This window comes from Ammospiza caudacuta, chromosome 14 (genome assembly GCF_027887145.1).
Source record: "Ammospiza caudacuta isolate bAmmCau1 chromosome 14, bAmmCau1.pri, whole genome shotgun sequence".
In the NCBI taxonomy this organism is placed as follows: Eukaryota; Metazoa; Chordata; class Aves; order Passeriformes; family Passerellidae; genus Ammospiza; species Ammospiza caudacuta.
Genome location: NC_080606.1, coordinates 3,471,179 through 3,541,740, shown reverse-complemented (window position 1 = coordinate 3,541,740; position 70,562 = coordinate 3,471,179). Strand labels below are relative to the sequence as shown.

The following is a 70,562-nucleotide window of genomic DNA, read 5'->3' as shown; positions in this document are numbered from 1 at the left end:
AACCAGGTCAGAGGCTGGTTCTTCTTCACCTTCTTCTCCATGGGTTTGGGTGGTTTTGTGCAATTGGATAAAAAAGTCCCCATTGCAGGCCATGGGTGGTTGGTTATTGGGTTAAAAGTGTTTTCATCTTATCACAGGGGTTCCATACTGCTGTCTCCTTATCACAAAGGTTTCACACCTTCTTGGTGTTTCTTATGGGCAGATCCTCAGAGCACTGACTCTTCTTCACAAAGCACTGACTCCAGCTCCCTTCTCAACACCACCCCACTCTTTTATAGCATTTTCTTCTCATTGGATACAGCTGTGGCCTGGTAAAATCAGGCTGTTCCTAATCTTTGGCCCAGCTGCAAGTCCTTAGGGGTAAGGTTACTTTCTACATTATCTTTATTTTCTTATATTCTATCCCCCTACATAAAAGTAAAATAATTTAGGTGTCATTTCATAATTATACAGTTTATCCTTAAAAGGCCTTGTAGAGAGAGAGATGGGGCTCCGTTTTTAGTTTGTTAGGGTGAAGTGCTGTAGAACTCAGGGTCTGTGAGACTGTAACATGAATAAGAACTAATAAACATCTGAGCCCAAACAAGAAATAGCATCTCACATCAGGCATTTAATCCCAACCCTGGCAAAAATGAAGCAAAGACCCCACACTGTACCATTGCAGCCAAAACTCTGAAGGAGCTCAGAGGCTGAAGAGAACACCTGGGTGCTTTAGACTGCAGCCAACCACTCTGCAGTAGTGACAGCTTTATGGTATTCCCCAAAATACACATCTCTGTTATGGATATTTAACTCATTCCATGGAATTCTTACCCATTTCAATAGCATTTAACTCATCCCATGGAATTCCTGCCCATTTCAAAAGCCTTTAACTCATCCCATGGAATTCTTACTCATTTCAAAAGCCTTTAACTCATCCCATGGAATTCTTACCCATTTCAATAGCCTTTAACTCATCCCATGGAATTCTTGCTGGCCTCTCAGTGCTGGCACATGGAAGTTGACCCCACTGCACATGGTCACTGTGATTTAGCAGTGTCAGAGTCCCTTTTCTCTCCCACCCCTGCAGGCTGGGTGCAGGTGGTTTCCTTTGAGCAGTGCTGTCCAAGGCACAGCATTGATCTTACACACTCTGGCATTTGAGGTAGCACAAATCCATCTGCCCTCAGCCCATCTTCTCACATCCCCATGGCCAGGAATTAATTTCAGCCAGCTCTAGAAGAGCTCCTAATTTATGCAGTGAATTGCTGATCATATTTCCCTCTTCCTCCAACAACAACTGATTAGGGTTTAGATGCAGAAACATTTTCAGTAGTGCTTTAAGCAGAGTCCTCCTGGATTTTTCAGAGGCTGTCAGGCAGCAGGTCTGATGTTCCCTGCAGACTTGCTGTGCTGCCTGTTTTGAAGGAGCAAAACTCATCTTGGTGCAAGTCCAAGTGAAAGTAATGGACCTCTCACTGGTCCTAAACACATTTATGCTCTTAACCCTAGTAACCCTCTCCACCCCCATCCTATTCCCTCTTCTATCCAACAACCTCAAAAATACCCCTAGCACAATTATAAACACAGTCAAAACTTCCTTTTTAATCAGCCTAGTCCCAATAACAATTTACATCCACTCCGGAACAGAAAGAGAAATCAGCCACAGAACCAGGGTGCCCAGGGACACAGCAGGACCCCAAGGGCTGAAGCTAGAGCAGAAATTCAGACAAGCCACAGCCCACATGCTTTTCCCTCATGTTCCTGTCAATGGCTCAGCTCTGTGCTGAGAAAGAGCCCACCCAAGGTGCCTGTCTGGTGACTGGGTCTTACCTGGTCTACATGAGAGATACCAGCTCAGATTAGAGTCCAGAATATTCTTAAACCTGTGCTTCTACATCTACAAAATGGAGAATTTAGATATGAAATGGAGAACATTGCTCAGGATTCCCAGCACTTGAACAAACCCCAAACCCAGGCACATTTTCACCAATGTGCTTTTTTTGAGAAGAGACAAACTATTGATTATCCCTCCACAGGGCAAAGCAGCTGCTGTGGCAAACACATCTAGAAGGACTTGTAGTGACCACTTGGAGCCATTAAAGGGGATATGAGTGATCTGCCTGGTGAGGGATGAGATTACAGCAGCATCCTGCTAATTAATAGACAGGAGGTCCCATCCACTGAACTACTGATTGAGCTGGTGCTTTTAATTAGACTCTGAGTTGCTGTGCTGCGGGGCTGCTTTCCAACCCCTCACCCAGGACAGAGATTAGCAGTAGTTTTATGCTAATTTATGTTGGCTGAAAAGCTGGTGATTTCAGGAGACATTTAGATTTCAGGGAGGAACTACTTATTAATATTCATCTCAGCTCCTATAAATACATTTCTAATCCACTGCAGGATTTAGAAGGCTATGGATGGCAGCTGTGTCACTGCTCACATTGGATTTGTTGCAGAGCAGGGGTCATGTTGGGTCAGGGGGTGTTGGAGCAGAGCTGTGGCAGGGTGGGCACAGCTCACAGCTGTGGGATGTGGTAGGTGGCATTTCTGTGTTTCTGCCACAGTGACAGGGGCTGGACAAGTCCCAGGATGAGCACACACAGTGTCTTGGGCTTTTCCTAATTCTGGCTTCTCAAACTAACTTCAAGTTACAGAGGAGGTAGAGCTCAGCTTTATCTTATGGCTCTTCAGGGGCTCTCTAAGCCTTTGCTTTGCATAATATTTGTTCTCTGTCTTGCGTTTCCCAAACACCTTCATACATCCCTTTGCCCCAAAGGAAAGGAGAGCTCAAATCCAAATTATACTTGCTAATATGAAACAATCACTCACCACACTTTCAACTTTGCTACTCCCCACCTAAACTCCTCTCTCCAGCATAGCCACAATCCAGCTGGGTGTGGGCATCCCAGAAAGTGGCACCTTTTTCTATATTCTCTGCACACACATGGCCATGCACTGACCTTTCCACATGCCTCCATTTACTTTCCCATCAATAAGAACTGGCTCCAGTGTTGCAGCAAACACCACAATCAAGCTGGCCACAATACACAGAGCAGCTCCACACTACATCAGAAGGCTCCAAGCATCTGCCCTTCTTGTTCTTTAGCCCAATCTTTTACCCTCCTCATGTTGAAGCCCTGTCCCTGTGTGCCCTCTGCTCCCTTTGGTGGTTGCTCAGCACACCTGGGCACCCCATGGCTCATTGCTGTCAGTGCTGCTCACCTGCTGCTCACAGCTGTGCCCACTGGGGATGGGGCTGGGCCAGCCCATCCAGTGACCCCAAACTGTGCCTGCAGCCCCATCCCTGTGACCCCAAACTGTGCCTGCAGCACAGCCCCATCCCACTGACCCCAAACTGTGCCTGCAGCCCCATCCCAGTGACCCCAAACTGTGCCTGCAGCCCCATCCCAGTGACCCCAAACTGTGCCTACAGCACAGCCCCACCCCAGTGACCCCAAACTGTGCCCCTATATTCCAGGATAACATTTTTGCTGTGGCCATCTCATGATTGTTTCAGCCACAGCAGTAGAAAAGTATTATTTTCTAAGAAATATACTTAGAAAAGTATTACTTTTCTAAGAAAACTAATGCCCTATTGTAGAATCTCTGGTGCTATGAAGTCTCCAGAGGGTACAATAGCATCCATAAGCAAAATCACAACTTACAAGACCTAAAGCCCTAAATCCACATTTCTAGAGCACTGAAACAAAGAGCACAATGTGAGTGGAGCAGTACCATTCCAAACAACCACCAGCAAGCTCATCAGAAGCTGGGAGAGGTTACATCACACCAGCTGGCAGAAGAGCTTTTGGTTCCTTTCTGTTTGCCACAACAGCTGGGAAAAACCCACAGACCATGGGGTGGATAAAACCAAGAATAACCAGCCCCAAAGTGACAGTCCTCACCAGGACAGCAGCTGCAAGGAGGAGAGGTGCTAGCTCACCTAGGTGAGCAGCAGCCTGCCCCATGCCTCAGCCAGGGAGCCTGGAGCAGATTCAGATGGTGCTAAACAAAGATGCCTTCAGGAGGGGTGAAGGCATCCTGGCACTGTCATATTTTCTGGAAAAATCCCTTTGCCAGGATTTCTTCTTGTGGGAAGCGGAGAAGCCTCAGAGAAAAAGGAAAACAATATTATCTCATTTGCTTCTCCTGTGTTTTGCTGCTTTGGAATGTGGCTGGAGATTGTTTATCCAACATGTGAATTGTTTTTGACTTAATGGCCAATCACAGCCAGCTGTGTCGAGATTCTAGAGAGTCACAGGTTTTTCATTAGTATCTTGTTAAGCCTTCTGTAAGGATCCTTTCTCTATTCTTTAGTATAGTTTTAGTATAGCATAATATAATATAATATAATATAATATAATATAATATAATATAATATAATATAATATAATATAATATAATATAATATAATATAATATAATATAATATAATATAAGCCTTCTAAGAACATGGAGTCAAATTCATCTTTCCTCCCCATGACAGGGGACCTCAAAAATCCCAGAGCATCTTTCAGGAGGGAAGCAGGGAGCAGCTCCTTCCGGTGTCACCATTCCCTGATGTGAGGGGCTGTAGGGACGGTGGGTAGGACAGTCAGGACAGACAGAGACAGAGATGTCTGAAGCCAGGTCATGGAACTTGTGGTTAATTGCATTTATTGCAAAGGGCCTGGGTGCAGGGCTCTGCTGGGAGCTGCCAGCCACAGGATGAGGTGAGAGATGAGTGAATCTGACTCCATGTTCTTAGAAGGATCACATCATATCATATATCAATCATATCATATCATATCATACTAAAACCATACCAAGGAATAGAGAAAGGATACTTACAGAAGGCTTGACAAGATACTAATGAAAACTTGTGACTCTCCAGAGCCTCGACAAAGCTGATGATGATTGGCCATTAAGTTAAAACAATTCACATGAAACCAATCAAACAATGACCAGTTGATAAACAATCTCCAGACCACAGTCCAAAGCAGCAAACACAGGAGAAGCAAATCACATAATTATTGTTTTCATTTCTCTCTGAGGCTCCTCAGCTTCCCAGGAGAAGAACCCTGAGCAAAGTGATTTTTCAGAAAATATGACAGTGACAAGAAAGAAGGCAAGAGCGTGGTAAAGAGGATGAGAGAGTGACATTCCCATTACAATACAATAAATCTTCTTCTGTGCTGAATATTCTGATTCTCACTAACCAATCTAGTACAAGATACAAATCCTATAGCATTTACATACAGCTTATAAGAATCATTACATTACCACACTATGTTACATTTTAAACCCTAAAAACTCCTCTTTGGGCCCCTTCTGCCAAGCTGGCAGGGTCTGCTCTGACCCTTGGGCCTGCCTGCAAGCAGAGGGTGTTGTTTGATCAAAAGGGGATCACCTTCAGCTGGCCATGACATTGTTTTCCAGTTGTTCAGTAACTGAGGTATCTCAAAGCTTGCTTTCATTTCAATCTCACTTATAGTTTCCATATTCTCTAAATATAATATATATAATATATATAATATATATAATAGATAGATATAATATATATATGTAATATATTATATATTAAATAGATTATATATAATATATATACTATGTTATATAGTATATAGTATATACTTAATATAATATATTTATATATTATATATAAATATTATACATAATATTTATATATTGATATCTATAAGGCTTTCCTGTTTCATCTTCCCCAACATTTGGATTTGTGTCTGGAATGAGGAGCTGGTCTCCAGAGCCCCTGGCAGGAGCAGCAGGTGGCACCATCTGGGCTGTGAGGTGGCCCCGTGCCAGCAGCACTCGGGGCTGGGTGACTCCGAGCAGGGAGCACAGGCACAGCCTGGAGAGAAAGGGAGAGCAAGGGAAGGAGCAAACTGAGGGAGAGCTACTCTTAAAGAGCCTGGAATTGATGTTTCACAAAGAGCAAGGAGCTGTAGGAAATGTTTTCAGTCTGTTTGCTCACATGAAGAAAGGGAAAGGAGAGTTAACCTGAGAGCAATATTAGGAGGAAAAAATAAGAAAAACAGTCATTCAGGGAAGTTCCTAACCCCACTGAGTCAGGAAATCACCCAGCAGTGAAAATGGCAGATGTGAACACCAAAATGACAGCAGGGACATCACAACAGGCAGTTCTCTGCCATGCTTGAAGAAACAAAGATTGCCTCTCTGGCTAAGGGAGTGCAGAGTCTGTTAAGTTTAGCACACAGGCTTCTGTAGGACTGCCTGGCATCTTTGGCACAAGTCAGGATGCAGACTTCCCTTGCCTTGTTCTGATACTACAGCACAAAAAGCACTCAAGTGAAACCAGGCCTTTTGCACAGTGCAAAGCATTTTTTTTTTCCTTTTCAGGTTAGAATTCCAGTACTATTGGTGGTATTCAGTCAAAGGCTGGACTTGATGAATTTTAAGGTCTTTTCCAACTTCAACAATTCTTAAACAAAGGTCAGGTCTTGCCATTCCGAGTACTTTAAATAAAAGAGATTATTTCCTTGGTTTTTTCCTAGTGTTTGCTGATACTGGTAGGATGTGGTAGAGAAACTATAACACTTCAAAAGTATGTAAGTTTGTAGTACAACGTGTTTATTTCTCTCTTCAGTCATTATGAGCTCTTGAAGTCCAAGCCCTTTGTGCTTCAATGGGTTACAGGCAAAACCTGAATAGAGAAGCCAGAAAAGCTGGGTTTGCCCCCTGTTGGTGTGAGGATATCAGTCAGCCTGTGGTACTCTCCTCTTCAGAAATCAAGGCTTGGAATGGATGCTTCTCCATTTCTCCTTCCTGATTCCCTCAGGCTCCCATAAGAAAACTGTTCTGGTGTTGGAGGCACACGTGAGGGTCACGCCTGCAGAGAACTGAGGCAGCAGAGCTGAGCTGGGCCCTGGCTCTGCAAGCACAGGACAACAGGCCTGTGAATTACAGGCAAGCTGGAGTTTCAGGTCAAACACAACAAAGAGGTTTGCCTTCCCCCATGTAGGAGTGTTGGGGGCTAGGATGGTCAGGACGGACGGAGACGAGAGATCTCTGAAGCCAGGCCTGGAACTTGGGGCTCATTGCAAAGGGCCTGGGTGCAGGGCCCTGCTGGGATTTGGGGTTTATTGCAAAGGGCCTGGGTGCAGGGCCCTGCTGGGATTTGGGGTTCATTGCAAAGGGCCTGGGAGCAGGGCCCTGCTGGGATTTGGGGTTTATTGCAAAGGGCCTGGGTGCAGGGCCCTGCTGGGAGCTGCCAAACACAGCTCAGAGCAGCAAAGAGAGAAGAGAGGGGGAGAGAGGATGAGAGGGTGAGAGAGTAAAAATATAAGAGAGCAAAAGCATAAGAGTGCAAGGTTTTCATTACAATACAATAAATCTTCTTCTGTGCTGAATATTCTAATTCTCACAACCAATCTAGTACAAGATACAAATCTTATAGCATTTACATACAGCTTATAAGAATCATTACATTACTGTACTGTGTTACATTTTAAACCCTAAAAACTCCTCTTTGGGCCTCTTCTGCTAAGCTTGCAGGGTCTGCTCTGACCCTTGGGCCTGCCTGCAAGCAGAGGGTGTTGTTCCATCAAAAGGGGATTACCTTCAGCTGGCCATGCCATTGTTTTCCAGTTGTTCAGTAACTGAGGGATCTCAAAGCTTGCTTTCATTTCAATCTCCCTTATAGTTTCTATATTCTCAAAATCTTTTGCCAGGCAATCATATTGATAAGGCTTTTTCATCTTCCCCAACACCCCCCAAATTAAAATGTGCTCGTTTGGGCTGATTCTAGGGGGAAATGTGACACCAGATGATCAGGAGGCCAGCAGCTAACACTGATTTAGCCAGCCACCAACTAGAAGCTAGATCAGAGCAGGGTTGATCTGGTTTTGCTGGTCAGGGACAAAGTATGGCAGCTGCTTCTGAAGCTGCTGTACAATCTGAGCAGTGGGGCTGGGACAACAGCTCATCCTGGGATGTTGGTCAGCCCCAGCTGGGTGCTGGCTGCTCATGTAAAGTTTTGGCAGTGCTGATGCCAGCAGGATCCTTTTATGTCAGCTACAGCTTTTGGGGTGTTGATTTTCAGTTTCCCCTTTCTTCTGGAGTCCCAGTGAACCTGCCCTGTGAGCTACGAGCAGTTCCTATCCCAGCCCAGTCCCTGCTTGGCTCCTGTTCTCCAACCTTCTCTCACTGCCATCCTCAGCCACTTCTGCCACCACTTGCATCTCCTGGGTTTTAACTGGCTGCCCATTACTTATCAAACATATTAATTACAGAGATATTTGCTTTTATCTCTGCAGTCCCAGAGGGGTTTGGGGATTTGTGGTTGGAGAGTGCAGTTTGATACCACCTGCCCTGGGGGAAGGATGCAGAGCCAAGGACCATTACACCCCTCTGATTTCTGATGGAAAAAACATTCAAGCTTCATCCATGGGCAGCAACAACAGAAATCCATGGAGTTTGTTTCAAGTGGAATCCTCCCTGAAGGTGCTGCATCCTCTGGAGCAGCTGGACTGGGATGCAATGGGGAAAAATTGTCTGCTGGCACTTCCAGAGCAGGGGAAAATCTGCGCTCTCCAAGGCAAACCTGCGTGATGCTCTTCTTAAAAAAGGTATTTATGAAAAAGTCTGTGCTTTTCAGGCCAAACCTGACTGCTGCTCTTCTTCCCTAAATAGGGATTTATGAAAACTTCATTCAGTTCTTAGAAACAAACACTAAAGAAAAGGAAGCATAGCTGAGTGATGGGAGAAAAAGAGTAAGAAATCCGAATTAATCTCTCCCTCTCCTTTCCATCAGGGTCTCCAGGGCCTCTCCAGTGAAAAGCATCTTTTTGGTTCCCCTGTGCTGGGAAGAAAGCCATGCTTTGCTGGTATCAGCCATCTAATTAGGAAAGGGATTGTGTGAGTGAGCAGGTAGCTCAGGAGCAGATCTTTTGTGAGCAGAGCTAATTTCATTTGTGCAAAGAGAAATGTGGGGCTTAGGCTGAATTATCAAATGAATTGTACCAACAGATCATTTGCCTTCAGAGTGATTTAATTATCAAAGATTTTGCAAGTGAAGGGAGGGGGGGAACCAGATGAGGGACAGAGAATTTCCTGAGGGAAATGTCAGCTTGGCAGCTGCATCCCTCACCTGGCTGTGTCAGGCCAAGGTTATTAAGGGAAGGTGACATGGTGCAATCGTTTGTGATGGAATTCTTCTGTACATCTGCTCTCCCTTCAGCTGTAGCTCTTTCCAGCACACAAGCATTTTCCAGTGCAAGGAACTCACCCTCTCTCTCAGATGAATTATCCCAAGCAACCTCAGACACTTCAACATTTCTTGTCAGGCTCATCAAACAAATCTTACCTCAGCTGGTAATGAACCTGATGTGCTGTGACAGCCACAAGCAGGGCAACAAAGAGAATCCTCACATGTCAGCAGATCTGAGCAAGACCTCAGTCTCCCAGCACCAGAAAGAACAGGATGTGTCTCTGAAAGTGACAGCCACAATTTCCTCACACAGGAACCTGTGAATGCAGGGACTGATGTGCCAGCTTCTATTAACACATGATTCCTTTATTATTCTTTTGTGGACTTTGTCTTGGATTCCTTTGGAAAGAGTTATTTCTTTGTGGACCTTGTCTTGGATTTCTTTGAAGAGAGTTATTCTTTTGTGGACCTTGTCTTACCATCAGGTCTGATGTTGTGCTTTCCTGGGACAAAGAGCAGGAAAGAATTCCAGATTGTTTTATTTTCTTTTAAAAAGTGTTTTCCTGCCTACAGGAAATATTTGATGGGAGAAGGCAGTTTCTGTACCACAGGTCATCCACTGCAAAGTGTCTGTATTTTACACAACATGAAGGTACCTTGTGGAATTATAGGCACTGAAAATGAAATATCTCAAAATGTGAAAAGGCAAGAGGGATTTTATGAGTAGAAAAAGTAGTGGTACAAATCTTCCTTCTTCTTGAAAGGAGATCAGCTGGTTCAGGAAGATTCAAAGGTTTAAATTCCCTTCAGAGGACTTCTATTTAAATCAGCAGAGTTGATTACACTGCAGGGTGCTGTAAAGTTCTCCTGCAGTGACTGGACTTTAGTGATCCCCAGTGGAATTTAAGCTGCACTCTCACAGTTATCTGTGAGATTAATGATTAATTCAATTGTTTGCATTAAACCAGGCAGGGCACTCCTGCAGTCTGGTGGGGTTCACACACATGACATTTCTACAGAAATTTCTACAGAAATCTCACAGCTGATGGTTCTGGGTCTACTCCGGGCTTATGACTATGGAGATTTCCTCTATTCTCTTACATTCTGATCCCATTTTAATGCATATATTTATTCCTAGGATAATCTTTGCAGGACTGGCCTCTGCTGAGAGCCCCAGACCATCACACACAGGTTCCACTTGCTCCTGGTGCAGCTTAAGGAGGACACTTCATGTGCAGTCCAGCACATTATTCCTGCACTTGCTCCTCTTTTTCTTTGTTATTTTGAGCCTGTCATCAGAAGCAGAGCTGAAGCAGGAGGAAATGGTGATAATAAATTGTATGCAGAAGCAGATGATGTGCCTTGTCCTCCCTGTAGCACAGGACTAAAATCCTTGGGAATGGGAACAGGGATTTTGCTGGGTAAGACAGAAAGCTCCTCTCCCTTCCAGAAGTGGAAATAGATAATTTGAAATCTTTACAGAGAAGAGCACTAGCACTGAAGAGACACTGACACAAACCTGACACTCCCTAAAACCATTGGCAGAGAAGGGTTGAGAGCCTCTAAAATTCCAGGGGGAGTCAGGTGTGCAGAGCTGACCTGGGATGTTTAAATGTCCCTTAATCTGGGCAAATGGAACTGCTGTTGAAATATCAGAGGGATATAGGAATGTTGTTGTGTCAAAAAGTTGTTCATCTACCTCTATGTTCAAATCATATATAGCCAGAAATTTGAGGCTTGCTTAGGAAAACATTTCACCAAAGTTAAGATAGAAAATTAGAACCAAATTTAAAAATTATTGGCATAACTACAAATTGTCGACAAGGGAGAGACTTTTTCAATTCATGTTCCTTTCTCCTCCTTCTTTTTAGATGTATATAAAGGGTGAGATATAGGAATGTGCTCCCTGTTGATGGAGTGACAAAGCCATGCTTTGTCCCCTCAAAAAGGAATGAAGCCCAGAAGTTTCTCTACTCAATTAGGTGAAAATGCCACTTCATAGGCCTGGGGGACCTCACCTCAGACTGAAGGATGGCCAATTGGACAGGAGCCAGAAAGTCCTGCTTGAGCAATTTACCAGAAATAGAAGTGAACAAAGAAACTGATGGCTGTTGTGAGGTCTTTTACCAGGAGCAGGAGCCTCTTGCACCTGGCTTGGTTTTTCTGTTTGTTATTTTGCCTTTTATTAAATCTTTTTGTTTCCAACACTGCAACAGAAGCCATCCTGCTTGTTTAATGCTTCCAAAGGTAGCTGAGCTATCTTGGGTATGTTGTAGACCTCCAAGAGCTTACGAGACCTGACTGGAAGAGGCAGCTATTACTGAGGGACAGAAGCCCATCTCCAGCAGCAGCCTGGCATCCACACCCTGCCTCTTCCCAGTGTCCTCCCTGCAGCCAGGGACTCTCAGCTGGTCACTGCTGCCCAAAAAGGAGGAGGACAAAAGCCCCTCTGTCCTCTCCAGAGCATCACCTGATTTTGCACGAGATCCACGTGGCAAAATGGTCAGAGTTTGGAACTGATGCCCAGGCACTGGAAAAGTTTTAGAAGTTTCCTGGGGTTTTAGAAGCTGGGACTTGCTGCAAAGTCAGTCTGGAGCATGGATGTGAAAAACGTCAATCACTTGGGTTTTTTTTAAATTTTTAAAGTTTAATAGTAATAAAATGGTTATAAAAATAGTAATACAATTAGAGTAATAATAATTTAGGCAAATTGAATTAGGATAATATGAGACAATAGAAACAAAGAGTTACAGATGTCCTGGTACCTCTTTCTGGGCAGCACGAGCCCTAAAAAAACCCACCTTTACAGAGGATTAACCCTTAAAAACAATAACCTGTTGCATATTCATACACCTCATACATGATGCATAAATTCCATTCAAACACAGGATTCTGTCTGGTCAGTGTCAACTTCTTCCTCTGAATCCTGACAGCGCCTTTGAGGTGGGAAGAAGTTCATTTCTTCTGATAATGGAGCAATAAATTCTCTTTCTCTGAAAGATTCAGGTGTCCTGTGGCTGCTATCTCACTGCAAGTCCTTTCTTTTAAAAAAGTATCCTACATAGCATAGTTTCTATTTTAACATTTTGTTATAACCTAAAACTGTATTTAACACACTACTTAAGAAAATTAACACAGCATTACTTTCTAACACAACACATACAATATTCATTTTAATATTTGCAAAAAGCAAATCATAAAATACACATTTTTCACAACGGATAAACCTGCATCCAGTGAGAACTCAGAGAGTTTGTGTAGGGCAAGGCAGAGGAAAAGACCCATGTGGTGAATCTTTCTGGGTAGAGATCTTTGTCCAAATTGAAAACACATCTTCAACCATGAAAAGTGAGGCAATAAAGCAACATTTGTTGTTAATAGGCTAAAAATAAAAAGAGGGATCAGTCTTCTGTTCAAAAGGAAGCATTGTTCAATAAGCTTTTTGTCCAGTGTTTTCACAGAACAGTTTCTTCCCAGACAGCCTGATCCTGGAGACAGAAGGATATTTTGTATATTTTGTGGCACATAGGCTGAAAGGGAGACCAAAACTGGCTATTAATGACCAGACACATCAGTTAAGCAGAATCACACAGGGATGTTTATTCTTTCCTTCACCAAAAATGAGCAATAATTAAGTGGAACTGGCCAGTGAGCTTGTTCTGCTACTGACCCAGAGGCTGGGGAAGAGGGAGCTTGTTATTCTAGTATTCTAGAGGGAACTTGACTGCTATTAGACAAACAAAGGCAACAAATGGAAACATTCTCCCATTTAGATTTACTAGAAATGTGTAGGAATTGCTGCCACAGCTCAGAATGAGGGGCTGCCTGGGCTGACACCATCTCCACTCTCCCATGAAAACAGCACAAGTTAAAAACTGTTGTATAAAACAATTTGTTTCACAAATGTGGAACAAAATGGGAACTGTGCAGTCGTTATTCACATCTTCATCCTGCCTGCTCTCTCCTTCAGCACTCCCCAAGCACCAACTGTGTGGAAGAGGTTTTACAGTGACTTCTGTGAGCCAGAGAGGAGTTCGATAAGAGGATCCATGTTTGATAAGAGGATCCATGTTCACCCCTGAAAGAATTTTCTGCCAAGGTTGTTCACATAGAAACCAAGAAAGAAAGAAGGATAAATAAGAGAAACCTGCAACTGCCTATTCCAATGAGCACTTTGTTTGTCTCTTGTGACCAATGAGTAAAATGTAAAGTTATGAGTTTTGTAAGATGTATAAAAAGCATGCAGGCTATAGTAAAACAGGGTTTGAAGCCTTCTGAAAATGGAATGTTGCTTTGTATTGTGACTGTCCCACCTATGACACAACTGGGCTCCCCATGAATCAGAAAGGATTTTAGGATTGGTTTATGTGGTTTAAGTCTCTGCTCATTGCCTCAGTGCAGCAGAATAAAGTGGGATAACATTGCACAAGGCAACACATGGGCTCAGTGTCAGTAAATGGCAGATGCTGAGGTACAAATGCTTTGGGGTGGAAGCCAAGGGAGCCATGGCAAGAGAGGGATCCCTACTGTTGAGAAGGGATTAAAGAGAAACACCTGAATGGCTTTTGCATCACTTGTAATATTTTTTTTTTTTTTTTAGCTTTAGCTACAACAATTCTTTCAGTACAACTGCCAGCAGCTCAGGATTCCTGTGCTGTGCTCTCCTGTACAGAACAGATGCGTCCAAACAGAGGATTTCCTCAAAAATGCAGTGGAAATGGGTGGCACAGCAGAGATGGCAGTGTTTGCATCTATCACTGTTTTTCACTCTTCTGCTGTGAAGATTTCAACCATGCTTCCTCCAGACAGGTTTAGAAAGAGTTCATCCAGCCTGCTTGGAAATGCTGATATCTGAAATGTTAAAGTGTGTGGGTGGGCAGAGCTCTCTCAGCTGCATATTCTGTAAATGGGAATTGAGAAAAGAGACCTCCTTCCCCAAGACTGGAATTAAAACAAAAAAACCAAGGAAATAAAAATTGGTGTAATGTGGTCACCACAAAATTGTTTTCCTTTCAGTGTAAACGGTCATGATTATTATTTAATGATGGTAATTGAAGAACTGGTCCCCCCTCAGTATAGGCAGAAGCCCATCTGTCAACTGTGAATCATGCAAATAATGTGGCACCAACCCTTCAGAGAAGGCTTTAACTGTTTTGCAGCTCACATTCCCCACCCTGCACTCAGCTTCGTGGCCTGGCTGGGGGGATTTGGTCACAATCCAGGAATTATCTGTTCATATTTTAAAGATTTGCCTCGTGGGTCCCTTGGCAGGAGTGAGTTGGTCAATACCTGGCTCTGTGAGCACTGGGCTCAGACCAAAATGCCATCCTGCTCAACAGGGAGCTCCAGCTCAGGGATGGCTCTGCTCAGGAATTACTGATCAGTGTTGTGGTCACAAGGGCTGCCTGGAAAGCTCAGGGGTGCCTTGGTTTTAACATGTGTGACCTTATCTGAGACCCTCATGTCATCCCCTGTGCTGTGAAAAGCACCTTTCAGAGGATCCTGCATTAACCCTGCAAGCTGTTCCTGCAGGCAGAGATCTGGGAGAAGCCCCCAGGAGCCCAAGGGCTCTCAGCACACAGCTCTGCTGGGCTGGGAGGGCTCTGTGGTGACAAGGTGTCCTCCAGTGCCTCAGCAGTGACCATGGGCTGACACCAAGGCTGTCCTCACCCAGAGCATGGAGCTGGCAGGGGGAAAGTGAGCTGGGAATACAAAATACATTTCCAGGCTCCATCCAGAACGCCCAGAGGAATGCAGAGAGCACAAAACCTTCAAATTTCACTCATTTATACACCTCAGGTGTTGGTTAGGTGCCAGGTGTCCCCTGGGGCACCAACCCTGCCATGCAGATGGGAAGGAGAAAATTCCATGGGTGACTCAACAGCCCTGCATTGTCCTCATGGGTGATTTGTCCATCAGGCAGGGAGACAGCCTCATCTCCTGGAGGCTTTCAGTGGCTACAGCCCAGCCCAGGTGTGGTGTTCACTGTGCAGCCCTGGTGAGCTCTGGGACAAGCTGGGTGAAAAACGAGAGCCCATTTATTGTATTTGATGGGAAATGTCCTGATGAAGGCAGGAATGATGCATCTGACTCCATGCTCTCAGAAGGCTGATTTATTGCTTTATTATAGTATATTATATTAAAGAATACTAAACTATATTAAAGAATACTAAACTATACTAAAGAATACAGAAAGAGTATTTACAGAATGCTAAAAAGATAACAATGAAAACTCTTGACTCTTTCCAGAGTCCTGACACAGCTTGGCACTGATTGGCCAAAGAGTGAAAACAACTCACAGCAGAATCCAATGAAACAATCACCTGTGGGTAAACAATCTCCAAACACATTCCACATGAGCACAACACAGGAAAAGGAAATGAGATAATATTGTTTTCCTTTTCTTGGAGGCTTCTCAGCTTCCCAGGAGAAAAACCCTGGGCAAAGGGATTTTTCCAGAGAATGTGAATGCCACAGCCATTCTCAGTGACTGAAGTACAATGGCTCACTGTTGTCTCTCAGGTTGCATTTTAGCAACTGGCCAGCCAAAACCAAAGGATCAGCACATCTCAAAGTTTCTCCAGACCTGCATGAAGCTCCTGGGTCTGGAGTTTGTGCTGACCTCCCTTAAAAATAGGCACTGCTGCAAGAACTATCCTTCTTCAGGAGAAATAATAATAACGTTCCAGACTGTGGGCTGGAGAACTCAATATCTGTTTATTTTTCAATAAATTTTTGCCAAGACCCACGTGATCCATGTGGGATCTTGATGGAGGGTGGCTGACATGAACTTGTAGCTTGGATCCTGCTGGAATCTGCTTCCCAAACACCCCCTGCTCCAAAGATGTTCACAGGACCCTGTTCACTGCCAGCTGCCCTGCCTGAGCCAGCCCTCACTGACTTTTCCTTCTGCAAACAGTGCTAATGCCATGCTGGGGAAATGCAATGCCTTCCCCCGAGCTCACTCACAAAAATGAAGCCCAGGGCTGTTCCAGACAGAATTCTGTGCAGAACAATGCAGCCCTTCACTGACAACTGTAAATCAAATTAGAAACGTTCCTAAAAATTAGCAGCGACATCAGACAACACTGAGTTTCTTCAGTCATCTGTGGGAGACTAAGTTTCTATAAATAAACTGAAGCATTGCCATGATGAAGTTCCAAACAAAGCCAAATTGTCAAAACAGCCCTGGAGCCTTTCAAAGCAACAAAACTCTTTCAGTCCAAACTCAGGAGCATTTTCAGGCTCAGTGTGCTGGAGAAAAGGAGATTGTGTGGGAAAGCACAGAGGGGAAGGGTGCTGCTGGAGCAGGGCACACATGACCACTGCATTTGTGTAGCCTTTATGGGGGAAGGGAACAATAATTTTTTTATTTTTTCATGAAAAAGAAATGAGACAGAGAGAAGTCAGTACATTTGGCTGGGGCCTAAGCAAGGAACAAGCCTGAGGCAACTGTCTTTGCTTCCAAGGTTGCCACCCCTTGCACTGTGGGGTTTCTCCTCAAAGCTGCTGGCAGCTGGACCCATTTCACAGGAACCTGAATATTTATCATATTTTAAATTCCATCCTTTAGAGACCCCTGGCTCAAAGCCTACCAGAACATGTCTTTTTACGTGTTCTACAAGCCTGTTTGTGGTACAGAACAAAAGACATTAGAACAAAAACAGATCCCACTCTGCCAAGACAAACAGCTACCCCTTGCTTTAGCGTGTCCCCAGTCACTGCAGCTGCACTGAAAGGAAATTTTAAAGCCCCAAATTATGCATTTACTGTGTTGATAGGATTCCTGAGTTAGGGTAACACAAGAATCCCTATAGGGACACACAGATTGTACTCACTAACAATCATGTAGAGATCTTGTGCCGGTTTCTCGGCCGTTTGGGTGACCTGGAAAGGCCCGGGGTGGCCTTGGACAGCCCGCGCTTCAAAGGACAAGAAGAGGCTCCAGATATTTTCTCGGTCTCGGTGTTTATTAATTGTTTATCTAAAAGATTTTCTCTTGGCCCGACAGAGGTCTGCTCAGCAGCCAGCCATGAGCACACACTGCGAGCCCCCGGGGCGGTCACCTATCTTTATACTCAAAGTTACGTATACAATATTTATCATTTTTCCCCAATACCTTTTACCCTTATTAACCAGTGCACTTTTAGTAATAACTAATCCCAAAGTGCCAACATCACCACAGAAGATGGAGGCCAAGAAGAAGAAGAAGAACAGGACACGCCCCAATTCCTCCATCTTACTTCTTTAGACCCCCCTGTACAGAAATCCTAAACCCTGTCTCTTACACTCTAATTAACTTATCCCTTCACCATTTACCCCAGTGAAATCCTCCTATCCTCATACAGGTGTCATCTCCTGTGTAGGATCAAAGTCCAGCCACCAGACACTTCTGGCAACACTCCAGGACTCCCGAGCCCCCCAAGGGTGGTCTCGGTCCCTCTGCACCTCAGTCCTGAGGTGCTGAGATCCCACAATCTTGTTTGCCTCTAAAACCCAAATTTCACTCTAAGACTGGTGGGGATTGTTATAAGATGTGCAAAATGACCTGATTAAATCTTGAGACATGGGCCAAATGGTGCACAGGAAAGAGTCCAACAAGCTCCCTGGGTTTTTGCCCCCAAATTCCCAAGGGCTATTTAAAAATATGCATTCCCTGGGGCCATATCTCTGAGCATCTCCAAGGGAGTTTGTACACCTTTATTTTATGTCACTGATTGCCCCAAAAATTTACATACTTCTCAACAATTTGGGGATTCAGCAATCATTCAGTCGAGTATTCATCAGCCTCAGCTGGTATAAATTGTGGCAGTATTTAAAATTCATCTGTCATTATTATACCCTGCCACAAAACAAACAAGAAATCCAAGTGCACCCACCCAGCAAGCAGCAGCTTGGTCCTACAAAAGGGAGAGATAATTTATTGCAAAATCAACAAAAAGAAGCTGGATGGCATGGACAGGGAGAGAGCCTTTCATTTCAGCACTGCTCATTAGCATTATATAGCAAGCAAGGATGCAAGGTTTCAAAATATCTGTCTCTTCTGGGTCTCATAAATTCAACCAGCAACATAATTCCTGCTTAAACAGAGCTCTCACTTCTTTCTTCTTAAATACAAGGATGTGTACTAAGGGTCTGGAGGTGGTTTGTTGGTAAAGCAGCAGTTGTAGCAATTCCAGGGGAAAAATACACAATCTTCCTTCTGCTTTACCACTGTACTTTCATTCCTGTGTGCCTAGCAGGGAATGGTGGCATAGACTGCAATATTGGGGACAGCACTTGATATTGCAACAAAGGAAATATGAACGAAAGTCAGCAGTCAAAGCTGCCTTTTATGTCTTAGTTTACAGAGTTCATCCCTGCACAGAAGCATGGAGGAATTGGGGTTTCTTTTAAGGGACTATGTTTTATTTATCTAAAGAGTGCTGCATTGTAATAATACACTGTGCTTGTGAGCTCCAGAGACTGAAGAGCCTTTGGAGAGATGGATTTATAATGCATCCCAGGAGGATGAAAGAGCTGTGCAGCTCTGGCTTTCATTACCCTTTGGCCCCTCTGCTCAGGCTGTGGCCATGGGGAACCAGGGAGGGAAAGCTATTCTAGGAGACAGCTTGGAGATTAAATGTCTCTATTTTGTCACACAGAAAGCTGCAGAGACAGCGAATTAATAGGTCTTTCCAAAACCCGTGTGCAGGACCTACTTTTCAGAGGGGAAGTTTATTTCCAGTGCCCCAAACACGGGCCATGAACAACAACCTAGGAAATTCCACAAACCCAGAGGCCAGAGTGGAGCTGCGGGTGAGGTCCACCCCATGAAGGTGCCTCCAGCCCTTGCTGGGGCACAGGGACATGGGCACATGAAATACAGCTGCACACAGCTGCCCAAGCTGCTCAGAGGTGCAAACTGCGTCTCATGTGCTGGTGACACCTTGGGGACAGCTGCAGTCTGTTGGAACTCAATACATCCCTTTGGATACCCAGAGTTGCTAAGAACCTTGTCAGGGGGCTCAGAGACCCTGGCACACAGCCCAGAGCACCTGGGGATTTGATTTTGACCCTTGGAGCAAGTTGCCAACTTTGAGGACCTGAAAGTCACAGAGGTTTGAATGGTGTAATAACAAAATGATCACAGGGTGAAAATGTAGATTTTAGGATTTTTGGTATGGGGGTTATGGGGACAAGATGGAGGAACTTGGGCATGTCCAGCCTTTCTTCTTCTTCTTCTTCTCCATTTTCTGCAGTGATGTTGGGACTTTGGGATTGGTTTAGAGTAGAAGTGCACTGCCTAACACAGGTGATGGGTATTGGGAATTAAGTGTAAATATGTTATATGTAGTTTGTAGTATAAAAGGACAACACCACCTCAGGGGCGGTCAGAGCAGACCTCAGCTGGGCAGAAAGAAAATTTTATAGATAAGAATTAATAAACAACCTCAAGATGGAAAAGTGAAGAGTCCAGACTCGTTCTTCAGCTGCAGAGCCGAAGCAGAAACATCCTGCACATCTCAGGGCAGCAATTATCAACAGTAACCCGAGAGCAGTGCATCCCAGACTGGCATCTGTCACAAAACATCCCCACTCTGTCAGCCCAGGAGGGTGAGGAAATGCAGGCTGGGAGGTGTGGCAGTGAGAGGGATCTATGTGCTTTGGGTTCTCACTCAGCCCTGGCTCCTCCTGCCTCATTTCTGTGTCTGTAAATTTGTGCTTCACACATTCATAAATCAGCAAAAATCATTTTTGCCCACAACACTGCAGGGTTGGGGCTGTGCTTATTCTTGCAGTTCCAAACTACTCAGGGGGGTCAGGACCTGTAAACTCAGCACAGCCCTTCCCAAACCACCGACCGGCAGGCACAGGGACAAAAATGCACCAAAACCTGCACGGCCAAAGAGCAACCCTTGGGGACTGTCCTGAGGGCTGGAAGGGGACAGGTGTCCGTGCTCTGGACAGGATGCATATAACAGGGTCTCCTCCCCCTGCAGGCTCGAAGAATGTGGTGTTAAGGTCACGGTCTGTAAGGACTGGAAGGGACAGAAGTAGGGTACTGCGGTAATTAGGACTGATCAGGCGAATAGGGGGGTTAGGAACCCTCACCAGGAGGCACAAAACAAACAAAAAAACCCCCAAATTTTGAACTTCCCTGGAAAACGAGAGGAACCCTAAGCTGCTCTCCAGGGTGATGTCTCACTCCTCAACCAGCGGGCAGCGCAGCCTTGCAAGCACGAAAGGGTTAAACGGAGAGAGAAAGAGTTAAAGCGATAGAGAAGGAGTTAAACCGAGCGAGAAAGAGTTAAAGCGAGCCTCGCACAAACTTTGCAGCGAGCTGAGCTCAGAGCGTCCCTCCCTTCGCTCGGAGCCGGAGCTCGGCTCATCCCCTCCTGGTGCTGCCGAGGGAGGGAGAAAGGCAGGGAGGCTCTGCCTGCATCCATCCCACAGAGCAGCTCAGCCAGAGCAGCTCCCTGGCCCTTGCCCTGCCCCTGCAGGGACCCCGGGGTGCTCTCCATCATCAGCTGTGCCCTCCATCAATCAGCAGTGCCCATCATCAGCAGAACCACCGTGCCCTGGTGGCATCCCAGGGTCGGGATTTCAGTGCCATCCCTGCCTCGGAGATCCACAGCAGAGGAGGAAAGTGCACTGGGCTGGAGGGCACTGTGCTGGCTCCAGGACAGCAGAGCCTTCTGCACAGACCCCACCGAGGAGATGCTCCTGGGGACACCAACAGCAGCAAGCTCATGGTGTGGAGCAGGGGCTCTGGAGCCTCATCCCAGCCCTGCTGCCAGCTCTGAAAGGTAATTGTGCTTTATTGTCTTCTCTCCCTGTGCACCAGCATGGCCAGCACCCTCACAGGTGTTCAGCATGAGAACAAAATATCTCCTCTGCCACTAAAAGAGGAGACACAATCACCCCCCTTGCCTGTCTGAGGGAGAAAATGCAAGCCATGGATGGAATTGATAGTTTTGATGGTTTTTTTGTGTTTATCAGTGCTGATATTTTTCTGTAAGGGTGATCTGAACAGAGCACACCTGGTGCTGTGTGTTCAACCCCAAACCATCCTGGTGCTGTGTGTTCTGTTCAACCCCAAACCACCCTGTACTCGCCAGCCAGCTGGGTGCACTTGAAGAAGCTACACAGGGAATTGTTCTATTTTGTCCCACTCACCTGTTTGTAAGTTTGGGGACTGTCCTGAGGGCTGGAAGGGAGGACAGGCCAAGGGGAGCTCAGGGAAGTTGCCTGCACTTTCAGAGGTGCTGTGCTGGCAAGTGGTGCTCACACTGAGCACGGGAGTAGAAGGAAGCAGGTGGGCAAGACAAAAATATTTACTGCAGCTGCAGGGTCAATTTGTACTGCCTGTGTGCAGTGTTTCGGGAAAATCTTTCTTTCTGCTCCCCTGTGACCTCCAAAGGTGCAGAGCAGAGCAATGCAGGTTTCATAAACGCTCCCCAGAGCTGGAGCTCCCCACACCCTGAGAGCTGCAGTGGGAGGCTGCTAATGTCAGTGCCCATGAAGTTTTGGCTGATGAATTTCCTGGCTCAGAGACACACTGTGGGGAAAAAAACCCTTCTCCTGTTGTGTATGAAGGCTTCTATTTTCATTGCAGATTTTTATTAAATGAAATGTGCTGGGTTTGGGTTTTTTTAAATTCCTGATTAAAAAAAGCCACAAACTGATAAAAAAACCTCCAAGTGTCTGCTTGGAATCAGTCTGCACCCACTGAGCACCAATGATCAGTCAGAATTGGAGCATTGTTCAGCCAGAGAATGACTGAATCTTGGAAAATGAGATCACAGGGAATGCTCCTGTGTCCATGAACTTGAGGGCTCCTCATGGTCACCAGTGAGATTCTGCCTCCTCTAATCTGAGTCATACACAGCTTTACACACAGAATTATTGTCTACCACTTGTTTTCACATCATGTTGGTCTCTACAGTCATTCAGCTTCTCTTCCTTAGAGGGAAGTGTACAAAATCTGAATCTAACGGTATCCAAAGAGATGTGCTCAATGGGATAATTGGTAGATTGAAAAGCAAAAAATCTTTGGGGTTGCCTGGAGCTATTGAATTATTTCTGGCTCATTTCTGGAGAAGATACAGTTAATGTTGCAGCTTTCAATAGTCTGAATAGTTGATTGCTCCTGACAAATCTATAGTTGAGCCTAAAAAAAAGCCCAAACAGTGTCAGCTCCCCATTCCTAATACTTCTTACTATTAATCTGCTCCTTTTTTCAATAAATACCCAGCTGAGCTTTACTAATCCAGCATCTTGGTTTGTAGTTAATTACTGAACTTCAGACTAATGTCCTTAGCATTCTGCAGTCTAATTTTATGAAGGATATAAAGCAATTAGGCTGTCTGCTCATTAAGGAGAGAAACCAGCTCTGGCTTTTTCTCTCAGCAGCAGAGCAGATGGGATGGGCAAAGACATGGCTCTGTGCTTTAACTCACACAAGTGTCAGATTCCAGGCTGGTTGCACTTCATTATCAGCAGAGAAATCACATTGTAAGAACAGAATTTAATACAGTTACCTTCACACCCTCTATTCCCCACCTGCTGTGTAACACGAGAATATTCTTCACGGGAGAAGAATTTCCATTTATAGATTCCAAGTGTGAAAATCACAGTTATTGCCCTGTAATTGAGAGCAGAACAGCCTGGCTGCCCTGCCCATACCTCTGCATCAGCACCAAGCCCTCTGCCAGAGTAACTACAGGTTAATACAGAAAATAAATACAGAAAATACAGCTCCAGAAGGGCTGGGTCAGCCCCTGCAAGAACACTGAGCTCAAATGCTTTGGTACTGAAGGAGGAGCTGTGAGGCAAAGTGTACCCAAGCCCCCATGTCCCTTCTCCAAAACTCAGCAAATCAGATATTTCCTCATCCCATGAGCCAAAGCAGGTCTTTCTTGCTTGTAGTGAAAGTTTGAGCCCCTGGAAAGTCAAAATGTTTTGCAGCAATTTGTCATTTAGGTGAAATGTGTCAGAGCTTTTATCATATTGATCTCTTGTTTCATTTACTCTGATTATCATAGTATATTACCATGTTAATATTACTCTATTTACCATGTTAATATTACTCTATTTACATCTTGTGTAGGTTTATAGGCAGTGGACATTATAAATTATTGCATCAGTTTGTTCAGTGCTTCCATTTTTGTTTCAGCTAAAACCAAAATTTTGGTCTTATCAGAGCAGACATAATGCTTTTGAATGCACCATTTACAGTGAAATTTCAGAATTTTCATTTCTGTTTCCAGCTGGAAGAACTGAAACAGCAAAAATGTTAAAATTCCCCCAATTTCTAGTAAATTGTACTACCAGGAGAGGGAAGTGTCACATCCTGCAGCAGGGGGACAGGTAGGGCTCTGGACAGCTGCCAGGTGCATCCAGCCACAGAAAAAGAGGGTGCTGAGACACAATAAATGAGACACATGGTGAAAAACACTGATTGGATTCATATCTCCCCTTCCTCTCTTACATCTGATTGCACAGCTTGTGCAATAATGTATTACCCTTATATGTATTACCCTTAATAATGTGTTACCAGAGAGGACATCAACCATTAGATTTGCACTGTGTTTTTTCTAAAGTTAAATACTCAGTGCTTCTCCTCATCTCAGAGTGTCTCCCAGGAGCATTACAGGGGTTTTCTTATCTATTTGCTCTAAAGATACCACATCCAGGCTAGGCTATTTTGCTACCTGGTGTCATTTATCTCTCTCACGCTTTTTTCCCTTTAGAAATCTGACTTTTTGACCATTCCTAATGAGAAACTCGGAACTCCAGACTCTTAAGCCCTGAATTAGGAGAGAACAGATCCTCCCAGACGTTTGGCAAAGCAAAAAACAACCTTCCCCAGCTCACCCAAGGATAAACCACCTGCTGTGGGAGAGAGAAGCTGGCAGAAAGCTGATTGCTCAGTCTGTCTGGAAAAACAACACTTGCAAAGACCAAAGCTGTGCCAACCTTCGCAGCTCAGCTTGAGACAAGAACCAAAGCTTTTCACCATCCAGAGGAGGTGACCTACCAAGAGGAGCCCCAAAGTATTTATAGGATGGAATAAAAGCCAGAAGGAAGTGTAAAGCACAAGTGTGATGCTCGTTGTCATTATGACAGCAAGGTGCAAAATGGTCTGCACAGGCCTGTCCCTCAGTTGTGTGAGCAGCAGCCTCAACACCGAGGGGATGGAGCAGCTCCTGCTGAAGCCATCCTGCCATCTGTGCTGAGTTTCCTCTCCTGACCTCCTCTGTGAGCCTGGTGAGGGGAGACAGGAGATCTGAAGGTAAATACAGAAAATGGACCAAAGCTGACAGAGAGCAATGACTGAGATTTATTTCAAGTTCCGCGGGAACCTGACTGGCCGTGTCCACCTTCCAACCCTGGCTACTGAAGTAGACACAACAGCAGACAAATATTCTGGCCTCTATGTGTACGTGGGGCTGTTCCTAACCCTGCTGGCTCTCCTCCTGATCCTGCTCTTCTCCATGCTCCTGCGCCTCAAGCATGTCGTGTCCCCCATCACCTCCCCAGAGAGCACTGAGAACGTGCAGCACTTCACGGACGTGGAAATGCACAGCAGGATCCCCACCACGTAGGGAGCCCACAGCAAAGAGGGCTCTGTGCTTGGGAAAGGTGTTTTTTGTTCAGCAAAGGTGGTGGACAGAAGCTCTGGCTGCCTGCTGAGCCCCACAAGTTCTTGCAAAGCCTCAGCAGCATCTGGAGGGTGTCGCTGGTACCACGGGCAGCATGTGTGCAGCAGCCTCTATAAAATGGACATCACAGAAACCTGCTGCTGTCAGGGAAGGCTCACACCCCCCCAAAAACCTTGCAGAAAATGGGAAAAGCCACATTAATGACAGCCAAAAACCCAGAGAAACATAGCAGAATGTGTCCTGGAGCCTGTGCTTGCTGACCTCTCTCTCTGAACCAACAAAGCTGAAGTGGTGTAAGTGGGAAGAGCCCACAGGGCACACACAGAAATTGTGGGTGGCTTGAAAATTCTCAGGCATTTCTCACATTCAAGAAGGAAAACATTAAATTGTTCTCTTTCACTTGAATGGCAATTAAACAATGGATCTTCACAAATATAGAAATCTTTCATCACCTGCTGGAACTACGTCTTTCTGACATTAGAACCCATTTAGTGAATAGTTGCACACCAGATATCAAAAAGAGACAGAACTTTAAAGGGAAAAGAGAATAAAGCCAAAATTGAAGCAAGGTTTAAAACAAAAAGAAGCAGCAGCAGCAGGAAATGAGATTTAAAAAATTATAAGACACTCTACCTCTTCCTTAGTCCTTCTTTATATTAACTGAGCAGAATACAAACATTTTATGCTCCCATGCTTTTAGGCTCCACAGTATCACTCAGTCATTAAAATGCAGTGTAAGTTTTGGGAGCCCAATTGACATTGCTCTCCCAACAGACTCCACTTCATAATAACATCTTCTCTCATATCCATATTGGGTTTTCTTCCTCAAAAGACAGACGAGTTCTTCCAAAGATTTTTCATTTGTTTTCCTCCAAAGAAAGCTGAGGAGATGCCCAGGCCTGGCACTGCAATAAGGAATAGTGGGAACAGCTTTGGACACAGACTAACAGGGAACATGCAGATGGAAAATAAACTCACTGAGCACTGAAAGATACGATTGGATTCAAATATCCTGATGGAATCTCACGGGGGAAAGAAATGTTTATTTGGATTTATGGAACAACAATCTGACCCAGTCCTATGAGTGACGTACAGAGGTAGCCTTTGCTGCTGTGGATGGAAAAGATGGAACCAAATATGGCAAAGCACTCCTGGGACAGCCACTGCCTCTCACAGAAAAACCTTCAGTGAATTGTTTCAGCCACATCTCTAAAGGGCAGGTATTTCACACAGCTTGTCCACTTTGTTACAGTCTAACTCTAGCTCAGCAATAAAATCCCCTGGATGTTTTCCACACATACCTACACTCTTATTTGCCAATTCTCCTCTCTCCAAGGGATTGGACAGTGCAAAGTCCTCACACAAACCCAGTGCAAAATTAGAGAAAACGCTGTCACTTGGACCTGTGATAGTAGCACAAAATTTTTCTTGAAATGCTCTGTGTACAACAGGTTCTTTTGCTTACCTTTGAAGGTCTGGGTGAGCTGTTTGGACTGGGGATACCTGGGCTTTTGCAGATGGTTGGGAGGGAAACAGAATAACAGGTAACCCCCCCCCGGATACACTGGATCCATTGGCAGGACTAGTGCAACTTCTCACTGATGTATTGAGTACAAAACCATTTAAACATTGCTTCCTTATACTGAATAATTCCTTTTACTTCATTAATCCCTGTGAATCACAGAATCCCAGAATGGTTTGGGTTAGAAAGGAACTTAAAGATCACCTTGTTCCACCCCCTGCCATGGGCAGGGACTCTTTCCACCATCCCAGGCTGCTCCAAGCCCCAATGTCCAGCCTGGCTTGGACAGTGAACCAGAACAGTGATTGTGTGAGGGAATACACAAAAAATTCACTCTCAGCAGTGTCTCTCCATGCCATGCTTGGCTGTGTTTCCCTGGAAAAATGGCAGGATGCAGGTTATCCTCTGTGGAGACAACACCAGGCAGGATCACACCGGATCTGAAGATTGGCTCCTCAACTCTCAGAACTGCACAAGAGCCAAATTTTTTTGTGATGATCAGGATATTAATCCAACTAAGACAGATGGCTACTGAGTTAGACAATGACATTTAAAATTAACAAAAATCCACGCTGCTCAAATTGGTTTGGTATGTGTCATTCATTGAGCCATCATGAGGCAGCTCAGCCCAGGCTCAACATATGACTTGCCCTGGAAAACTTCTTCATTCAAAAGCTACCAGTTACCTAGACCCTCTTCTAACTTACTGAATCAGCAACTCAACCACATTAGCTTCCCAGCACAACTATCTGCAGAAAAGCCTTGTATCCAAGAGTCTGCAGGACAGACTCAGCTTTTATTGATATAAAATATCAGACCTACTGATGGAAAATGACAGTATCAAATTCTGAGTGCTCTGACCTCAGCCCAAATGGCCCCTGAGGTACAGGTCAGGACTGAGCTTCTTTCCATCACACTAAGGAATGTTAATTCAGAAGAGTCCCACAACACTTTAAAACTTATTCAGTAACTATCCTTTAAATAAATGAGTAATCTCTTTATATATCAGATGGTGTCTTTGGGCAGACTGGGTATTTTTATAGAGTACTCTTATGGAAGGCTGCCCTATCTTCTCACAGGAAAATGACAAGTTTTCCTTTCCAAAGCTTGATTTCACATAAAGTCTCTGTGTCCCACTTGACACATCTACAGTGGCACCCAGGGTGCCTCATTTGTCTGCAAAATGCCAGTATATTTTAAAACTTTTCCCACTGAGAAATAGAAGAATGCTTTTCCCTTCTTTTCATTATCATTTGCAGTGTCCCAGACCTGAGGGATGTGTCTGGGAAGAGAGAATGTTGGGGTGTGCTGGTCTGTGCTTGGTGAGTGGCCTCTAGTGGAGTTTGGCATCCTTTGGCCTTCCAAAGTGGTTATTGGAACTTTTGCACAGTTTTGGAGCATCTTTTGGAACTTCTGCTGCATCTTAGAGCACTGCAGGTCTCACAGCCATACCCTTCCCCTCCTGCAGGCTGTTTCCTTCCCTCTTGTCCATGTGCTATAGAAAATAGGGTTTTTTACAAAAATAAAGAGGCACAGTGCTACCAATGCTGTCACTGACTGCTCTGTATGTCCTCACCTGTGGGTCTGGAGGACCAGCCCACAAAAAGGCTCAGGAGGTGCCGCTATTCCAAACCAACTGGGCAAGAAAACCCTCCACCACTCTGTGTGAGTATTAATTGAATCAACACAGTTTGCCCCCACCCTTACTCCCATCAGACTCCCATCAGACACTGGGAATAAATAGAGTATTGAGTAAATTCCTCACCTCCTCCACGCCCTGCCTGCGGGGGAGGACAGCCACCTGTTGTTGGGAAGGAGCAGAAAACACACCCAAGCATCACCACCAGTGCTCCCAAATCTCGCAGGGTTCTTAGCCTGGGAGCTGTCAGGAGCAGGGTGTGACTCCCCAAAACACACAGCATTAATCATTGAGTAATCTCACCCACGTGGTTTCCATCCACAAGCAGGAATTTTCTGTATTAACAGACCCTTAGGGGTGGATATGTAGAATCTGTTCCTTCTCTATGTCAGAATAAACATAAATATTTTCATACCCTGTTGTGTTTGCAGGGTCCTCTGTGGCAGGGAGGAACGATGCATCTGACTCCATGTTCTCAGAAGGCTAATTTATTACTTTATGATACTATATTATGTTAACAAATACTATACTAAACTATACTAAAGAATGCAGAAAGGATACTTACTGAATGTTAAAAAGATAATAATGAAAACTCCTGACTCTTTCCAGAGTTTTGCCAAATGAGTCAAAATAACTCACACCAGAATCCAATAAAACAATCCCCTGTGGGTAAACAATCTCCAAACACATTCCAAAGGAGCAAAATACAGGAGAAGCAAATGAGATAAGAATTGTTTTCCTTTTTCTCTGAGGCTTCTCAGCTTCCCAGGAGAAAAATCCTGGGAGAAGGGATTTTTGCAGAGAATGTGAATGCCACAATACCCTCTTAGAGCTGCAGAGAAAAACTTGATTTTGCAAACAACATAACTCAGCAGAGGTTCAACCCTGATCCTTGATCCTTCCCAAAGGATCTTTTTGGATTTTACTTGAAAAAGAAATTAAAAATGTTCAAAGCCTCAAAATTTTGTGAAATCACCCATCCATTTAACTGACAGCATTAATGGAAACTTCGATGTATGATTTATCCTGACTAGGAATTGATATTTCCTTACATATCTTTCCCTGGAGTCACTGATGAGGTGACTGCTGAGGAGGGAAGTACAGACAGACAGCTCCAGCTTTAGGGCAGGTTGGGGAGCAGGACACATGCAGACAACTCCTCTGTGATAATGCCACAGATCTGCTTTTGCTACAGGTTGGGCAGCAAGGGAGGTGAAATTGTGGAATGGCTGCACTTTTTTCCAAAGAAATGCATCTTTTTGTTGTGTCTACACTTCAGCTTAATTCTGGTATGGAAAGAAAGTTGGTTCAGTTTATTCATGTGCCTGCAAAAAATGGGAAATGGCATTCATGACTACAAATTCAGATGCAGATATATCTGGAAAGGGGAAATCCCAAACAGTGTTTTGTTGGTGCATGAGCTGTAGACTCAAATGTTGACATTTTAGTAGAAAAATAAAGCTGGAGATGGTGAAGTCTGCTTGATCTTTGCAGTGGGCTCAAAAAAAGGCTACACAGAATGTTAAGGAAAAAAGAGAAATACTTGTGGATCAGGGAAGGTATTTTCAGTTATGGTTCCTGACACAGATTTCACATTTGTTCACTAAAAGGAACTGCATGTTATGCATTCCATCTGCCAAAACCTTACCCCATACAGCCTTCTCAGATCTTCACCTTCCTCAGGCTTTTCCAGAAGGCTGTGAAGTTCCAACAAGGGTAAGAGCAGTCTCCAACTCCTGGTGTTCACTCATTCATGTGGGGCAAAGATATCAAAATAAAGCCTAAAAAACCCACAGTGATCATTTGGTTTCTTGTACACTTGCTCTCCAGAATATGATATATGAACATTCCCTCCTCAGCCCTTTCATTATCAAGAATAGTTAAATTGTCATCTAAATTGACTAATGTTAAGAGTGGAAAAATAAACTGGATTTGAATTTTGATGGATTGGATTTTTCACTTAGAATTTCTTCAGCTGAAGGCAAAAAGAATTTGCCCAGCTGTAGTCAAAGCTAAGTTGTGAAAGCAGATCTGGCTGCAAGAGGGAAAGGTCTGTGCAACTCATATGTAATTAATAAATAACCCACTCCTTATACTCCCACCTGCATTTCATGCCTATGTAAACTTGTCAAACAAATGATGAATAATTCAAAATACCTTCTCCTCCCTCCCTTCTCCTCTAGATTTATTAACCCATTTTCAAAGTATAATTTGATCAAGCTAATAGCCACAGACTTCCTAAGCTGACTCTCTCTGCATTAATTCTCTCTGCATGGCCATAGTCCTACTCCCACAGTACCAGCTAATAAAAATCAATTACAAAACAACAAAAGGCACCTGAAAGCCAAATGAGAGCTCAGCAACATTCTTTGATGCTTGAAGTCTGTTCTTCTCTGCAAGCAATAAATTTATCTTATTTAAGCTGGGCTGTTGTCCTGAAGCCAGTTCCTCTATAAGTCCTCAAACACTGGATGAAGTTTATTTATGCAGTTTTGGTAAAAACAAAAACAACAAAAACCACCAAAAACAAAACAAAATAACCAAACAAACAAAACAAAAACCCACACACAAAAACAAAAGAAAAAACCAAAACAATACAAAACAAAATAAGAAAACCAAAAGAGACCCAAACCAACAATGCTGAAGGATCAAGGAGGGCCTGTCTGGGATATTTCTGTGTGACATTTTGCTCACATGTGTGAGCAAACAACAGGCAGAGAAGCTCTTCCTTGCAGTGCAGGGCTGATTTGGAAGCAAACTGGCCCTGGGCTGCCCTTTGAGCTGTGTGGGCAAGCAAGTTCTGCACTGGGAAACTCTACAGGACAACACCTGAGCTGCATTTGAGTGTTCCACAGGCTTTGGCATCCTCCAGCTTCCCATTCTTCTTCCCATACCAGAATTCTGTCTCACAAGTGAGTGTTTCCAGTTTACTCCTTCTGCCTTAGCAACCCTAATTCAAATTAATTCACGCTCCCAGCAGTTACATGCAGCACTTTTTGTCATGTTACTCCATAATCTTTAGGTAACAAGGACGTGTCCAAGTTGGTGTGGCATGCGCAGCACGCAATGCCCCAGGAAGCTCAGATCTGGGCTGGGGTGAGGTTTGCTGCAATGGACTCAGTGGCAAATCTCACAGCTTGTCACTGCAGAATCAAACTGATGTGGGCTTGCTGCTGTTCACAAATTTTTCATGCTTTCACACCCTGGGAAAGCTCCCAACAGCCCTTTCAGCACTGACTCTGTCAGGATGGGAACACCACAACAGTTTGCACTTCATGTTGGCACCTCCAGGGGAAGAAATGTGACTTCTTCTTCTTCTTTGTGTCCAACAAAACAGAGGAAAGCAGGAAGCACCCTGAATGCACCTGGTTTGGGCTAATGCTGGGCTGAATTCCCAAGCTGTTTATTCTTTCAGAGCATGACCAGCACTGAAGGGATGGGTAACAGATAACCCCAGCACAGCAGTATTCTCCACGTGCACTTCTGCAAGCTTCTCAGGAAGAAAGAAACCGCTGGGATCAGAGTGCTGAGGCTGCTTTTCCTTTGTTTGCCTTTGCTGGTAACTATCCATCAATTTACTAGAGATACATCATCGTTCTGCTGACTGCTTCCCTCCACTCACACTGCTCAGATGAATAATAATTTGTGCAAAGCAATTTAGAAAATAAATGCTGACAGGCTGAGGGTATACTTAGCCTAGGTGAGATTTTGTTCTATTTCTACTTTTTCAATGAATTTTGCTGGATTAGAATTCTAAAAAGGTCTCCAAAGGAAACTGCTTTTGTGGAAATTCAGTGCTGTCACTATAGGACATGAAACAACACAATGCACACACACTGCTGTTTTTAAGGTGAAAAAGGGGAAGTTTATTTTCTGACTTAAACATTTATAGATTTCTAAAACTGATAGTGGATTGGAGGGTGAAAGTGCTACCTCTCCAATGACACTGGACAAACTAAGAGTTTATTAAATTTCTCTTTTTTAATAAAAGAATGCAAAACAATAAGTTCTTTACAGAAAGCGTGTGAGAAAGTTTGTTACAAGAATGTAAACATCAGAAAGTTTTAAAAAATCTTTAAAAATTAGAGTAACACGGTGCCTTCAAGGCCCATGCTGGACAACAGCAATTACAAAGAGATTGGGAAGAGTTTATCATACTTTGAGCAGTGGGATGTCTTGAAGGCCTTTCTCTAGAAAGCTGCCTTCCATATCCATGAGCAAGTCACAGCTCAGACATAAAGCTTGTAGACAACACCTTTGCATTTGGTGTCACTTCTGCCACTTAAAAGCTCAGATAAGCCTTTCTATCTTATGAATACTGATTAGTTCAGCATTGTTGCCTCTTTTTTTTTTTTTATCCTCCTGAGCAAACTTGAGAACACAAGAATTATTCATACCTCAAGAGCAGGGGACAGAAGAAGATGTTTATAATGAAAACTTTGGGTCAGAGTGTCCAGTTCATGCAGGCACACAAGTACCCATGACACAGAGAATATTAATCTATAGAGGAGGTGTGCAAGGCCAAGGAAGGTCTGTTGTGGATGGATGTGTGACTGTAGCTTTCTCCTACTGTTTTACCCATAATCCAGCTGAATCCAAACACAACAGTAAATCACAGGAAGGAATCACAGCAGAGTGCCAGCAATGTTCATAGAGAGTAAAAATACGTGTTAGGATACATCAGACAAAAAGCCCAGACATTTCTCACTTCAGAGCAATGTGCCTTCCCTCTCAGCAGGCAGCAGATGCTGAGAAACCAGAAACAGCCAAACCAAATGCAGGAGTCCAAGCTGCACTGCCAGCCTGGGACTTGGGAATGCAGACAGACCAGGAGTCTGCTTTCTCTAGCTATGCCCTGCTTTGAAAATCTTTTGGGACAAGCAGCCCCTTCCACTGAGGTCAGGTTCAGGAGCTGCTGCTTGGCTGTGCCCAGTTTGTCCCTCCACACATTCCGTGTGCTGCTCCTTCCATTTTCCTTGGCACATCACTGTGACAACCACTCCCAGAAGAACACAGCAAACCAAGAGCAAGGAATTAGCTAGATAAAATCTTTGAATGTAATTTAAAGGTAAAATAAGGAGAAGACAACCAGCTCTCCCTGGACTGCCCCTACATGGTTTGAGTTCAGTGTTATTGAAGCAGGCAGGTCTGAGAATTGCAAGGGCTTGTCTTTCTGGGTGTATGAATTCTCTCAATGGTTTCCTTGAAGGAAAGACAAACATGACAAGCATCCCTACAGCCAGGAAGCCTGAGAGCTGTTGTCACCCCCTCCACGTGATTAGATCCAGCTGTACCAGGTTTTCAGTTCCCAAGGTATCATTTTTCAGTAGTAATCATCATTTGGTTTGTTTGGGTTTTTTTAGCAGATCAATTTGCAAATAAATGCAGTCTTGCTCTGGGGAAGGCTGTTTATTCTTTCTTGTAAGTGAGTCTGAAAGATCTTTCATTCAGTGTTATGAAGTATGAACATATATTGCTTTCTATTGAAGGGAAATAAGAGCTTGGATTCAATTTCACCAGACAGCTGGGAAAGGCAATTTCAATATTAAACATTGCCTCTTTATTTAATACTGCTGGTTTTAAACTCATAAGAGAACATCAGGCAAAATAAAATATGTGTATGTGGAGTTTTCATCCTCGAGTGACCACAGCCTAATCTTTGTCATTTTCATCCTCCACTGTGCCAAAGAAGCCTTGCAGCTCTTCTCCCTTTTTTGTCACTCAGCAGTCTTTTGAACAACCCTCAGCAGAGCTTTGCAGCTTAGTGAACCATCTCAGATCTGCAGAAATCCAATCAAATCAATGCTGGAATTTAGGATGTAGATTAGAGCTATGAGTGGGGAAATCAGAGTTTTTCCCTTCTTGACCACAGGCAACCCATTCTGGGATGTAACATGCCTGGTGACAGAACCACTGGTCCCATTGTCTCAGAATTTCTTAGTGGTGTAGAACATGTTTTCAGCCATTTTCTCCCCAAATTTCTCAAATCCAACAATATTTCTTGATTGTATGTCAATAAATCCATCAGCAATCAATTGACAGTAACATTTCATAAATCAGTCATTTTATTTAATACAAGCCTAGGTAAAGTATGAGAGGAGTTTATACAAACTATTACACATTCCTTCTTCGTCTCCAGGCTAGTCCTTCATGGTTTTCTGGGGGGTTTCTTTGAGGTTTTTTTTTTTGTTTGTTTTGTTGCTGTTGTTTTGTGGGTTTTTTGTTTGGTTTTTTTTTTTTTTTTTTTTTTTTTTTTTTTTGTGGTGTTGTTGTTGTTGGTTGGTTGGTTTGGTTTGGGTTTTTTTGTTGTTTTGGGGTTTTTTTTTCTGTGGCTGGCGTAGGCTCTCTTTATCTATTGCAAAATTCATTGTAATTGGAGTTCTTTAAGATTTTTTTGCATTTCTAAGGGGAATTAGTTCTTTACAGAGGAAGGGTTTCTCCATTGTGGGATTCATACCATAATTAGACAAAATGATGGGCTAAGTCCCAATGGAAAAAATGCACTGTAATTGGTGTTCATTTTTGTTACATAAACCCATGGAGATCCTGGCTCTCCTCTTGCATCCAGAGATGCTGGCTCTCCTCTTGCAGCCACTTCTGAAGCACAGAGTTCAATTTAAAACTGATGTACCATTATTATCTAGAACCCACAAATATCTTCAAAACTTTCATCTGAGTCTGACATGAACCTCCTTCCTCTGAGCAAAATAAAATTTAAGATCAGTTTAAGGCATCTGCATTACCCAATCTCAGAAGCCACAGATTACAACCAGCTTTGCTTTGTGTTTGTTGAGGCATCCTTGAAGTCAGAACACAAACACCTGGCATGGCAAAAATGATATTTGTATGTCAAAGTAAGGCACACAGAACAATTTCTTCCAGCCTGCACAGCACCTGGGACAAGAAAATAGCTGGTGACAATCACAGAACAAAGGTACCAACCCCTAAGAACAGATCTTACTGAGTGCAAACAAGATGTGGCCAGATTTTGTGGAAGATAAACAAAAATATTTAAATGTGTTTATTGCATCTAACAAACCCTTGTTGAGGATAGTTGTTATTAAGAATTAACCAAATATTTGTAAGTAGTTTTTAAGTGAAAAAATACCAGTCTCACAAATTTTTGCCATTGCCTTGCTGATTTCAGAAAACAGAGGATGTTCACAATTAAGCCAAGTCACATCAACCCCAAATGTATTTTTACAGAGGAACTAACCATGCTCTGTGTACATGCAACTCCTGCAGCTAATTAGCACCTTGGGGTAGGTTGTTCATAAACAGAAAACAGTAAGGGACCACTACATCCCAGCAGTGCCTTGTGTAATACCAATTTCAGAATCAATGAAGATTTTACCTGAATCCTCACCAAGTCACTGCCTCAAAATAAAAAATAAAACTCCAGGTTCAAAGAAACCAAAGGGAATGATTTTGCCTATGATGACAGAGATCTAAGGCCCTGGAGGGACATGGGACACTCCTTCAGAAGACATTTCCTTTTGATCTTAGGCATGAATCATTTCTTTAATATCGAGCTCATTACCTTTGGAAAAATTAATTTATTTTACTAGTTATGCCACAAGTGTCAACATATAAGTGTGGGTGCTGCCAGGCAATTCCCTCCTTTTGATAAGGGACAGAAAAGGAACAACATTTGCTTCATGGCAAAGACATTGGGTCAAATTTAGCACTGGCTGACTGCTGGTGGCACAGCAGCCTGCAAGGGTCCCCAGTCCAATTTCTGGTGGCCAGCTGCCCACACCCACACTGAAACCTCAGAGCCATCACCAAAAGGATCAAACATGGACCATGCTGCAAAGTGGGAAGAATTTTTCAGCTTTAATAGTTCCACCTTCCAAGCCAGGCACATAAAGCTGAGCTGTCTGTACATCTGCCATGCTTCACCCCACTTCTGAGAGATTTAGGGCTTCAGCCATCAGCCCAATGTGTGATACACTTACATATCAAAAAACAAAACCAAGGCCCTTCTTTTGGATGGATTTAACCATGAATCACCATTTTAAGATGGCACAGGAAATGTTGGTACACAAAGCCTCATTTAATGAACACAAACATTCAGCAGCTGAACAGCTCTTGGTTTCAGCAGGGAAAGAGGAGAAGGAAAAGGAGAAGGAGAAGAAAAGGAAAAGGAAAAGGAAAAGGAAAAGGAAAAGGAAAAGGAAAAGGAAAAGGAAAAGGAAAAGGAAAAGGAAAAGGAAAATTACTGTGGATGAAGTACAGGTGGCCATGCATAAGTGTGCTAAGGGTGAAGCAAACAGGACTAATTTGAGTGCAGAAGATTTCTCTAGAGGCAAGATAATGAAAAATATTTTTGTTTTGACATTAGTGCATGCAGTAATAATGGCTCTCCCAATTGTAACACCAAGCTCTGATTTAGATCTAAGCTAGTTCAGTCACACCTGGGATGAATCTGGTCCAATATCTCCCAGCAAGTTGTAGAATGATGATTTATTTTAAACAGCTTAATGTTATCCTGGAATTATGACACAAGAAATCCTGAAAGAAGATTCACCTAAATAGCAGATACCTAAATAAGAGGATTTATTTGTAAAGTACACATGCACACACACTCAAAACTGTTTTCCAGGCATAAATATGACTTTAGATGTCTCTTACATGTCTCTCTGCATATATCTTTAGAACATTAAAAAATAAGAGCCACAATTTTTCATCTTTGTGAAATTCACTGCATACCATTAACCTCCTGGTTTGACTCTGCATAAAACATTTCTAGCATTTCTGGTGATAAAAAGAAGGCCATAAACAGGAAATGCATGCAAAAACATTTCTAGTATTGATTCTTCTCAGTATACGCTGTATATCATGCACACAAAAAAAACCTGGTGGCCCAGAGCTGTTAAAGAATCTCCAAATTGAGCTCAGTGGTTTTGCTGGGTACCTTGTGGCTGCTGTGATCCCTAATGTCTAATGGAAACTAGACTGCTTGTAAATAATAAGCTATCATCTTGTTAGCACAAACAAACAGCAGAGAGAAATGAATCATGACTGACACTGCTTTTAGCACCCCTGCTGCTGTTGCAAAGCAGCAGGGGATGCTGCAGAGGGCACAGACCCTCTGAACAGGACTGGCTGCAAACAGGCAGGCTCAGTCCATGAAACATCACTGGATTCTCAGACCTTGAGCAGATCTGTGTTGGCTGTGGCTGGGAAGTGAGCCTCAAATGCTTTCACTGTTTCTCTTTGGTTCTGAGAGGCGGATTGGCAATTAAAAGCAGGCTTTGCAAATGGGAAGATGCTAATGCTGTGCAGGAAAGATGGAGCAAAATGGAGCCTGCAGGCTGGGCGCCCTCACTGCAGCGCAGGCAGGCAGCCCTCTCCTGGTGTAAACACACTGCTCACGTCTGCCCAACAGCCCTTTGCTGTTCTGGCAGAATCACAGCAGCTTTTCATTCATTGTAGGGCATTTTCAGCAAGTCTGCATTTTTCCAAAATCCATTTACTTCATCAGTGGGCTGACTTAGGAGTCCCTGGATACTTCTGGAGAACAATACAAACTGTCTACATAGACTGCTGCTGTCTCAAGCCAGCTTCTGGAGAACAGCAGGCAAATGGACAGAAGTGAAATTTAGTGTGAGTTCACACTGGGTTCACCTCCTTACCCATTTTTATGCTGTGTGACAAATAGAGATATTCGTATGCACTTGGATAATTGGGACTGTCTGGGAAAAGGAATTTGGCTCACTTGGAGTTCCTTCCTAAAGATCTAAAACTGTTGGTTTACTTGAGCATAATATTCTAATTTCCTTTAAAAATGTACATCAAAAAGAATAATTGAAACATGAATTCCATCTCAGTGCTTGTAAAAATGCATGCAAGGCACCTCAGGATTTGATTATATTTGCACCAGCACAAGCTGCCCTGAGAGAACAAAGCTCAATTGATTTCAGGGAGTCTGATTTGCCTGGATGGGAATGAATTTTTAATAGATTTGGTTGTCAGAGGGATTATGCAGGAATATGAAGCGGCAGGGTGCTGCTGTGGAGGTGTGTGCTGGTGGCCAGCAGGCAGGAATGGTGGTCAGTGTTTTCCACAGACAGCAAGGAGCATGATCCCAGGGGAGCTGAGGGGACCAGTTGCCAGGAGACACCACAACACCGAGTCCTCCTTGCAACAGACCTGACTCCCTCCTTGCTCTGCACACTGGCCTGGTTTGCCACCGCTCTTCAAATTATTTCCTTTAATCTCCCAATAACCCAAACACTACTGCAAACTGACAGCTTTGAGAAATGTCATTTATTTGATATGAAGCCCATTTTCTGGTTCTTTAGGTGAGCATTTCATTTATGACAGAAAACTAGCAGAGGCCTTGAGCATCAGTAAGGATCCAGCTCCAGGTACCAATCAGCCCAGCCACAGTCCTGTAACAAGGATTGAAACACAGCATGTGCTGTATCCCAGGGCAGAGATCCCCTCCTGCTTCATGGCAGGCAAAGGCCAGCAGCACTTCACTTCCATAAATGAGTAAACACTCAGCTTCCTGAAGCTCAGGTCTACATGAATCATTACATTGTTTAAATAGGGAGCAAAACAGGAGTAACAAACAGATACATAGTTATACATCTCCAACAAATTTTGTTTGTGTCCTGAGAGTCAATGAGTGGTTTTCTGTCTCTTCTTCAGAAACATAAAGCCTTAAAAACTATGATTCCATAGTTCTAGAACTAGGGGCTTCAAGGCACACCACAAAATGTGGCAAAATTCAGAAAAATCCATGAGAGCTGTCAGATGGTGGACACACATTCTGGCTGAGCCACAGCCTCCTGTTCCACTCCACATGTGAGATGTTCAGTCAGAGGAGTTCCTCCCTGTGCTTTGGTGTCTGTCTTCTGCCATCAGCCCTGAGGAGGAGGTGATCCAACCTCTCCCTGTCTCCAGCCAGCCTGAGCCTTTGTGTCAATCCAGCTGCTAAATAACAACCCCACAAAGACACAATTCAAAGGATGTAGAAATGTGATGAAATATTTCAAATTGACATTTGCCTGACAAATGCTACTCTGTTATTTTCCCAGGCCAAGCATCTCTGAATCACAGTAATATGAAGGAATTATTCCCCAAAAGATCCTTCATCTGATTTTTAAAGCTCCCTATAGTAACAAAAATATCAACCCTCAAAGGTACAGCACTATATCTCAATGTGAGAGGAAAAGGAAGCAAATATTTTTTCAGTTCAAATTTATATAAAGCAAATCAGAAAGAGAAGTAAGACTACCTTTACTCTTTCTGCACATTTATAAACATAGAAAAACGATAAATTTAGTGTGGAGAAGTCTAATTGCTCTCCTGTGCTTCATGTCATCCACTGCAGCATTATATCATAAGCCATATGGAGAATCAATCTGTGCACAAAGTACAAGGGAAAGTCAATAACTAGCCAGCCATTGGCTTTTTTTCCTGCAAAGAAAATCAAAGTTTGTAGACTCATACAGGTTTCCTGCCTTCCTGATGGTGTGTATTTTTTAATGATTCATTATTTGATACATGTACCCCATGCATTTCAAGGGTCATCTGAGTTTTTTCTCCACTGTTGTGGGTCAGCCTTTAGACTTCAGGAACAAACTAAAGGCAGGATATAGTTTTCAGAAACAAAGATGTGAGCTGACTAGTTTATTTTCATTCACCTTCTTACCCCTGAATAACATAATTATAGAGCTTTCTGGGCAAATTGTGGCAAGCTGAACTGAATACAAAGCGACAGTGCTCAGAACTGAGCCATCCAGAAACATTTCAAACACCAGCTCAGGAGAAGAGGGGAGGGATATGTCATTCCTCCCTCAACAAAAAACAGCTTGCACTCATGACATCTTCACTTGCTTGCCCAGATGTTGTCACAGGAAGAAAATATGAGAATATAAATTATGCCCTATAAAACACAGATGGGAGCAAGCTCTCACGAGAATCTATTTTCCATTTCAGCCCTATCCTAGCCCCTCCCTGGGGCCCAGGACCACGTTATGTCAGATTGAGCCACTAGTTCTGGACTCTCCTTGATAATATCACACACATATAGACTGGAGAGACAATTGGCACTGCAAAGAGAGACTGGCCAGCCCAAGCAGGGCTAGGTTCACACAAGGTTTGCCCCAAAGCTATGGGCACTCAGCTGCCTGAGCCACAGGGCTCAGAAAATGTGCCTGCAGCTTTGGCAAAAAAAGGATGAATGCAGGTGCAATCCCCCAGTGTCTAAAACAGACTAAATCCAATGTACCACAGCTCTGCCACCTCCCTGTGCTGGCAGTGCTGCTTGTGCAGCCCAGTGAGCTGATCTAACTGCAAACAAGTCACTGGCAGGTCAGTTCTGTGACCACTCTGTGGTTTATCACAGAGGCAGCAATGAAACAATACAGAGCACCAAGCCTGGATTACATGACCTCTACCTGCCTCAAAACTGCACAGGCTCAGCTCCAAGCACCTCATTTTGAGAGTGATCTGTAGTTCTCACAGACCTGAGCCTAAGCACTCATGGGCAAAATTCTACTTATGCCCTACACAGCTTCTAATTAAAACAGCAGGTACAAATTAGCATGAAATTGAGTCCCTTAATGGATGGTTTTCCCTTTTCTCTTCCATTTAAAATCACCCTAACAAGTCTGATTCAATGTGCAAGTGGAATGTATCCTCCAGTGAAAATTCAAATTTAAGTCACTGCAATTTTACATGTGAATATTTTTTCTCCTAACCCCTATACAGCATGAATCTGGAAGTGCTAGCTGCAGAGGACACTAACTTCTAGTGACACACAGAAAAAAAAAAAAAAAAGAAAAAAACAACCAAAACCTCTAACATTTAATTATCCTGTCCTTTACCAGGTGCTGAACCTTTTCTCCAACACCTGAAAAATTTAGCATTTTCCTTTTCATCCCAAATCTACCTTCTTCTCCCACAGCTGTCAGGGCCCTGACTGCACTATTTGTGTGACCAGTCTCAGCTGGAGCTTCCACTCACACTCTTGGACAGGGACTTTATTTAACCTTGGGGTTTAAATAGAACCATAGAATAGTTTGGGTTTGTAGGAACCTTAAGTTCATCCAGTTTTAACTCTCTGCCATGGTCAGGGACACCTTCCTGTTCCAAGCCCCATCCAGCCTGGCCTTGGATGCTTCCAGGGATCCAGGGGCAGCCACAGCTGCTCTGGGCACCCTGTGCCAGGGCCTCACCACTCTCACAGGGAAGAATTAATTCTCAATATTCAGCCTAAATTTTTCTGCCCTTTTTCAGTTTAAAGCCATTTTCCTGTGTCCTGTCACTCCAGGCCCTTGTCCAAAGTCCCTCTCCAGCTTTCTCTTGGAGCCCCTTTAAGCACTGGAAGGGATTCCAAGGTGTCCCTGGACCCTTCTCTTCTCCAGGCTGAACACTGAGCTCTCCCAGCCTGGCTTCCCAGGGGAGGTGTTCCAGCGCCTGAGCCTTTTTGTGGCCCTCCTCTGAACCTACCTAACCATGACCTTCTCCTGCTGGGATGACAGAGGTGACTCATGGGTGTCTTTGCTGCTAATTCTGTTCCTGAACTGCTGTTTGGGTTTCCTGGGGCTGACATTGTGTCCATGTCCTTGCTGGACTGTGCCCTGTTTGTGAGGTCTTTACCTGGCTGGTGTTGTGGCCACCCTCAGCTCCCAAATTCCTTTTCCTGAGAGACAACAGCAAGAGCTGGATGAGGCTGGGCAGAGCCACTTGTCCCTGTGCACTCAGGACACCAATAATGTTTTGTTCTACATCATTTTCCCCCCAGACAGTGTCAGCTGTCAGCGCTATTGCTTTAATCAAAAAATAAGTACATTTCAGCGTGGCTCATTAGGCTAAATGAAAACAACAGGGGGCTAATGAGCATTGTGAACAAGGTATTAACATGGCAATCAGAGGTTTCCACAAGAAGCTGCATCCCTCTTCCAACACCATGTATACACAACTGTGTATATATTGTGACCTCATCTGTTGACTTTAATTCAGGGAATAAATAGATTTAGATGTCTAACTTTGGTTTATCTTTGTGGCAAATTATGCATTGTGTTACACTTACTAATAAGAAACAAAACTGCCAGCTCAGTTTGTGCAACTGTTCAGGGGTCATTGTTACTCTTCAGTGAACACATTTAACACATCGAATATTCATAACTGTGTTAGCACATTTAATATTCATTATTTTGGAGTAGAAGTTAAAGTGTTACTCCCTCAATAAGTGTTGTGGGAGGCTTGGACCAGTGTCAGTCTGTACAGGGAAGGTGGCTGTGGCCCTGCTCTGGCAATGGCACTTCTGAACACACCCACCCAGGCTGTTATGTGCGTCCCCAATGCTGAAATAACACGTGGAGGCCAAAATCTCTTTTTCAAATTTATTTTTTACCTCTTCTTCTTTAAAGTCTAAAAGCATGAAACAGCCTCTAAACGCTGCCGGACAGTGGGCTCGTTAAAGCGGCCACCATCGCTGCTGGTGTGGCACCGAGAGGGAGAACCCCATAGCGCAGTGGCTCCAGCCCCGCCGAAACGGGCGGACAGGGAAACATCCGTGAAGAGAAGCCGTGGGAGTGGAGAGGGAGGGACAGGGAGGGAGAGGGAGGGACAGGGAGGGACAGGGAGGGCCGGGCCCGTGAGGGAAGGAGGCGTTTCCGCCCGCCCCGTCCCTCCCCTCAGCCCGGCCGCCATTTCGGGAGCAGTGCGCGGGCGCACGGCGCCCCCTGGCGGCCCCGCAGCCGGCCCGTTCCGGCGGCCATGAAGTCCGTGTTCGTCACGGTGGGCACCACCAGCTTCGATGAGCTGATCGCCACGGCCCGCTCCCCGCCCGCGCTGCAGGTCAGCCGGCCGAGACACCGACAGCGACACCGGCACCGGACCAGGCCAGGCCTGCCCTCCCGGGGCTGGCGCCTGCGCGCCGCGGGCTGCCCCGCCCTCCCTGCCGCGTCCCGGGGTGCCTGAGGGCGCCGGGGCCGTTCGGGGATTCCTGGGGGAGAAGCGTGAAGTGTTGGCGGAGGAAGGGGAAGGACGGGGAGGGGGCGGCGGTACCGGGGCCGGGTAGTCGGGAGCTGGGCACACCCCTCACACGCCCTCTCTATCCCTGCTTCATCTCCTTCATTCTACCTCCGTTATCCTCCTCTTCTCCATCTCTCTCTTCATCTTCCCCCACCCTGCATCTCCCCACCATCTTCCCCTAACCCCCGTTATCGCCTCCATTCACCGGTGCCGTGCCCGCAGGCGCTGCAGAGCCGCGGCTACCAGAAGCTGGTGCTGCAGGTGGGCCGGGGCTCGCTGCCGCAGCCGCAGCCCAGCAGCAGCCCGGCCGTGGCGGTGGAAGCGTTCCGGTTCAAGGACTCGCTGGCTGAGGACCTGCAGGGAGCAGACCTGGTCATCAGCCACGCAGGTACAGCCCGGCTGCCTCTGGGGCTGCGGGAGGTCCGTGGATGAAATCTCCCCGGCCTGGGGTGGGCTGGCTGGGAGTGCTGAGGTTCACACTAGAGTTGGGTTGTTCTAGAGGCTCCCCTGTTTCAGCAGCAAGTAGGGGGTTATTTGATCTCTCACCATGTTTTCTGTTTCTCTCATAGGTGCTGGTAGCTGTCTGGAGACTCTAGAGAAAGGAAAACCACTAATAGTAGTAATAAATGACAAGCTGATGAACAACCATCAGCTTGAGCTGGCCAAACAGCTGCACAGAGATGGCTGTGTCCTGTACTGTAACTGCAGGTATGGAGCTGCTGGGGCTGTTCCTGCTGGGCAAGAGCATTCAGTCCATGAGACTGCACAGCTGAGAATGCAGCAAGGAAATTTACATCCTTCTCTGTCATCTCCATCTGGATATTACATTTTCCAGAGTGAACACACTAACACTAGGTAGAAATTTACCACACTTACCAAGCCTTTTTACCACAACCTCTTATAATAATTTTTTTCCATTTGAGGTAACATGTACTTAGATTAGAAAAAGAAAAACACTTGGATTCAGGGGATTAATAAATCAGATATTTTCTGGTTAGTAACTTTAAGTACCCTTGCCTTCAAGTCCTCATTCAGGCTGCCCTTTTAACCAAACTTCCTGAATCCACCATACCCTCTGACAAGGAAATTCACAGATCTACTGCCTGTCACTTCAGGAGAAAAACCCACCCCACAAACAAACAATGCATGAAAAAATCCCACCATCACCAAAACCCCTAGCTCCTTTTTTTAGAGTTCATCCTGACTCCTGTTGGGTTTATTTATTCTCCTGGTTTTGATTGTATCTTACTGTTTTCTCTTTACTTGTGATTAACTCCACTCTAAAAATAAAAGATTACTTTTAAACTGAAGGCAGAAAAAATATAACTCCCATTACTTAGTCTGCATCTTGTTCCTTTGCCCTGCAAGCAGAGTTTCATATGTTTCAGAAGAGCTTTCTGAACAGACCGGGCCTGGCATTCATTTAAATTGAGCAAGTTTCTTAAACTCATTATCTTGGTGCTTCTGTCAGCTTTGGAATTTTTATTTCTTTGTGTTGGGCAATGCCAAGCATTTGAGCTTTATTTGCAGCCTGCTAATAGCAAGTAACAGATTGATGTAGCTGTTCTTTCTGGCTCTGTGATCAGGGGAGAACTCTGCCATGTGTTCAAATAGGATGGATTTCCTCTTATGGTTTATGGAGCAGAGCCTCAGATCTTGTTCAGTCTCCCAGCATTGCGACCACAGAAGATTAAAAAGTTTAGAAGTTGAATTTGTCTCAGAAAGCTGATGGAAGTGTGTTCTCAGCAATGCTGCCTACGAGCCAGTGCTGGCTGGGGCCTGCTGCTCTGGGCATTTTCTTCCTTTCCATACATATCCTAATTTAATATTTCCATGCTAAAGAATCATGTATGGATGCATGGAAAGAAAACTGTATAAAAACATTTCCTGTGGGATGGCTGTTTCTTCTTTAATTTTTGCCTTTGGTCTGTTTTTTACAGCACTCTTGTGGAGACACTGCAATCGATGGACTTGTCAGCTTTGAAACCTTTTCCTCCTGGACAGCCAGAAAAGTTTGCTTCATTCTTGGATAAAGTTTTTGGGTTACAATAAACAAAAACCAGAAATATAAAAGTTGGAATAAAATGTGTCTTCTCCTCCACTTAAGATCTGCAACTGGGCCAAACACTCAAAGAAAATATCATTTGATATTAACTGATATTAAATGCCTTCCAATTTGGCATCAAACTCATTCAGCTTTATGCATAAAAGAGAACAATGCCAACAATGAGGGAGTATGCACTGTCCAGTGGCATGGACAGACCTATTTCTATCACAGAAGCTGCACTGAGATGGTAATTCCACGGATGAGGACAAGCTAAACTACTTCTTTACAGGCATGGCATATGCCTTGTGGTCTCTTGACCTTTTTTGTCAAATACAGGTGGAAATAAATTGTCCTTGTTGATGTTCCTGTGATGTCCTGCAGATGCCTTCAGCTCTTGGTTCGTGTGTTTACAGAATCACTGAAAAGAGAGCTTGAAAGTGAGCTATTTAAAGCTCAAAAGGGAAAAAGGCATGTGGTGCATCCAGGTGAAAAAAGTTACAAGCTGCCAAACTGCCGCCCTTTGTTTGGGTGATTTACCCACAAAACATAGGACAGGAATGGGCTTGGCAATGCAATTCCTCCTTTTGCATGGTGTTACCCCATCATAACCCAGTGTTTCCTATTTACATTATATGTAAGGAAGAAATTCTCCCCTGTGAGGGTGGGCAGGCCCTGGCACAGGTGCCCAGAGCAGCTGTGGCTGCCCCTGGATCCCTGGCAGTGCCCAAGGCCAGGCTGGACAGGGCTGGGAGCAGCCTGGTATATTAGAAGGTGCCCTGCCCATGGTAGGAGTGTTGAAACCAGAACTTTAGGGTCCCTGCAAACCCAAGCCTTTCTGGGATTCTTTGATGCTGATCAGAGCTTCCCATTTAGAGTATCGAATTTGGCAATGATGTGTTACATCGATTTCTTCAAGTAAATATTTTGAAAACCAAAGCGGGTTTGGACTTTAAAACCTCCATGCAGGTTCTTAGGTTTCTAATGCTCTAGAACTTTAGAAGTGCATAATTGGTGCTAATTGCCCTTCCCACAAAGACATTATTGGGGGGGGGGGGGGGGCGGTTGCTTTTGTTGTTTAAAACAAGAAGATGAAACTCCTGAATTGGCCCATTGGATGTCTAAGTACAATTTTCATGAGGAAGTTAAATGTACATAGAAGCATTCAAATCAAGCACAAAGGGCCACAGGTGGAATAAATCAGGCCGCACAGCTGTGCAAGGCTCAGTTTTGCCAATCCCCCAAAGTTTGCCCCAGATATTTGATTAGGACCCACTAAGATTCTTCACTCCCTTAACGATTTCTACGGAGTTATTTCAAACCCACTGCTAGCAACTCGCCTCCAGCTCGGCAGCTGGAGGAATCCTGGACAACCACCGGGGCGACGTCCGCGCTGGTTCCCCGCAGCCGAGCCATGAAATTGAGCTCAGCCAAGGCAGGTACGGGACGAACCGCTTCCCAGGGGCTTGGGATGCGCACCCACGCCGGGCACCAGGCACTCTAAAAACTACCCTAAACCAGCCTAAAATAACCCCAGCGGGATCCGAGGGGCCGGGCCGGGCTGTCCGTCCCGCAGGTGGGCGCGGTGCCTCATTACCGGTGCCTTATTAGCGGCGGCCGCGCGCCCGGCGCCTCGCGCCTCGCCCGCGTCTCCGCGCCCGCCTCAGCCGCCCCGGCCGGGAAGATGCACAAAGGCTCCAAGAAGTACTTCGGGCAGAAGTCCTTCAGCGAGGTGGCCATGGACGAGTACCTGGGCAGCCTGGGGCTGTACCGCAAGATGACGGCCAAGGACGCCTCCTGCCTCTTCCGAGCCGTCTCCGAGCAGGTGCGCAGCCGGCCGGGCTGGGGGCAGCCGGGGCGCCTCAGGCCCGGGGCGGGCCGGGGGTGCCCCCAGAGAGCTCCTGGAGACCCGGCCGTGAGCCCAGAGCGAGGAGGTGGCACAGGGATGGCTGGGAATGTGTGTGGGGATGGGTGCGAGCGGCTCCGGGCGCTTGGGCTCCCCTCAGCTTCAGGTGTCCCCAGGTGTCCCCAGCCTCTGCACCGCCTCCTGTTGTGGTGGCGTTAGACTGGAGGATTCATGCCTAACGCGAGGCGTGGGTTAAACTATTGACGTTATCTCTTTGTTACCGTTATTTCCCCAGCTGTTTTCATCTCAAATTCATCACGCAGAAGTTAGGAAAGCTTGTGTCTCGTATATGAGGCAGCACCAGTCGAGGTTTGAATCCGTAAGTAACCCCGAGTTTTGTGTCTGAGCTGGGTGCGTGCGGTTTGGAAGTGCTGTGGGAGGGGGTCACTGGTTTAGCACCGAGAACACGATGGTTTGGCGCACTTGATGCTTGAAAGACAGGGGAAATGACAGAGTGACTGCTTCTTTATGTTGAGTTGCAGTTACACAAGTTTTACTTGCCTTTGGTTCTGAAGTTTCTGAAACCACTTAGTAGTGAATGGGGCAAGTTATTTGTGTAGTATATTGCCTGTGGAGTGACCATTGCAGAATTTAGTAGGTGGGAAATGCGTAGGTTTCTGGAGCTAGAAAGTCATATCAAAAGATGGTGGGAAATTCTGGAATAATTACATAAAGTCATGGAGTTTTGAGATATGATTTTTGGTTGGTTTTGTCCGTGGCAGTTTGTGTGTGTGCATTGTGGTGTTGGAGGGTTTTGAGGTGTTTTGGGGTTTTTCATTGTTTTCCCTCTAATCACATTGAAGTGCTTCATTTAATCTAGAAGGAACTTGAATGCTACTTGGACTCATATCCTTAATATTTTTTTAGAATCTCTTGGTATTCTCACATTGATACCTCAAATCATTCCTATGTTCTATGTGCCTTGCCCCTTCCAAAACAACAGCTGGTAGTTGTTAAGTAGTCTTTAGGTTTAATTTTAACTTTGCTTTCTAACTGCTTAAGTTTTTATATCTGTTTTCTTCTTTGGTTTTTTTTTTTTTTAAGTATGTGGAAGGCTCATTTGAGAAATACCTAGAACGACTAGGAGATCCAAAGGTAAGCCTGATTTTAGACTTATTAAGAGACTTAAATCTGAAGAAACTAGAACAGGAAGGTGTTTAGATAGTTGTTTGAAATGTGATTATTTGAATTTGAGGGTTTTTTATAGATAGACCCAGATCTTGGGGAATCAATTACATAAGTAATACTAAGGGTTTGTACTGATAAATGTGAATAAAGTGTACATGTATAAACAATACCAGTTTTAGTAGGGAATTTTTATGGGTGCAAAGGAGCAGTCCAGTCTCTGCAGGCTGGACCATAAAAAGCTTATTCCTAACTGAAACTCTTTAAGAAGAAAAAAAACTAAATATGTGGAGTACACCTTAAATGAAATGTCTGTCAGGCTTTACAATTCCCTGCTTCCTCCTTTACTGTTCAGACTTCTATTTCTTTAGTCTTTAACCAGTAACTTTGGTGAGTGCAGCAGTTTCTGAAACAAATGTGGGTTTAAAAAAATAATATCTAAAGTGATGTGTTGGAGCAGCTCAGTCTTAAAAATTTTGGTAATTGTGGCCACCCCATGTAGCAGACTCCTTTTACCTCACTCTCCCCCAAATCCTTGTAACTCAACTTTCAGTGCATTATTGCTTTAACAAACTGATGCTTTTGAACAGATGTTTTAATAGTACAAAATTCTAATACTACAGAAATGTAGAATATAGTTGTTGATGTTTAGATTCTTCTGCTATCTCACATAATCTCATCATATTGCCTAGGAAAGTGCTGGCCAGCTGGAAATAAGTGCCTTATCAATGATGTACAAGTACGTACCCCTTTCTTAAGGTTTACTTTGTTTTGCCTTTTGGTGTGGGGATTCTGGCTCCAAAACTTTGTGTGTTTGCCACTGAGAGGTGAAGGTATGAAACAGGATGAAAAATGCTTCTCTAAAAAACTTAACTGACGTGTAAATGGTGCTATCACAGCCCCGTTCTAATGGGGGTTGAGGGCAGGGTCAGTTTCCAGCGATGCTTGTTTGCTATCATTTTGCTGGTATTAACTTGAATGTCAGGTGTTTGCTTCTAGTGGCTGAAGACTGGAAAATGGGCAGAACTGAGGAGCTGTGTGCAGTGCAAACACTGTGTGGTAGTTACAAGCATGGCTAAAAACTTGTGTAGGTGTTCTTGAAAGCTCCAGCAGTGAGGAGTACCTGCCCTACCTGGTGTGTAAACACTGCTATTTATTTCAGAGGTAACACAGAACTGTGCAGGTGCTGCTGTCTCGCTGAATTAAGCTAATTAAATGATGCCAATTGTAAAAGGCAGTCTGGCTCTCTAGTGGTGGGAGATAAAAGCCTCCTTTTGCAGGCTCACTCTGTCCCAGTACTAAAGGAGCAACAGAAGTTTGGCAGGAATCACTAGCTCCCTGCACTGAGGTTCTAGTCCTTTTGCAGGGTGCCTAAGTCACTTAAGACTGAATAGTAAGAACAGGAATTAAGTGACTAGTAAGAACAGTAAAGCAGGAATTACTAGCTCCCTGCACTGAGGTTCTAGTCCTTTTGCAGGGTGCCTAAATCACTTAGACTGACTAGAACACCCTTCTGTCGGTGTAAGTACTTGACTTAATCTATGAGTAAGCATCATGGCCTTTCACAGATAATTTTTGTTTCCCCCTCAAGATAGGTTTGCTCATATGGCTGTTCCTTTATGGTAGCATTCATTTATCAGGGAAAGTGCTTTGCTTGGTTTTTCTGTAAACCAACAGCTCTAAACTGCTCCCTGGAAACTTCCTTATAAGATGGTTTACTGAGAGTGTGCTCTTGCAAGTCTTGTTTTCCCTCTGCCTACCTAGGCGAGACTTCATAGTGTACCGGTACCCCGGGAAGGCACCCGCACGTGCTACAGACAATGGCTTTGAAGACAAGGTCAGTAGAAGCGAGGGAAATTTCCTGCTGTTCCCCTGCCAGTCCATTTCTTTACTTTCACTAAAGCTGGATGGGTTGTCTAATTTTTTCCCTGAGAAGGGGAAGTTAATGGGAAGGGATGATTGTAATAAATTGATTGATTTTTGTGACCTACAAACTGATCCCAGTTCAGAGTGAGAGTTATTGGAACAGCTTATGTACATCAGAACTGCTGATAGTAGTAGGAGCCAAAGGAAGGAGCATAAAGACAAATACTGTGTATTACCTTGCATCTGACCCCTCTGGAGCTGTGTAGATGTGGGTGCATAATTATGTGGCTACTTCAGGCATGATGCCAGTGAAGCTCCTGTGGCATGGATTTCAGTGTGGGCTGCTAGATTTGCAAAGGTGGTTCATCTGCTCTGAACCTGTGCTGCTGCAGCTGTTACTGATCTGTTGACGAGCATTGCTGTCTTCATTACCTGTGCTTCTTTCTTCATCTACACAGTTTGCTGTGTAGCTTAATTTAATTCCAAAATGAACTGAGTTTAAAAATCAAACAGCATGGCCTAAGTGCTCAAGGCTTTCCCACCAGAAGTCTCATTAAGTGTTGGCAGCTGTCTGGCATTACACTGTTGAGTTTGGGCAGCAGCTCCTTCTGGTGTTGCTCCTCCTCGCCACAAGAGGAGAGCTTGTGTTGGCAGAATCCACAGAGCACCCAGAATGAAGAGTCCTGGCATCTGGGCTCCTTCTGGGAGCTGGTTTTCTGGGCAGCATCCTCGCTGGCAGCGTGCTGCCTCAGGGTTCCTGCCCATTGCAGTTGGCTGTGGTTGTGTGCCAAGAAGTTTGGTGGCACATGTTTACATGATGTGTCAATGCCTGTGATGTAGAAAGCATCTCTTCTGCTTCTAAAAAGCAAGTTTTTAAGGGCTAGAGAAGTAAATGCTCTTCTAATCTTACAGGCAGAGAAGGATGAAATGTGCCTTTGACACTTGGGATAGTGTGTCTCAGGGTGCTGCATGCAATGGGTTGTATTTATTTTACCTCCTGAGCAATTGGTGGTGTTGGAAACAAATTCCTGTTTCATGTTCAATACAGCAGGATGTACAGATGGGTTTTTTTCTTTGTATGATACAAAGTTACATAGAGACTTTACCTAAATTTCAGTTTTGAGCTGATGGTAAAGCTCAAAAAAAGCTCAGTTTTTTCATGTTTATATTGAGAATATTTACTGTTCTCTTGGTGAGTTGGTGTCAACTGTAGAATAAAAGGATATCAGAAATTACTGAATTCATCATAATTGATGGGATTACATCATTCCAGCCTTAAAACTTTGTTTTTTTAATTTTCCCAGATTTTACTGTGTTGTTCCGGTAACGGCCATTATGACTCTGTGTATACAAAACAATTTCAGGAAAATGCTGCCATTTGCCAGGGTAAACTTGAAATCATTTTTCTGTGAAAGAGAATTGTGTGTTTTCATATGTTTAGAGGCAGGGTTTGTTTAGTTTTCAGGGGTGGGGAGAAGAGAGATGGAAGCTCACTTCTGGTATATTTTTATGCATAGACTCATTTTTTTTACCTGTTAAGTGAGTTTTTGAACTAAATGACTTCCAGAGGTCCCTTATTCCCAACTAAGTTACTTTATGATCCTGTCCTTAACTGCATTTTATGTCAGTACAGCCCTTTAACAGTAGATAATATCTGAAGATCTGCCTGCCTTAAACTGCAGGAGTTCTTATGGATCTCATATTGTCGAGCTTTGTGTTGGTTTGTTCAGCTGTATTATATGAGATCCTCTACAAAGATGTGTTTGGCATGGATGAGGAAGAATTAAGGTCTGCAGTTGAGGTGTTTCGAAGTGGATCCAAGAAGAACAGAAACAGTGCTCCTGTAGGAAGTGAGGATGCAAACTTTGGTTGTCTCCATGAAAAAGTGCCCCGAAATCCATCAGAAAAGAGGTAGTATTTTGGGAAGGGGATCTGGTAAGAGGAAAGCAAAAAAAACCACCTTAAAAACCTTGCAGAAGACAACTTTTCCAAGTTTCTATGGATTTTTATGGAGTATTAACTCTTCCTATGTTATGACACAAACACAAAGCTCAGGTATATCATTGAAGAGAGTGTGCTTTTCTTGGAGTTGGGAATTGCCACATAATTGACTGTCCTCTGCTGCAGGCTGTTCTATAGTTGTGTGTTACTCTGTAAAATGACAGCTTATTTGTAAGCAAAATTGCTCCTTATTCATTAGAGCTTTTTAAATTATTTTTTTAATGAGAGACTTATTCTTCTAAGCCTCCATAGCTCTGAAAGGCTTGAGAGCTGCCTCTGAATGCTTGCAGACAGCATTGGTTTGATGGTACCTGGCACAGTGTCTTTTTGTCCTTGACAGTGCAAGAATTCTGTCAGTGGGATCACCTCCATCCTTTCCTAATGCAAGCCCTCATTAGGGGTGGGTATTGGAACAAGCAAAGGTCATGTTTTTAAAGCTTGGAAAAGGCTGGTCCTGCACTGCATTGCACCTTGCTGGTGTTTAAGGCAAAATGTGCCACTTGATGGCACCATGGTGCTTTTTCAGGTTGTCTGAACAGTTGGTGATATTAATCCTGGCTGGAAATTGTGTGTTGTAGCTTTTGTAATCTTATTTTCAATTTTTTAGACTGGACGACTGGGAAGGCAATGATGCTGACAATCCACAGGAAACCAAGTTCAAACAAGGCATTGAAGAACAAAAGGTTTGGCACTTCAGGAAAAATCCTTCTGGTTTGCTTTTGGGGGTTTTCTCCTGTTGTATGGTGTTACCTTTGTTAGGGCTAAATCCTCTTTACCACTTTCTAAAAATGTATTTTTGGTTAGTAGGTGGTTTATTTCTTCCATCTACTTGTCTTTTGGTTTTGCCCTTGAGATTCTCTTAAACCGGAAATGGCTCTTTTACTTTCTGAAATTCTCTAGTCCTTCTCTAGTTGATTTTTATTTCCCCCAAAAGATGGAGCTTAGCAGATGTTTCCTGATTTGTTTTTCCCAGAATATGGTTTAAATTAGTTCACTTTTGTCTTGACTGTAGTATAAATTGCTTCAGAATACTTCTGGAAATTGTGCAGAGTTTTCAGATGTAATAACTGAAATGCTCACTTACTTTTGAAGCTGTGGCATCATTGATCTGGTTAGCTTCCTTTGATTCATTTTGAGTACAGAACAATGCCAAGTGTTACTCTTGAGTGTGTTCTGCTTTCCAGAGTCAGTTTGCTCAGCACCTGAGTGCCTGAATCTGTTTTCATACTCTTTGAGTTTTAGTTTTTGGGGAAATACAGTGGAAGTGAAAATTTTGGAAAATAGCATCTGTACTTTTTTAAATGGTGCACAGATGCTGGCAGAGTAGAGACTGTGCTGAGCACATGAAATGCACTTGTTAATGCTCCATTCCAATTCTGTTTTTAGCCTCCAGAAAATCCTCCAAAGATGCCTGTTCCTTATAAAGTGCTAAAGGCACTGGACTCTACCATCTATCGAAATGTGGAGTTTGATGTTTGGCTGGACAGTAGAAAAGGTATCTTTTGGAAAGCAAAAAGTCAAAAAGCTCTTCCTGTAGTAGGGTTAGCATTAAATTTATGAATCTTGAGTCCTGTCACCTGATTCTTCACAGCTGAAATGTGAAGGGCAGGGGTGAGCCCAGCAGACAGCTGTAGGTAGGACATGCTCTTGGTGTCCTGTCTGCCATTCAAAGCACAAAATACCCAGCTTTGGATACTGTATAATGGTACAAGGTTGCTAAAAATCTGATCTCTGCTGCTCATTGACTGTACACAGGAAATAGGAGGATTCACAGCAGAGCACAGAACTCTGTTGCCATTCTGTTGTATTGGAAAGTGTTCAAATGTGAGAGTTTTTTGTTAGAGCATGTGTGCAGAGACTTCTTTTTAGAGCATGATTTTGGCCTCAGAATTGTATAATAATGAATATCTCAAATATAGCATTGAGATCTGTCAGATGAGTTTTTCTCCTGCCTCCTAGCCCTCCTGGGCTTGAACATTCTGCAGAGATTTTGTGGTTCTTGTGGCTTGGGAAAGGTTGGCTGCTTTTTGGCATTCACTGTGGCTGATCTGTAAAGCAAGAAGTTATCAAGAAAGAGAAGTTTTTAAGTGATGCTTGATGTCTGACCCAAAGTGCTTTGCATGCTGAAGAACTCCAGCATTTCACCACGGAGTAATCAGTAATGAGGATCATTAAAATTCTTGGAACAGAGTGTGGTAACCAATTATCTGTGTAGAATACTGACGTGCAGAAAAGCCAGGCAAGGAACAGAGGTAAAAAAAGCTGAAATCTAACAGCAAGGGGACTTTAGGCAATGTTAGCTTTTCCTGGATGACATTTCATGTTTGCCAAGTGCCACTGGGACTCTGGCAAGATAAGAGATGTCCAACATTTTTAATTCCAGGATTTATATTAAATGCAGGATTAGCTCTGTGCCACCACAGGAGCTGCAGTGTTGTAGCAGTGCTGCTTGCTGCATTATCTGGCTGTTGCTGGTGACTTAGCCTGGTTATGGTCTATTGTAAGAACACCTAGAGTTACTCCACTGTTACTATGGGGAATATTCAGGTATGCACAGGAAGTATTTAACTCAATTGGCCTATAAATTGTAGTTGGCTGCTGTCATGAAGTATTTTAGGATATGTGAAGAAAGAACAGTAGCTGAAAGGCTGTTTTCGCCCCATTTATTTATTCATTTCTTTTTAGAGCTTCAAAAAACTGACTACATGGTGTTTGCTGGGAGACAGTACTACTTAGGAGATAAGTGTCAGGTCAGTACTCAAAGGAGATTCACTTCTGATCAGCTGTTAAAACTACTTTAAATGGACTGTGATAAACAATGAAGTCATTTGACTTCATAGAATTCTCTAACGCTTTTCTAATTCTCTTCCCTGTAGGTGTTCTTTTAAATGAAATTTCTTTCTGAAATCTACCTTTAAACTCGGTAGTCTGATGGAAAATCAGTTTGGGGATTCAATGTAAACCAGTCATCCACATTCTCTGAGTGTGGAAGTTCCAGGCAGAGCTCAAAATGCACACAGGGGGTGCTTTTGATGTAGTTGTCTTTAGGTTTTTCACTTGGGCTAAGCAACAATTCTGGATAGTCTTATGTTTCTCAAAAGTGAAGTAGCAAAATATTTTTATAAAATAAAAAAGGAAGAGCTAAAAAGGGAGGAGTAGAATGATCTGGACAGGAGATGCTGAAAGGAAAGTCTGTTTTCTTTGTATCCTGATGTTGTATGTAGTGAGGGCCCATTTTTTTTTATCAATCTTTAAGGTAGTGCTAATTATTCACTCAGTGATTTGTTTCTTACTGAGCTGAGCTTTCCTTTTCTTACTTTATCTTCTGTTTTCCTTAAGTTCTTAAGCAGCAGTCTTCCTTGGCACTTATCTGCTGGGCACAGGGGATAAAAATAAGTTAGGGAGCTGGTATCTTGCCTCTCAGTTGCTCACAAGACTGATTTTGTCATTTTTATCCTCCCTAGAGTTAGTACACTGCTCTTTATTTTGGTTGCTGTTTTGAAGAAATATTTGAGACTCCTGGGCCAGCTCAGTAACGTGGGACTGGCTGGGAGCAGCCTTTTGTGTTAGTGGTTTGTGGGCAATATCCTGATGCAGTTCAAGTTTTTTAGAGCCTTCCTTATTCTCCCTCCAGGTGCGTCTGGAACCAGGAGAGAAGTATTACAATGCTCACATCCAGGAAGTTGGACAGGATAGCAACACTTTGACTGTATTTGTTGAGGAGCTGGCAGAAAAGTAAGCAGTGATGACTTTGAGTTTAAACTCTTTATGGTTGAGGGCTTTCTTTTTTTTCTAATGACCAAAATCATTATTGTAATGCTTTATGTGAAACCTTGCTGCTTTTCCTTCACTGGAAAGTAAAAGTGATCTTTACAGCTTGGGCTTAATTCACAGAGAGCAAATTGCCCTCCTCTGTTGGGTTTCTCTGGAGTTTTTATGCTGTACCCAAGCAACAAAATAATTGGCACTTCTGGTGAATCTAATCACTTTCTCCCCCTTGCTGTTGAATCATTCACCCTCCTCCAAAGCTGGGATTGACAACATCCTGCAAAAATTCTGTGTTGTACCCTGCTTTTAGGTGTACCTCTGGAGGCACACAGATGCAGGCTGGGGAGAGAGACTTGACCCAGGAAATAATAGTGATTAAACTAAAATATTGTTTAACCTAAAGCCTAGCTTGTCTTTCCTTATTAAACAAGTAGCAGTAATGTGCCAGAGAAGCAGATTATTTATTTTCACAAGCTATTTCCTCTGTCTTGGTGTTGCTTCAGCTTATGTTATTGTGCAGAGTGTATCCCTGGGGCACTGCTAACATGGGTGTCCTTCCTGCAGGCACACAGTTCCTTTGGCAAACTTAAAGCCAGTGTCACAAGTGGCTCCTGTCCTCGCTTGGAATATGGCTCACAACAGAAGAGGAGCTTATCAGAAAGTAACAGGTGGACACTTCTCAGGAATAGGTTTGTACAATGCTTCCAGAAACATTTCTTCCCTGGGGAAGCAGGGGAGTTGCTCATGGGAGCTGTAACTGTAGCAGTCTTTGGATATTGGAATGGACTCAATTCACCCTGTGATGTAAAACTTGGTCACTTGTAGGGTTTTTATAGAAAGCTATCTTTCAGACAGGGATGAATTTAACTTTTCAATAGAGCAAATCTGTTGAAATACAGAGTAAATTTGGTATTGCTCAAAATTGCCCAGAAAAATTTGCTACTTGAGAACAATCTAAAAACACATGTCAGTGAACCAGAGAGCTTGTCTGACCTGGCATTAGCAGAGATGCATAGATGGACCAGGAACCCACTTAAATATGGGTTCAATTTAATTTGGAGGAGGAATTGTGAGGTTTTTTTACTTTTATAAATAAACACAGCCTGCATAGATTTTAACACTGAGTACTGGTTGGATCAGCTGAATCTGGGAAGGTGTTCCCATGTCAGATGCTTGTATCATGAATTCCTGCTTGATTCTTTTAAAGAAATGTCTGTAGTGTCCATATTTACAATGTACTTTTTTCTGGAACATGCCTCTGGCTTTCTTCTCTATGGGTTCTTCTTCACTTTATCATTTGAGGCCATAGCTCGGGTTTAAGGTGTAAATCTTTTCTGTCTCATGGAAACTGCAGAAATGGATATGAAAACACGGAAGAGGATGCTCAAGAAGGTCCGTGGGAAGGAAGTGTTCATGACTGTGGCTTACAGCAGGGGCCAGCCAGTGCTGCCCCCCAGGCTGCAGCACAGTGCTCCCTCAGGGCGCTTCCCTCCCATCCACTGCTCCCAGGGAGCTGCAGCCATGGCACCCTACAAACCCTATCACCAGCAGAACCCTCCCCGACAGCACCGCGACTCCGGCATGCCCAGGTAGGAACCTTTAAAAACATGAGCTGGCCACTTGTTTCCTGTTCACTCTTGCTGCACACTGGCTGGGAGGGAGTTTGTGCTATTCTGGTAAAACTACAGCTGAGAGGCACTTCTGGTAGTTGCACCTTTTCCCCTTTAAACTCAGGGGATCTGCCTGGTTTGTAGACATGGGTATGTACGTGGTTTGTAGACATGGGTGTGTATGGGTTTTGTAGACATGGGTGTATATATATATCACCTGGAGAGAGAACAAGGGAAGCTCTAGAAAAGCTTAAACTGCATCAGAATATTGTCACAAACCCCTGATAGCACAGGCTGCTCCCAGCCAGTCCCATGTTACTGAGCTGGCCCAGGAGTCTCAAATATTTCTTCAAAACAGCAACCAAAATAAAGGGCGCTGTACTAACTACAGGGAGGATAAAAAGACACAAAATCAGTCTTGTGAGCAACTGAGAGGCAAGATACCAGCTTGGCCCTCAGATAGCATTCTACCCCAGCCCAGGGGAGAGAGGCTGTCAGAGTTATGACAGCTTGTCCTGGTGAGTGACAACAAACCTCTTCCACCAAAAATTGCTCTGCCAGGATGCTGGGGCATGAATTGCCTGTTTGCAGCAGAGTGTGAAAAGCAGGTTTTTTGGTGGCTCTGCAGAAGGAGCTGGGTTCAAAGTGAGCAGCCAAAGGCAGGTGGAAGTGCAGGTGGTGGTGACCGCTCAGCCCTCTCTTGCTCCCCAGCTCGTACAGCCGCAGCCGCCGCCCGCTGCCGTGCCCGAACAAGGAGTGCCAGTACGGCTTCGTGCCAGGGGCCGCCGAGGAGCCCCAGGGGCCAGAGGAAACTGTCACCTTCTGTGAAATCGAAGGAGATGACACTGCTTTTCCTGCTCTGCCTGTGAGTTATGAACAAAGGGTAAGCTGAAGCCTCTCAAAGAGAGAGGAGGAGTGGGAAACTATACAGCATGTTGTTTTGGTTAAGAATTATCACATGTTTATTTAGGTATTCTTGGAGTGCGGTTTATCAGTGAATGCATTTTTGACAATGGAAGACTGAAATTAGTCTAGTTCCTGTAAAACCTGCTTGAAACTTCAGTTTTTCTAGATATTCCCTTCTTTGTATCCTCAGTAGCAATGCTTGTTTTCTTTTAAGCATATTTTCATAAGCATAATCATGTTTCTCCTTTATGTTGCAGTTTGAAAACAAACTATTTTCCTCCTGTGCATATCTGTCTAGCTCTAAACATTGTGGGAGAAAGCTTTTCACTTGTTTGCCACACTATAATTTATCATTTGGGGAGCAAGATTCAGAAACTGGATAGTGATAGCCTGGGTGTTTTTCCCTATGAATTTGTAGTTGTGATGTCTTGGATTAATGTGTTGCTCCTGACACAGTTTCTTCTGCTACCAAAACAAGGAAAAATTGCAAACCTAGACTTTTCTTAAAGCAATCTTTCTGTTGAGTTGTAGATAAAGTGGCCAAGTGTATTCTTAAACTTTAAAATGCCTTTTTTTTTTGTTATTTGTAGTCTAAACCCAGTCCAAAGCTGGGAGTGCTAAAAAAAAATCAATTTATACTTGGGTATCTGAATAGGAAAACAGATTAAAAAAACCACAACCAACCTGGTATGTTTGAATTTTTTTGCTGTGTTGATGCAGTGAACTATTGTTAGACTCATATTTAAATGAGGAAGAGAGAATATGCTTAGGGCTGTTTCAGTACCAGTCATTTTTTCTTTGCTCTGATGTACTAGATCTGTAATCTTTGCTCTGATTTTTCCTCCAAGAGTGCCAAGGAAGAAGAAGGACACATTATCCTGCAATTTCTTTTTTCCAACATGAAATCAATACAGCTCAGTGGCTTTTTCTCCCCCTTTGCTAGACTTGCCTGTAGCTCCTAATGAATAGGTTTTCATGTTCATTCAGTGACTTTGTTATTGTCAATGCCAAAGCTTTTTCTCTGTCTCTTCCTTGTCTTGTTTAGTAAAGGAATGTGACATTTCCTGGGGAAAGATGCATCTCACAGAGGACTCTGCCATGCTGCCAGAGGCCTGGTGGGAGAATCTTCTGATTTACCATCTCTGCTTCAACCTTGGAAATCTTTCAAGCCTCTCTGAGCACTTTATCGATCTTGTAGTCACCAGTGGCTTCTGAGGAGAGTTTTGAGTGTCACCTTAGCCACCACAAGAGTGAATCAGCTTATTTTACTTAAGCATCTCAACCCTACATTCCTCCTTCAGAGAACTGATTTTTTAAACTGGGGTGCAGCCAAGGATTTATTTCAGTGCAGCAGCAAAGGGCCTGTAAAAAACTGAAGGAGTGCTGTGGGTGGCCTTGGGGTGTGCTGCTCTCTGAAATAGTCAGGGTTGCACATGTGCATCAGCCTAGTGCAGACAGTGCTGTCTATGCCAGCAGCCACCTTCTGGTTCCACTGGTTGGGACTAAAGATGACCTTTCTCCATGGTGATCAGTGTTTGGATGAGCTGATCTACTGCTGCTGTGGGGGGAATGCTCTGGAATGAGGAATGCACTAATGCAGCCTTGCCTGGGATCTGCTCCCTCCTTTGCAGCTTTGTTAGAGCTTGGGAAAAAGCTGGCTGAGTTCTGGGAGAGAGCAGCTTGACTGCCTGCATGGGACAGTGGTAAAGCTTCTGAACTGCCTTAAGTGTGCAAGGCAGAACAGGAGGAGAAGGAAAGAAATGTTTGTTGCATTAGAATGGACATACAGATGATGCTTTTAGTAAGCTTTGGTTGCAGCAAGCTGGGTCTGCCAGCCTGGTTCTGTGTGTCTGTCTACAGAGCATGGAAAGGTTCTAAATTATTTCTAAATGTGTGCTTCTGTCTTTGCTTTTCAGAGCCACAGTAGCCATGCTCCCATTGTCCATGGTCCAGGGGCATTTTGGGTAGCAAGGAGAGGTCCAAACTCTGTTCCATCCAACAAGCAGACTCTGAGTGCCTTAGAGGAAGAGGAAGAAGCAAGTGAAAACGGTGAGTTCTTGAAGGATTAATAGACAAAAAAATGTTTGAGAGATTGTATCTTTTAGGAGATGTAAGGAACCTGCTTTTGACAATGAAAAGCACATTGACAAAATGAGATGATACTGAAAGCAGGTTATTTATAGATGCACTGAAGGATAATTGCAGTAACTCCGGGCTTGAGCTTTTTTGCCTTCCCTTTTTTTTTTGCCCCTGAATCAAAACTTCCTGTTCTCTTTCCCTTGTAGGGAAATTTCATGAGGAATATATCTATGTATCTTCAGGTAAGTAAAAGTTTAGTTTTTACTGATAGAACATTTGGTGAATGTAATACACTCAATTATGAGCTCTTTATATGTTTCTGAAGGATTAGATTTAGTGCAGCTCTTTTCAATTAATTTTGCTTATGTTCCCCAGATCCCAACTGTGAAACTGCAACCGTGTTTAGTTCACCAGAACCTGCAGCAAACTTGGTAAGTTTTACTCAGACTGTTCAGATTTGAGATCTTTGAGGTGTGTGGCATTCATGGAAACTGTCCTTGGATGCACAGTAGGTTAGACACTTAAAAAAGAAATGAAATCAGCATTCCTTTCTATATTCACCATCCTTTTCCTCTGTGAATGGTGAGGTTTTTATCTGAGTCTGCAGGTACAGTGTGAATTGCCCTGGATGCATTAATGATTTTCCACCTTTCCCTCTGCAAAGAGGGAATGTGTATTTGAGTGCTGTTTACTTTTCTTTCTCTGCTCCAGACAGCACTTGCTTTTATCAGGCAACCCTTCAGGTTACATTCCAGTTAAACTTAGCCCTCCTCTGTGAGACTGGAGAGATCTCATCTGTAATAGAACTTATCTTGGAACTTAATTTTTTTTTTTTATTTGAAACTAAATCTTTAGTCACCTGCTGCTCCACAGTGGGTGTGAAAGCAGTCCTGAACATGCCAGAATAGAACTGTGTTTAGTGGAACTACAAAAGACACTCTGGGTGTATAGTCCATAAACTTAAAAATAAAAACTAGGGGTGTGGTGTGTGTGCCTTGTGGCTTCTTTGCCACTGAAATGGACCATGCTGTGCTTTGGAATCCCTTCAGGAAGAAGGGCCAGTCTCGGTGTCACCTCCAGATGAAGTGGCTTCCTACAGCTATCCCCAGAAGGTAGTGTCTGGTACTCTGAACTGTATCTCACACTGCACTGTGGTGGCCCTGCAAGGAGGTGACCACTCTGCTTGGACTGTGACACTTTCTGGGGACCCCTCACAGCCTCTGGCAGCAGAGAATGCAATTCCCTCTAAATACAAGCAAAGCAGAAGATGCCTTGCAGGTGTTTGCAACTCTAAACTGGTATTTTCAAGCCAATTTTTTCAGAGTTTGGATAGTTAGTGCCTTTACAGCTAGGATTTACAAGATGGATTTGTGTGAAGTGAGAATTTTTGAAGTGTGTGGTATTTTCATAGTCTTTGTCAAAGCCAGTTGCAGAGGCAGACTGTTGAATACTCTTGACTCTTTTCCAGGTGTTGGTGAACTCTGCAACAGTTTCCACCTCCACAGATGTTTATACTGCTCCGGCTACAGGTCTCTCTTCAAATTCTGCTGCCTCCACTCCAGCCAGTGTCATTACAGCAGCTCCCCCACAAACAGCAGTGCAGCCTGTCATAGTATCTCCCTTTTCTGTGGGGAGGCCAGGTAGAGTGTACAGACTGCAGCTGTGGACTTGGATTTCCAAGTTTTCAGTTACATTTTCCCCTCCCTTTCTCCCCCCACCCAAAACAAGTGTTAAAAGGCTTTAAAAAAAAAGTGTCACTTGCTTTGGTTTAAGATTACATAGCTGTAACTTGGCTGCTGGCTTCTTGTTTTGAAGGGGCTGTTGCCCCTAAATTTTTGTGGGAATTGGAGTTCTGTGCTTTGGGTTCCCCCCCTTGCCACCTTTTAACCATTAATGCCAAGTGTTTGCTAGAAAATTCTTTTCAGAAGGCAGAAGTTCAGTGTGACTGCTTTCACCTCCCCTTTCCTACAGCTAATTTTCCTCTTGAGCTGAGGTAGCAAGCCTCTAGAACACCATCACTTCCAGGAGAGTCACTGCCCAGGGTGTTCCAGTTTATTTTTGTGACCCTTAGTTTCCTCTGTGCAGGGAGATCAGGTTTGTGGGTGCACAGGGTGCACTCTCCACCTTAGGTCCTCTATTTGCTTTGCTCTTAGAAAATGGCAGTTAGGAAAAAATTGTTTTCCTTCTTACAGAGAGCACTTTTCCTGTCTTCTGTAACTTTTCATTTAGCATCTAAGACATCTCCACCTTCCATTCTGCTCAGTTCTGTCTCACTTTTCTTGGGTTTTTTTTTCTGCTCCTACTCTGCATGAGAGTTTAGTCAGCATGGTTCTCAAAGCTGTCTGCTCACTGGTGCCAACCTGCTGCTGTGTTAGAGGTGTGGGCTACCTAAAAGGATATTTAACAGTTGTCTATCCAGAAGATTTTTGTTCTGATACGTCTCAAGCCTTCCCTTGTTTTTGTGGGTTTACTGTCACACTTCTGAGGACTTTAGGTGATTAGCCTAAAGCTGTTGTTCTCTTACAACAGAGAAGTCTGGCCTGCCTTCTAATATGAAGAAATAATTGAAAAATACTTTTTTTCTTTAACTGGGATATACATCTTGCAGATAGAAGTGCAGTTAAGGGAAACCTTCCTATCTAGTTACAAAATTTCTTCTGTTTGCCTTTTAAAGTGCATGCTGAGTTGTGTAAGTTAACACCTTGCTCGTTTGACATACCATGGCAAAGTTAACCTTTTGGGTGACATTTGTTTCCTTCCAATTGTAGCAGTTTCTTCAGTGCCATTCCCAGTTTATTCAGCTCCTCTTCCCCCAGTGAGTGAGGTGGGAGAAGCCAGTGCTGTGCTTCCAGCTTACTCCTGTGATCCCAGTGGCAGTGATTTGCCTCGAGGTAATTAATGATGGCGGTTTGTATTTTTACTCCTGTTGCTCTCCAGCACACTTCTGACTTGTGCTCTCCTTGGAAACTTAACAGAACACCAAGTGAGAATACATAGTGAGAAGAAATGGCTCTCTGCAATTTGCAGGGAATGAGAAATAATATTATAGGTACTTATGCTGAAACATTTTCATTCCCAGTTTGGAACAGAGAGTTTATATCTGAACTCAAATGTGTGATTTTTGCAGCTCTAGACAGCACCTTAAATAAATGCAAGCCCAGGGAGAGAGTGCTTGGCCTGTGTCATACTTGTTTGTGGCCAAGTAACCACTTTTCTGACAACTGGTTAAAATAAGAACTGTGTGTTTATAAGTTGTGCTGTTGCACAGTGGGGTATTTTAGTTGTTTTCCTTTATGGCTCCAAGCTGTAATTCTGTGATATTACAAACCAGCACTGAAGTGTGGGCTCAGCTTGTTCCTTGGGTGTGCAGCTGTGTCACACACTGCCCTCAGCTGGGACAGTGTCCCAGGTCCATGTTGAGCAGTGAGTGCAGAGCCCACGCCTGCTGCCTTCACACTGCTGCTGCTCTGCAGTTGCTCTGCTGCCTCCCCTGTGCCCTCAAACCCAAGATTTGTTCATCTTGGCTGTTCTGGCTCCCTTCCCTGCTGTGGTAGCATCACTCTGACCCCATGCTGACATCAGAGCTCCTGCTTTCCAGATGGAGTTGAATGCCCTTTAACTGAGGCTTTCTCCACTTGGGAGAATGGGGTGTGAAGTGTGTTGACAAGAATCTGGAGTGGATGTGGATTAATAACCTCTCCAGACCCTGCCTGGAGCTCTTCAGCTGAGTCAGTCCACATCATATTGGTCCTGTCCTTGGCACAGGCTGTAGGAATTTTAAAGGTTGCTTGTTAAATGCTACATGCAGTACTGTTATGCTACACTGCTGGAGTATAATCTGGATGGCCTTTAAGTTAAGAAACCCAGCAGGTTTGGAGTAGGGCAGGGTGAAATATGTGGGTATGCTTGATCTGGAGTTCTGTGTGCTTTGCTAAAGACACCAGGCCTGGTATAGATAGGGAGCAGGACTTGTCAGTAGACTGAAGTCCTGGACCTGGGAGGAAATCCTGCTGTGGGCTCTAGCATTGGTTGTATCTGCATTTATTCCACTTTTCATAGCGTCTTGTGTCTTGTTTTAATGGCATTTAGGATTTGGCAAGTGTGTTTATTAACCTCAAGTATCCTGCCCTTGCATGGTGCCTTGTATTTGAAGGAGCTGTTGATAAAAGCCTGCTTGAAATTGCTGTGTTCCAGAAACAGAGTGTTAAGTTCTGGCCAGAGCTTCCCAACAGCACAGTGAAAACTCTATCACCAGATGAGATTTTTATCAGGCATCAGTGTGATCTTTATGTTTTCATGTCAGAACAGGTAACTTTTTATGGCTTAGCTGTTGCTTCATAAGCAGCACATTTTACTGAAGATGGACTTGATTTCCAGACATCTAAAAGGAATATAAACACAAACTGGTCTCCTACTGTACTGGTTTCTTTTCCATCATTCCACAGATGTCAGTGTTTCCAGTGTCACTTTGTCACTTCAGTCTCCCAGCAGTTCCTTTGTACTGTTATTGCTGCTATGGAAGCAGCTGTTTCATTCAGCTGTTATGCTTGCTTTGCATAGATTTGCATAAACAATTGAAGAACAAAATTGGGTTTTTAAAAAAACATCCAACTTCTTCCAGATGTAGATGGAATTTCAGCTAGATAGTAAAAGGTTTGCACTTGTGTAAGCCTTTGAGTTATTTTTACTATTTCACTGACCGTGGTCAGTGTTACAGCCAGACCACCAATACCTCCAGGACTAAGTAAGGAAGGATCTGTGAGCATTTCCTGAAACAGCTGCATGGATTGCTGCCCCGATAATTGGGCTGAGCAGTAAAAGAATTGAGAATTGGCAGCAGCAACAGAGGAATAAATCCACGTGCATTTTAAAATTGTGGTTTGCTTTGCTGATGCTTTTGCCTTCCTGCAGCAAAGCACAACACAAAGTGCCACAGAAGCAGGGCTGGGGAAGTGTGGGAGATGGGTGGGCAGGGAGGCACTGTGGAGCCTGGTCTAGGGCAGGGTGGGTGTTTGTGAGGATGGAATATGGGAGCTCTGGAGGTGTTGCTGAGTTGAATCCCTAGGAAGTTCCTTTTGAGTTGTCTCCCTGCTTTCCCTTGGCTTTCATACAGCTGGGAGCTCAAGGACTGTGCTGTGGAATAGGTCACTTGCTTTTTCTTCAAAGCAAATCTGGATTGAAATCTAAGAAATCAATTTTTCTCATGCACAGTTCCAGAACTCCATCATGGGATTAAACACACACCCTCTTTTTTTTTTTTGGTTTTTTTTGGTCCTTTCAGTGGGTCAACTTTAAAGATTTAAAGCTGCTTCACAGCTTTTGGACAGTTGGAAATGTGTTTCCAAGTTCAAAACCCTGTTGCTTTTGGAGAGAGGTTTCAAAGTCCCTTCACACACCTGGGACTGTTTCTCAGCATGTCACTTACTTGGCTGGGGAAAAATTATTCAGTACAGGGAAGAGAGAATAAAAGACTCTGCAAGACAGTAGGGAACTGAGTACCCTTGTGAGGAAGGAATTTATTCCTTATTCCTGCCCCCACTGAGCTTAATATAACAGTTGGAGGGGTGCAAAACTTGGTGAGAAGCTCTGTGTTAAGTCCTAGTTGCTTAGACAACTTTTTTGATTATTTTGTAAAAAAACTGCTTTATCACTTGAGTAATCAAGATGAAAAAAGCAAAACTAAAGCTAATGTAATCATTGTATTAAATAATTAATTGGCCAGACAAATGCTCTGCCATTGCACAAACATCTAACTGGATTTAATTTAAAAGATAAAACTACTTTAACAACTATTTCTATTCAAGATACTTTCGTTACCCTTGATATTTTAAAGAAAAGGTAGTGCTGAAATACTGTTATTCATTAAGTAAGAATAACTTCAGGTAAAATGTTCTTAATGTAAGTTGCTTTTGCTTCTTGGTTTATATTCCTCTGCTCTTTAATATCCTGTCTTTAATTTCAGATACAAAGGTCTTGCGGTATTATTTTAATATGGGATTGCAAGTAAGTGCTTTTAAAATGAGTATAGCAATTGCCTGTAAAAACTGCTGGGTTTTCTGACAAATTTACTGATGTATTCAAAACTTCAAGTGTCCTAAATGTGCATTTTGTGCACTGGACTATTAACGTGGATGGACTTTCTTGGTGGAGATTAAAGCCTGGCTCAGGAAGTAAAGTTCTACCACAAAATGTGAAGTACACCATATTAATTGTTTTACTGTGGGTTGTGGTGGTTTTTTAGTTTTACTGTTAACTTTTTGGGGTTTTGTTGGGTTTTTTGGCGTTTTTTTGTTGGTTTTTTTTTTTTTTTTTTTGTATTTTGATGTTGGATAAGTATTCTTTCTATGAAGAGAAGGGAAGAATCTGAGCCATATGAAGAGAAGGGAAGAATCTGAGCCATTCTTAAGAAGAATTTGTGTACTTAGATAAGAAATCAAAGACCACTTAGAGATGTGTGGATGGAGTCTCCTAGGGCTTGTGCAGCTGAGCTCAGACTGGTTAGCACCATTTCTGTGTTCTGGAAACCTGCTCTGCTGAAGCATTCTCTGTACCTGTAAAGTGCAGTGTTAGTGCTGCTGCTCAGGGAAGTAAAAAGAGCAACATGAGCTCCTTCAGCTGAAGAAATGGGAAAAATCTCTGAAAATGTGGCAAAGTTAATAAGTGGGAATCTTCTTTGTCTGTAAAGGCTTCACACACAATGGTAGCATGGCTGTTGCTGCAGGTATCTTTCCTTGTAGGCTATCTTGGTTTGATGGGTTTTTTTGTTTATATGTCTTAAGAGGGGTAGGGAGGAAAAAAAAATCACTTTTTCCTAACTTTAGCTCTGAAAGTAGCTGTGATTTGGGGGAGGGCTGGCGAGTGTGACCATGTTTTTCCTTTTCCTGCAAGTACTGCCATCAGAGCTGCTGGCCTTCCATGATGTACATGCAGCCAGTGCTGCCTCCATCTCCAGTGGAAGTTTACCCAGCCTATGCTGAGCCAGCTCCTGTCCTGGATCAGTCAGTGCCCCAGCTCTTCCCTGATGCTGGGCAAGCTGAGGTCCACCAGGTCCCCTTGGAGGCATCAGCAAATGGTTTGTACTTGAGCAATGCTGCCTTCATACTCATGAAATCCTGCATAAAAAGGCCATCAGTGTGGCTGAAGTGTGTGAATGAGCTTTTTGTTTTTTTTTTTTTTTTTTTAAGGAAACTTCCAAAACACAGAGCCTCCACCCCTGTCCTATGGGCCAGTGTATTACCCAGTGGTGTCAGACCCCTACAGCCAGCAGCCTGTGCCTGGCTTTGACTCTGTGGTTCCTGCCTACCGCTACATTGGCACCTGGCATCCTGTAAATCCTCCCCATGGAAATTCCCCACCTGTGGCCAAGGCTGGGAGCTCAGGAGCACCACCCCAGGTGGGCTACATGGCCTCCCCTAACCCTGCACCTCCTGATGCACCTCAGGGAATGTAAACCTGGGAGCTGGAGCCTCCTCCTTGGCTTCTCCTTTCTTGTTTGCCAGCTCTGGTTAATACTGTTTTGTAAATGTTATCCTCTCTTAGAGGGTTGAGTCAGTTTGCTCAAACTGTGTTCAAATTTTGTGTTTCTCTTTAGGTTTTGCTACTGATAGATGACAAGATGTTGCTTTAGTTGATTAGGGAAGCATAGGAGAAAAGTACTGTAGTGCAGGGAACAGCTTGGATGTGAGTAGAGGAAGGATGTGAAAAAGCTTGCTGTGACTAAAGACAGGTTGTGTGTCTCTGAGGGCTTGCACTGAGCACTTAAACACCTGGTTCTTGCTGAAGCACTGAACCACTGCCATCACAACTCAGGTAAACACTGGGCACAGGGTCATTAGAGGGGGATAATAATGTTTAAAGTAAGTTGACTTTTTTCAGATTTTGCAAAACTAAGCTGCTTTCTCTAGTGGTCACATATTTGAAACACATATTTGTATTTCTTCTGTCTGACTTCGTGGTGCATAGGTTTCATGGCTGTGCAAAGTGCAAGAATAATGTTTTGATCTGTTGTATATTTGTAAGATTTGTTTTGTGAAAGCTGTTGCACATACGGTGGTGGCCGTGGTGGTTAAGTTGCACTGACAGCACAAAATAAAAGCATTAAACACCTGAAAATGAGTGGTCATTTATCACTGGCAGGTAATGTTCCTGACAATGAGCTATCCCACAGCCTGGAGTGAAGAAATGCACTGGTGTGGGACAAGGCTGTTCTAGCCTTCTGTGAGAAGGCAGCAAAAGCTTTCAGCATGGAAATGGAAGCAGAATAATTCCTGGTAATTGCACCTTTCCCCCTCTAAACTCAGGCACAACATGCTTGGCCCTCAAATGGCATTCTACACAAAATTTAAATCAGCTCTATTGGCCCATTCTACTGTTTGGTGATTTTTTTTTTTAATATTTTTTCCTTTCTGTAAAACAGGTGGTAGTGAAAAGGGGATTAAGCACAGAACTGGGAGAGAGAAAAAATTGTATTTACTTTGGTATCCCTTTTTAGTAACCCTGGAAGCTAAACCACAGTAGGAAAAGGTGATTTGTTACATTTTTGTCTTAAATTCATGCAGCACTGTTGGTGTTGATAATGTAACTCTGTAGGGGCAGGGCTGCAAGCTCAGCTTTTAGTTTGTCTACTGCAATTTCTAATTGCTGTACATTTAATTTGGCAATTTAAAAATGACTTTTCCAAATGGAGCAGCCAGGTAAAAAAGTCAAAGCGAGATGAAAATGACCCCTGAATAGCTAATTTGACTTTGAGCTGCAGTGCTGTTTTTAAAACAAAACATTTACACAAAACTGTTTATGAAATAATGGGTGCCCTTTGTGTTTCTGCCTCTGGAGAAGCACTTGACTTGCACAGATGTTTTTTGGAGAAAATACCATGAGGATTTTTTTCTTTTTCTCTGAAATAGCATTCACTGGCTTAAACCTCTTAAAGGAACTAGTAAAGGCTGTGATTTATTTGAAGGAATTGAAAGTGGCACTTACCTGAGCACAGTCTCCATGCTGGCGTCATGGAGTGTGGTTCCATCTGTCATATCCCAAGCAGCTTCTGTCAAGCACTGAAGGGAATTGGAATATCTTCCCCTTTCAGGCTGTAGCTCTGAATTCTGCCTCCTCTCTGAGAGACAGCCTTGCTGTTTTCTGTACACATGATTATCACAGTACAGTGTTGGAGTTTTGTGTTCTGGTATAGTCTGTCCCTGGAAGTCAACCCTTTTTTTATTTTAATTAGAAAAGCTGATAATTCTGCTAGAATTCTCCTGACTTTTTTGGTTTTGCTTACCCACCTAGGACCTTGATTATTCACCATTAGCCATGGCTGTTTTGGCCTTACTGGCCATTTCAATACACATGAAAAATACTTTAATTGATATAGCAACATGCCATATGTGGCCAGTTAACTTATTTATGGATTTGATATACAGGAAGTACCCCTGTGGCCCATTTTATGTATTTTTTCCAAGGCTTTTAAGCCTCAAAATCAGCTTTTTGAACTAGCAAACAGGAGCTGTGGGAAGTGGTTAGCACTGTGTGAATGCTGTCCATGGATAGGAAATGCTCCCTCTTTACTAACAGCAAAAGAGCTCAGAATGGCACAGAAATTTAAGTGGTTGCTGGGGTCTTTCAATTCTGTTTCCCAGAACTGTGTTGCAGTACAACAGCTCTGCAGCACTTTTCTGAAACAGAAAAACAGCTGCCAAAAAAGCCACAGCTCTGCCCAAACCACAGCTGACCCACTTTGTGCTCCAGCCCTGACCTCAGCTGGGGCTTGCCAGCTGTGGCTGCAGCATCCCTGGATTAAAAATATCCCTGGGTTGGGGGCTGATCAGCCTTTCCAGGGGCTGTAGGATAATTCACATCAAAATTACACTGAGGGCTGGGCTTGGTTTGAGAGGTTTGGGATGGTTTTTGTTGGGGTTTATGCACGTTCCAGAATGTGGGCTCAGGGTCTTTTCTTTGGTGGGGAACCCAGTGTCAGCCTGGTGCTTTTCCAGACCTCTCTGGCACATGTTTTAGTGTGATTATTTTAGTTTGATTGCTGTTATAGTTTGGTACCAGACCAATGCTCTGGGTTTTTTATGCCCAGCAGAATTGCTGTGAATGGGGATATTGGAATACAATTTGAAGCCATAACCATATTTTATCTTTAGTTAGAAGAATGAAAAAATCCATGAGTATTGATTTCTATCTGGAATTATTTTTTCTGCAGATCAATGTTTTAAAATTTTATTTTTATTGGACTTCTTGAATCATGTTGCCTAATAGTAAATTTTTTAAAGCAAAGATTTGATCCTGGAATGTGGGGATTTT

General features: G+C 43.8%; 3 protein-coding genes across 3 annotated transcripts; all 3 read left to right on the top strand.

Annotated features, from left to right (window-relative positions):
* Positions 1 to 24,220: 24,220 nt before the first annotated feature.
* Positions 24,221 to 24,752, top strand: SERTM2 (serine rich and transmembrane domain containing 2). Its single transcript, XM_058814333.1, has one exon. It carries the CDS (start codon positions 24,462 to 24,464, stop codon positions 24,735 to 24,737), a length of 276 nt encoding a protein of 91 aa, XP_058670316.1. The 5' UTR covers positions 24,221 to 24,461; the 3' UTR covers positions 24,738 to 24,752.
* Positions 24,753 to 42,616: 17,864 nt separating this feature from the next.
* LOC131563891 (UDP-N-acetylglucosamine transferase subunit ALG13 homolog) lies at positions 42,617 to 45,285 on the top strand. Its single transcript, XM_058814091.1, has 4 exons — positions 42,617 to 42,775; positions 43,175 to 43,340; positions 43,522 to 43,660; positions 44,893 to 45,285. The coding sequence occupies exons 1-4, from the start codon at positions 42,695 to 42,697 to the stop codon at positions 45,002 to 45,004; spliced, it is 498 nt and encodes a 165-aa protein (XP_058670074.1). The 5' UTR covers positions 42,617 to 42,694; the 3' UTR covers positions 45,005 to 45,285.
* A 1,125-nt stretch (positions 45,286 to 46,410) lies between these two features.
* LOC131564097 (putative bifunctional UDP-N-acetylglucosamine transferase and deubiquitinase ALG13) lies at positions 46,411 to 68,341 on the top strand. The gene is made up of 25 exons (XM_058814357.1): positions 46,411 to 46,431; positions 46,573 to 46,821; positions 47,138 to 47,221; positions 47,947 to 47,997; positions 48,720 to 48,766; positions 49,792 to 49,864; positions 51,198 to 51,279; positions 51,624 to 51,804; positions 52,502 to 52,577; positions 53,281 to 53,389; positions 54,580 to 54,644; positions 55,529 to 55,629; positions 56,227 to 56,351; positions 57,017 to 57,251; positions 57,984 to 58,137; positions 60,095 to 60,227; positions 60,464 to 60,499; positions 60,633 to 60,688; positions 61,307 to 61,369; positions 61,726 to 61,897; positions 63,026 to 63,148; positions 66,220 to 66,260; positions 67,146 to 67,329; positions 67,442 to 67,650; positions 67,849 to 68,341. The coding sequence occupies exons 1-25, from the start codon at positions 46,411 to 46,413 to the stop codon at positions 67,882 to 67,884; spliced, it is 2,706 nt and encodes a 901-aa protein (XP_058670340.1). The 3' UTR covers positions 67,885 to 68,341.
* The last annotated feature ends 2,221 nt before the right edge of the window (positions 68,342 to 70,562 follow it).

Coding starts and splice junctions, on each gene's coding strand:
- LOC131564097 (XM_058814357.1), top strand. CDS start 46,411: ATGAAATTGAGCTCAGCCAAG. Junction 51,280..51,623: donor AAATGCTGCCATTTGCCAGG/GTAAACTTGAAA, acceptor TGGTTTGTTCAG/CTGTATTATATGAGATCCTC. Junction 61,898..63,025: donor CTTTTCTGTGGGGAGGCCAG/GTAGAGTGTACA, acceptor TTCCAATTGTAG/CAGTTTCTTCAGTGCCATTC.
- LOC131563891 (XM_058814091.1), top strand. CDS start 42,695: ATGAAGTCCGTGTTCGTCACGGTGGGCACCACCAGCTTCGATGAGCTG. Junction 42,776..43,174: donor GCTCCCCGCCCGCGCTGCAG/GTCAGCCGGCCG, acceptor CCGTGCCCGCAG/GCGCTGCAGAGCCGCGGCTA. Junction 43,341..43,521: donor CCTGGTCATCAGCCACGCAG/GTACAGCCCGGC, acceptor TTTCTCTCATAG/GTGCTGGTAGCTGTCTGGAG.
- SERTM2 (XM_058814333.1), top strand. CDS start 24,462: ATGACTGAGATTTATTTCAAGTTCCGCGGGAACCTGACTGGCCGTGTC.